Raw genomic sequence first — 63,422 nt, 5'->3', positions numbered from 1 at the left:
AATAGACTTAAGGTATGTTATATTAATTAAAAAATTATATTAATCAATTACTATATCAATTGATCAACAAATTAAGATCATTTACTAGCGTGGAATTTTATGACAGTATCGACAACTGCATTAAGGCTCTCCTATCCATGAGACAGTCTCTGTTTGAACAGTGCTGAAAATGAAATTGAGATTTAATTTGAAATTGAAATTGAAGTATTGTATATGAAATTACTACTACCAGCGGTTCTATTCTCTGATTGTAATAACGTTGTCTGTTATTGAACATCTATTGGCATACATCTATTCACGTGATAAAACGCTGTGAAGGTAACGAACTATGTTTCGAATGGCCATGTTGTCAACAAAGAAATCTTATTTTGTTCACATTGTATAATATTAATTTTGTAAACGTTGTATTCTAAAATCGATGAAAATTGATACCTTTACAATACATCGAAATTTTAGTATGATCTTCGCCTTCATGGTGTATATACGCAATTACTGCAGCTTGCAGGATTTGATGCTCTGTGTACCACTGTCCAAAGGTATATTATGCGTTACATTTGTACACACTTGGTTCGTTAGCACAGGAAGAGTATGTAATGCAAATACATGTTGACTTGTGCTGATTTATGATATATAGGCCTGGTACCCTCAAATTCACATTCTTCGGCCATATTCACTATTTCCTAAAAATATTTCTTCAGTTGACTTTTGTACGCTAATGAGAAAACTGTACAAAAAAAAGTTCTGTAAGTGACGTCATCTGTCAATCATTGTCCAAATCATTGGCCAAACGATTATCTAAATACGTTGGTTCTATAATTTTGAAATATTTACTTCAGATGATTTTGGTATGCCAATGAGAAAACTTTATAAACAAAAAACAATTAAAATTTTGTAAGTGACGTCATCTGGCAATCATTGCTAAGTACTAATAAGATTAATAAAAGAGATTGGAATGCACTTTCCCCTCTCGTATCTCGTATTTTGTTTTACTGGATTATTTCATTTATTTATTTTTACTTAAAAGAAAAGTGTCAAATAGTAAGAGACAGTCTGAAATGATTAATTTGACGTGAAACTTATAAACACTAGGGCCTAACGGATCTTATCATTTTTCCTTTAACGGTTTATGACGCTTCTTCTACCTAAACCTTGATATTAAAATGATAAATCAAATCAATGAAATTACTGCACTTAAAATATCAATAATTTGAATCAATCTTTCTTTTCGCAAGCGTTGTAAAATAATGTAAACTGAAGTGAAATGTGCGCGTCAGCTACAGAGGAGAAGGGAGAAATAGAAAGAGATGTACAGTGTATATTTTGTAAAGCCAGGTTTAATATTCATGGCATGAAATTTTTTTGCGGAGTGTAGTCGACGGCCTTTGATGCGATATGATATTTTCGTGAACTACCAGTGGCATTTAATGCATTGTGTAGACAAACACTTTAGTGTGCATCATTTTCACCAATCTTGGTCCTCACGAAACCAGGGGCGTCACCAGCTTTTTTTCAAGGGGGGTGCGTTTTGACACTTAATGTTTACGAGATTTTTTTGGACAGACATTAATATAGGAAGCTCTCAATCCCTAGACTTTTACTGTTTTTTGAGGGAAACCAAGCGGGGAAAGGGCAACGGCGCGCCGGTAGTTCATCGGGGGGGGGGGGGGGGGGGGAGGGTGTGGAAGTGCCGGAGAGGGTTGCATCCCTTATAAATGGATTATGGAATGACGGTGTGAAACGACAAATTACTGGCAGGGGCATGAGGGGAATGGCATAACGACTACATACGAGCGAGCGGAGCGAGCGAGCTTGGAAATTTTGACATTTTACAGTCCAAAAAACTGCCGTTTGTAGCCATATTTTTTTTTTTTGCTTTGTAAATTAGGGGGGCGCACCGAGCGCAACTGCTGGCAATTACTGGCAGCAATATCAGGTGAATGGCATGATAATTAAAAAAATGCGAGCGAGCAAAGAGAGCGAGCTTGGAAATTTTGACATTTTGCAGTCCCAAAACTGCCATTTGGAGCCATATTTTTTCGCTTTGGAAATAAAGGAGGGGTGGGGCGCAACGGGCGCAACTGCCGGTAATTACTGGCAGCAACATCAGGAGAATTGCATAACGACTACATACGAGCGAGCCAGCGAGCGAGCTTGAAAATTTTGACATTTTACAGTCCCAAAACTGCCGTTTGTAGCCATAATTTTTTGCTTTGTAAATTAAGGGGGGTCGCACCGAGCGCAACTGCTGGCAATTACTGGCAGCAATATCAGGTGAATGGCATAATGATTAAATGCGAGCGAGCAAAGAGAGTGAGCTTGGAAATTTTGACATTTTATAGTCCCAAAACTGCCATTTGGAGCCATATTTTTTCGCTTTGGAAATAAAGGAGGGGTGGGGGCGCAACGGGCGCAACTGCCGGTAATTACTGGCAGCAACATCAGGAGAATTGCATAACAACTAAATGCGAGCGAGCGAGCTTAAAAATTTTGACATTATTTTTACAGTCCCAAAACTGCCGTTTGTAGCCGTATTTTTTTTTGCTTTGGAAATTAAGGGGCGCACCAGGCGCAACTGCTGGCAATTACTGGCAGCAACATCTGGTGAATGGCATAACAATTAAATGCGAGCGAGCGAAGAGAGCGAGCTTGAAAATTTTGACATTTTACAGTCCCAAAACTGCCATTTGGAGGCATATTTTTTCGCTTTGGAAATAAAGGAGGTGGGGGGTGGGGGGGGAGGTTCACCGGGCGCAACTGCCGGCAATTACTGGCAGCAACATCAGGAGAATTGGGTAACAATTAAATGCGAGCGAGCGAGCTTGAAAATTTGACATTTTACGGTAAAAAACAAACTGCCGTTTGTAGGTTTTCTTCGCTTTAGAATTTAAGGGGGCCCATCGGGCGTAACTGCTGGCAAATACTGGCAGCAATATCAGGAGAGCATAATGATTACATTCGAGCGAGCAGAACGAACGAGCTTGAAAATTTTACATTTTACAGTCCCAAAACTGCCGTTCTTTTCTTAGCCATATTTTTTCGCTTTGGAAATTAAGGGGGAAGGGCACCGGGCGGAACTGCTGGCAATTACTGGCAGCAACATCAGGTGAATTGCATAACGATTAAATGCGAGCGAGCGAAGAGAGCGAGCTTGAAAATTTTACATTTTACAGTCCAAAAACTGCCGTTCTTAGCCACATTTTTTCGCTTTGGAAATTAAGGGGGGCGCACCGGGCGCAACGGCAGGCAATTACTGGTAGGCTATGTAGCAACATCAGAAGAATGGCATAAAGATTAAATGCGAGCGAACGGAGTGAGCGAGCTTGAAAATTTTGACATTCAGTCCCCAAATTGCCGTTTGTAGCTATAATTTTTCGCTTTGGAAATTAAGGGGGGGGGGGGCGCACCAGGCGCAGCTGCCGGCAATTACTGGCAGCAACTTCAGGAGAATGACATTACGACTAAATGCGAGCGAGAGGAGCGAGCGAGCTTGAAAATGTTGACATTTTACTGTCCAAAAACTGCCGTTTGAAGCTATATTATCATTTTTTTCGCTTTGGAAATTAAAGGGGGGGGGGGGGGGGGGCGGACGCCCGGTGCGCCCGGTGCGCCCCTCCCCCTGGATCCGCCACTGGTAGTCAAGGGTGTGGGTTTATGTTCATGACTGGGGGAGGTATGACCAGCGAGGTGGCGTCGAAGTGACCAAGCGGGGAAAGGATATCCAAAATCTGCACTTTAGAGCATCCCCTAAACTAATTGTGCGTGTTTGTTTGTGTGTGTGTATTATATGTACATGGAAAAGTTAGGAATTAGCCCAGGTCAAGTCTTTTTATTGGCAATGCAAGACATTTTTACATATATAGACTAGTATGTAAAGCAACACTGCAAAAGCAGTGATCTAGCTTTGATATAACGAAGCGTAAGGTACAAAGGTGCTGTACATTCTACATCACATTGCGCAACATTGTAGCGACTCTTCGTTCGGATGTACTGAGTACACTGCGCACATCCTGCTTATATGCAGAATGCCAACCAGGAATCACGCTGAATCACAATCTTTTGTCGGGTCCGGGCTTTTTGAACAATGTTTCACACTATATACCTATCTAATTATGGTTAAAAGAAATCATAGAAAAATATCTTATTTCTTGATCACCCTTTCATTCAAAAGCAGTTTACTAACACTTGAATTACTATTTCGGTATAAGTCTTTTTTTTGACCAGCGGATTATGAGGGGGCGCACCCCCCCCCCCCCCCGTAGTTACGCCACTGCTTTTGGGTGAAATAATTGGACAGATTTCTTAAATTCTAACAAAAAAGCAAGACAATCTTTTCATCGCGGGAATTATGATCATGTGGGGTGGGGCAAATGGTGCGCTTGCCTTCCAATATTTTTATGGGGGCAACATTTTTGTTTTATTTCAAAAGCACGAAAATTTCTCATTTCGGGAATTATTAATTATGGGGGGGGGGGCAAAATTAGAATATGCTTGCCCCTCCAATATTTTATGGGGGTAACTTTGTTTTTCGGTCCAAAAAAAAAAGATAAGAAAATCTTCTCGTCTCTGGAATTATGGAGGGGGGGGGGGGACGGGCAAAATAATATGCTTGCCCCTCCATTTTTTTCATCTTTTTTTAATGAGGCTAAGGCTCGCTCTTGGGCTGGCAATATGGATTGGTCAGAAGTAATGTACATAGACCCTACTATAAGTAGCACACGTACATGCAAACGTGTATAAGTGCTCGGTATCGTAGGGATGTACAGTACGGTCGATAAATAGTAAACACTGTAGAATACTAATAGATATGTATAAAATCAGTGCTGCCAGAACCAGGGGTGCGAATTGATTTTTTTTTTTTTTTGTGTGTGTGTGTGTGTGTGTGTGTGTCCCTGGTGCAAAATATTAAAAAAAAAAAAATAGAAAAGAGTAATTATTTAGCGTCCGGCGTTGAGGTCGCTCGCAGACTGATTTTTTTTTTTTTTTTTTTTTTTTTTTTTAAGGATCTGAAGGGGGGTGCGTTCGCACCCAACGCACCCCCCCTGGTGACGCCCATGCGAAACTCGCGAATGCTTCATGCTCGCAAAATGGTGTACAGTACACGTCCTTGTAGAGACTGGATGCGATGCAGTCCAATGTCAATGCACTATCTCTGTATAGGTATGATTTGCAATATTGCACATACAGAATTGAAATGCAAACGAAACAGTCGCTGAATTCACACGCTACAGAGGCCGAAATGACTCATCGTTTTATGCCTGTCGAGCTTCATAAAGCAATTTTAGTGAATGTGTATGCCATACACACTCGTTGCAAGGTCGCAGTAATAAGCGGACTTGTTCACGCTTTGATGTGAAGGCGTACTCCACTCGTTCAAAAGGACTGTATAGTCCAGATCCACTTGATTGCAGCAAGGCCCGTGCTTGTGACTAAAAGGTGTCTGCCTAATTCTTCTTGTACTAGCACCTGTATCTTTGTGAACCATTCAGAAGGTAAGAATGTGTCCATGTCATCACAATGCCATGCGCATCATATTGAATGTCTACTGATGTGACTATAGTGTTTGTTGCAGTTGTGTGTAAATAATTATACGGCCGTTATCAAAACGTAAATATGTCAGTTATTTCTATACTGTTCACTGCACGTGATATTATCGTGCGGCAAGGGTTTCAAAGGTTAATGAATTGTATGCTTTAAGCACACCGACCCTCGTGGCAATTTATGCGTTGTATACTCAATGTCGAGTATTATGCAGGCATTTGCAGGTACCTATACATCCAGGGTACTGATTACAACTGAGTGTCAGATATGACACAATAAATAAATGTAAGCACCTGCATTTTATCAATCACAGGTACTTTTCATATCTGAGCTGCAGTAAAAGTGTTAAGTCTTACAATGATCACGATCTGTGTAGGGACTATCGGTTTTAGCTCGGACAGATGTGTCCAAGGGTCAAAGGGTGGGTATGCTTGGCTAGCAGGTGGGCAACTTTAGGTGTGGTCGCAAACATTACATATCAGGGAAAATACAAGGACCGATTGGCCTACGCACGTAACACGGATACGATTTTCAGAAAAATACACAAGAGTTCTGACTAAAAGAGCTGGAAAGCGCTGGAATGCATCGTGTAATTAGCAGGCTAGTGAAATAATCTGTTGAAATGATGGAAAATGAGTTTTTAGTGTTTGTATTTCGGTAACATTCATTGGCAACAGAATCGCATAACTTGATCACATAGTGGGCTCGTGCAGATCACTCCACTCTAATGTTAAAGGTCCAGTTTACCTTTGGGAACAGTGATTTCAAAAATGTTCAAGATATCACATTTGATTCATATGTGTAGGTCTGTTGTGTCATAAAACATCCTACCATATAGAAGTTTTGCAATAAAGCCTAAAATATAAGGAGATCCCCCCAGTGTTTTTCTCAATAAACCGTAACTGTATACGCTTTAAATAGTCTGGAAACATTTTTATTATAATCATTGTTTATATTTTGTGTATTTAACAACACTTGACATCGATTATACGGATTCAAATTTTTACAGTGGTTGTTTCTATCCCTAACTAACATTTTAGAACAATTTAAAGCACTAATGCTAGGTTTTTGTTTCATCTGCAAATGGTAAATTATGCCTCTAAAGCAATAAAATTTGAAATGCTCTATACGATCACCTCAAGTCACTAGTGTTCCTTACCATTTCTGTGCGAATGATTCAGATGTGCACAAATTTCACACCCAAACAAAATCATAATACAGTAATACACGTAGATTACACGGATGAGATGTAAGGTTGTTTGGGTATAATACCAGTACCTGCTGATTGAAACCCATTGTGTGCATATATAGTGTCAGCAAACTTAAAGTGGTGGTGTATCATTTTGGTTGAGACGTAACTTCAGATTTCTAGCATTTGTTGGTACGATGAGAATCGTTTATGAGATGTGAAAGAAAATGTAATTCAAGAGGATTTCAACGTTTATTTGAGATTTTGGTTTTGAAATGCCTGAGATATCCAAAACAGAGCGATTCTTTCTGCGCGGAAACAGGCTTCTATTACGGTAAAACTACGTAGTGTCGGCTTTTTTTTTATGCACGCCAAATAGAGCATTGAAATAATCAATAACTCATAATAATGGGATTATAACACATCGAACCCAAGGCTTTTGAATGCTATACCATAAGACAGTATTCTAATCATTGTTTAGTTCCAGGCTCTCTACAGCGTGTTACTCGGCAGTGGTAATGAAGGTTAAACGACTCAATACAGTCATGTGTTTATCAAGAGCAAAAGTTCAACCACCATTACACAATGATATTACAATGACCATGACTAAACGCATTTACTCCGCATTAACCATTTGCAATATCGCCAGTCTGGGTTCTACATTTTTATGTCACATTATGTTCTGTGTTCATTGCTTGCTTTTACCTGAAGTCGATGATAACGGTGACTTATCTAATAGTCCATGGGCCAGTGTGGGACCCCCCTCCCCCCCCCCCCCCCATTAGGGACAATTTGAAATGATGTTTTCTGAATAGCTCCGACGACCAGGGATCAGAATCCACTTGTTGTTTTTTTTCTTAGTGGTGGGTGTGGCCTCCAGAGCCGTTTCCATGGTAACGCTCAATGAAAATAATAGGATCTCATATAAATGCTTATAATTTTTCATAAAATCACCCAAATCTCATGTATATGATATCATATTAAAGTGCATAAAATTTCCTACACAATGATATATCACTCTTTGTGCTTCTTGAAAATTAAAGGTCATCTATGAGGGTCAAAATGTTACTTTTTCACTTTTTTTTCTAAAATTGAAAAAAGCAAAATATATTCAAAAAGCCATGAAATAAGCAAAACACAAGAAAATAAATGGAAATTTTCCCGAAATAATCCACAATTCATTTTTAACAGTCTCTGAAAAAATAGCTTTGATTGTGACTTAAATCACAGAGATATGGTCCTTTAAATATGACAAGAACAATGCAGTCGATGAGTGATTGCACAACACGCAAAAGCGCCCTCCAGTGAGAAGTCATGCACAATACCCACTGATCTCCATAGTTACAACACTTTCTATAGATATAAGAGACAATGCATACAATTTTTTACTTACCCCGTATTATGTCCTATAACATATAATAGGCCCTATTGGTATCAGAGGATATAATAGTATATGAATGTACATAATTTATATCAATAAGTATAAAAGGGTCCATAGGGAGAATAATATGTCTCAAAACGAGGTATCTTAAGGGGAATTCGTTCCAAAATGATATATTTGAATGCCCTAAAAGGGTTTGACAATGTTTTTCAAAGCCTTGTCATTGATCAGGGGCCGCAAGACTATACTCCACAATACACCGATGGCATAGTTTGTATAGAATGAAGATCGTATCATCAATACAACTTAGGGAAGATTGGCAGGGATGCAACAACAACAACAACAAATGGGTGTATATATTGGATGCGCGTAAAAAACGGGTCATTGCGGAATATAGGTATATCTCCTTTGCTGATAAAAAAAGCCACTTTTATCATTAACAAACAGAATTTAGTGGTATTAGATGCATGTTGTGCTCTTGTCAGTTTAATTCTGCATTAACTGATTGAGCCCATATTAACCCTTTCCATACCGGAACATGGTGGCCTGTTGCCATTTCAGAATTCAGTATAACGGGTTAATACAAATGTCAAAAAGGTAATGTTTGCACTTTGTCTTGTTGTGAATACGTTAATGCTTTTCATCAAAACCCCAAACTATATCATTTTTTTTTCACATTTCCCCTTATGGCTGGTAGTAGCGATATACATACATAATAAATACATTGTATATGTGATATATTCTCTGAGGGCTTGCACAGACCGTCCCCATGATTTTGGGAAAGTATTTGCTTTTTCAGGTAATGCAGTGGCGGATCAAGAGGGGGCGCATCGGGTGCGTCCCTCTTCATTTCTCGTTAAAACAAAAGAAATAAAAAGAAAAAATTGGGGTGCTTTATAAAGGCACCTCCCCTTTTTCAGAATTCCTGGATCCGATCCTGGGTTATGCCACAGCAATATTTGATACCTAGCCTTCGTCATTAAGGTACGTCATTAATCATTTTATACTTCAGAAAATGAATTATTAGTGACCTGGTTTCGCAATCACACAAACACACAAAACGTGTGCCATTTGAGAATTAAATAAAGCTTAAAATTCAAAACTTTCATCCATGGCAAAAGGTACAGATGTGGCGGATCAAGACGGGGCGCATCGGGTGCGCCCCTCCTCATTTCTCGTTAAAACGAAAGAAATTTAAAAAATGGGGTGCTTTATAAAGGCACCTCCACTTTTTCAGAATTCCTGGATCCGATCCTGGGTTATGCCACAGCAATATTTAATACCTAGCCTTCGTCATTAAGGTACGTCATTAATCATTTTCTACTTCAGAAAATGAATTACTAGTGACCTGGTTTTGCAATCACACAAACACTCAAAACCTGTGCCATTTGAGAATTAAATAAAGCTTAAAATTCAAAACTTTCATCCATGGCAACAGGTACGGATGTAATATACCGGGTTAGCTATGAGCGATTGATTCAGTATTAACCATAAACATTTTTGAAGAAGGCTATTCGGCATTAAGTGTATTGTACACTTGATACATAATGAAGGTAAAGTACATTACCTAAGTCTAGCAAATGTGGGCAAGTCAAATTCTCCATGGTATTATTTGCCTCTCTAGTTATCTTCCTCAACATCTTCCTCCTCTTCGTCATCGGTTTCATCAAGTTCATCTTGGATGCTGAAGTGCTCATTCTCCGTGTCCTGTGCCTCCTGATCGATGGTCAAGTCAACAAGTTCCTTGGGGAGAATGTCACCATCAATCCACTGGTAGGAAAGTGTTTGTCCTTTCATTTCCCATCCTTGTCCATCATATGGCTTCGGCAGTTCGGGATACTGGACGTTGGCTTGATTCCAGATCATGGTCTGGTAGTTCGCACGGAGAATATGCATTCTCAGCGATGACTTACATGGAGGAAGCAAACTTGTGTCTATTCCAGTGTCGCTGGAAAGGAGCTGGTTCTTCGGTGAGTACCTAGTCATGAACGTGGTGTATCTTAGTCTGTTGATATCCTGTACGCTAGATCTGGCACCATACATCAAGCATGTGAACGCTTCTAATTCTTCGCACAATTGTGCTGGCGGGTCGCGAGTGGTACCCAGGGCTGCAAAAGTTTTGATGTATGCCGGAGTCTTCTTTAGCAGACGGAGAGGCCCAATCTTTCCTTTCCTCACAAAGGCACTGGTTGAATCGCAGCCTGTAAATGCATGCAGGGCGAGCAAAGCATTGCAGATGTCTTCCCCAGCACTCCGTGCTGCCTGATGGACGTCAATCATGCGCCGTTTGTTTCCAACGCCTGTGTCCATTATTAGTGGTACAGGAATGGTGCACGAGTATCTCATCAGGAGAAGGAACACATCAGTGTCTGGTGATCGAACGACTATACCACTGGCATCAGGGAAGGTTGTGGCTATGTCCAAACAGTGCAGGATGATCCTTGTATCAGCCTCTTCCTGTAGGAAGAAGTTATTGAAGCTGCTCTGTTTTTCTTTTAACAACAAACTCTGCCAATAAAGTTTAAGAAATCAATTTATCTACAAATGAAAGAAGAAGGTGAAACAAGGCAATATTTCAAAATACTGTAGTAACCTATTTCAGAAAAAAAAAATGAAGAACCATCTAAGGCTCGTGCAAATTTACTACATGCACAAATTTAGCAGCTTGAAGCAAGAAGGAATATTTAAAAGAAATTTGAAGAAAATTAATATACCTGTGTTGAACGTAACTTTGGAACTTCCTGGACATCAGTCTTGCAGCCATCTTTACTTGTTAGTCTCCAGCAGGTCTCTCCACAGACATACATCACTTGCCTCCCTTCTAATTTCTTAGCATACTTGTTGGTTTGCCACTCCTGAAGGATTAGCTGAATAAGTTGGGTCTTATTCGAACTGTTTGCTAAGAATTGCTTGAAGTCACGAGGTACTTTCGTGAAAGAGCCATTTATGAGAAGCTTCTGTGATGTGCCGCGGCGCTCTCTCTCGACATCCTTAATGCTGTTTTCTTTGTATGTGTCTGTAACAAAGTCAACACGTGAAGCCTTTGGAAGTTGAAGGAATATCCTCTCAGCCAATTGCCCGAATGTTTCCGGAATTTCGCTCTGAGCTTGGATGACTGCATTCCCATCAATCACATGCATAGGAGACTCTGGCCTTTCTGTCAGAATGTGCCCCTCTTCAAGTTTGTGCAGAAGCTTTGACTTGTTAGTTTTGACAGGAGCGCCATCAGCTGTCGCAAGGCTCCATGGTATTGCCCGAGTGGAAACGTCATCACCTTTTCCATGCAGATCTCATTCGCCATTGCGAGAACGATCAGTTGACCGAATACATTACGTTCAGCAACAATTTCCTTTGTTTTCTTCATGGAACCAGTCACGGAGGCCTTTTGGGCAGTTGACGTGAAGGTCTTCAGATTCTGCCTCTTGATAGGCGTGTGAATGCTCACTGACTTGTCGACTAGCCTCTCCTGAATGAACGATCTGTATGCTTTCACTCCATGATCGTCGACTCGCAGGAGATCTTTCTCGACTTCTTCTGAAACTGGCCGTCCAGAAGATATGCAGTACAGCTTATTCCCATCAGGAACAGTGAAAGGGTTTAGGAAGTTCTGAAATGCATGAACCATCTTCTGGACAATGCGTTCTCCTTTCAAAACCTCCGATGGGCTGACATCTTTGTGCGTAGTTGCGTCGTCGGTTTCAAGACCTGCAGAAGCACGAGTTGCCTGTGAATCAATATATTCTGAGTGCTATTATTATGCATTGTTATTTTGACAAACCAATATCAATTCTCGCTATCGCCAATGACGTAAAAAGTACCCGGATGTGGCTTTTTCGTCAAGATTAAGTGCACTTGGTAGCAAGGGCACTTCCGGCGCGGGTCATAATTTGCACAACGCTAGCGTGCGCGTACGTGTACCTTACCTATAGCGCAGCGCTGACCACGGATACTACAGTAGGCCGTTGTACCGCCCGAGCCAGCGAGTGGCCAGGCCTGTCATACTCGTACACTGTAGTCCCCGCCGCCGGCGGCCGGCCTTGCATTAGCATGCACCACTGCATGCTGCACCCTAGTCTGCGCATAAGCTAACACATACTGGTACGGCGTACATCACAGATCAGTCATCTCTGCATACCCTGAAAATATGCTGGAAAATATTCACCCACCTGGATATACAGTATATCGTCATGGAATGCCCATCTTTTTTTTTTTGTTCTCTGTCGAAATGTCGCGAACACAATCGGGAACGAACAGTGATCTCGAACTTATCCTGTCTCCGAAGCAATTTCTTCCAAGTAAGTACGTACAATGTACGTAGGCCTACTGCCTAGTGCTACTAATACTACCACTACTAGTAAGTCTCGCGTGCATGTACTGCGCTGTGGAGTCACCCGCAATTGTTCACCCACGCGGCCACGTCATGTCTCGCATGCCAGTAAGGGTCCTATTTCTGCAGATTTTTTTCATTTCTTGTCGTGCGAACAACACATGGCAGCTTCGCAGCAACAACCAATAGTCGTATTAACAGCAATTTCTTAAGAATGGAGAATTTTCAAATCATATTAAAGCTGTAATTCAAGTCGAGAAAACCGGAAGTACACGTAGAATACAGTCGGTTGTGTGTGTAAATAGCATTAGTCAGGTATCACGCGCGTACGAACGGAAGTGACTTTGCTACCGGACTATCCCATAATGCACCATAAATGACGCTTAAATCAACATCCGGGTACTTTTTACGTCATTTGCGATAGCGAGAATTTCTGGCTTTTCTACATTTCTAAGACTCATACTTTGAATATGTTGAATTTACCTCTATACTCAAAAGTATAAATCGGTATTAACTTTTATAAGGATGAGAAAGATGGGGATCAGATATGATATGTAAAATGTTATATTTATTGAAAGCATGAAAAAAATACAAAAAAGAACGACATGCTCTATAGATAGGGCTTATTTACCTGAAGATATTCAGCACGTGCGTGACGAGTGGAGCTCCACCTGTGGTATGCTGCCACATTGCGACTGAAGCCAATAATCCCTGGTCCATGTCCACTTGCGTGGCGATTGTAGGTTTGTTCTATTGTTATGTCTACTGCATTTCTTGAGTTTGGAACTTCTGAACGATTCACACTCATCCCTTTCTTTTCCAGTAACTCAGTTGCTCCTGGATGAGTCTGTGGAAGTGCCAGCAAGTTGTTGATGTACACAGAAGTATATCTGGCATAATTCTGTTTGCTCTGGCTGAAGAAGAGGGGGCACATCTCTTGTAGACATTCAATGTGGAGATTGAAATCATTTGTCTTCGTTGCCTTCGGAAATTGCATCAGCAGCCAGACTTTGTCCATGAAACACACCCAGAATTGGGCAGTTTTCCCATTTTCTCCATTTCTCGTCTTGGACTTGTACTGTTCATACTTGTCAATCCAGTTTTTCAACTTCGGGGCGTTCTTCGCAGCTGACATGGTTTCACTGGAAGGAGAGTGTGCCACTTCTGAAATCAACTGGATTTCCTCTTCACCGAGACGTTCATCTTCTTCATCTTCGAACGATGAGAGCAAAAGCCTCTCCAGAGCTTCAACAGTTGTTCTCAGCACGTATCTGGCTCTGTTGTAGTGTTTTCCTGAGAGCACTTTCTCAATCGATCCACTAGCACATACACCGGATTCCACCATGACATCTTCAATGCCACTGCCCTTCATGAGTTTTCCCAGAGCTCCCATGTAAGTGCACGCTGTGTGGAAAGCCCCAAGACGAATGATCACCTTGCTGTACCTTTCTGGATCAGCCCATATGATCTCATAAGCTTTCTTCGCTGCAGCCAGATCGAAGGTCATTATTGTGTATGGCTGTCCAATAGTGGCTGTCACTTCCTGTGATGTGTGTATGATGTGCTTCACAGTGGCATTGTCTGTGATGGGGGCATTGACAGGTGGCATATACTCAATTGTGGTCTTCCTTTCCTCTCCCGTCTCTCCAGTCAGTGATATCCATCCGCCCCAGCTGGGTACTATCTGCTCACCTTGATGGAGATGTCTGGCTAACACCCACAAAATGTCATCTTCTGATCTTGCTTCATTCGTGGGGTTTGCTCCAGCGTGAGGTTTAGGGATGTTGGGTTCCACTCTCTTCGCAAAGTAAGGCTCCATCACGGTGGTCTCGGGACTGAGGGAACGCTTCTTAGTTTTCTCAACACTGGGAAGGGAGGGAGCAACTGGAGAGAGCGTTGGGTCTATTTCCTGAATGATGATACCATGTGTAGAATGAGTTGTTCCTGCACCTGATGGTGTTTCTTCATTCAAGTCAAAGTTGTCCCGACAAAAATGTACCACCTGGTTTCCCTCTGTCTGGAATGCCTGGAGGGTTAGGGCTGCTTTGATCTGCAGAGGTCATGTAGATAGCAGTGAGGATTTCCAAGAGTTTGGAATATGAGATGCAGTGGCCAAAACTGTTGATGAGCCGCACAATATCTGCTCTTCCCGTCAAGTGACAGATTGACATGGCAAGGAGAACATGTTTCGACTGTATCCACCTTCCATTCGTGACAGCATACAGTATGTCATGGCAAATGGACTTTAGTTTACGTGACTGGTCAGTTGACAACTTGTCCATCTTCTTTCCAAACAGAAGTACTGAAAGAAAGTCTGACAACTGTTCCGGTGGCAATTCCCAGTCTTTCAGCACATTACCTGGGGGAGGAGGCCACGGCATGTCACGTGCCTCCCTGTGAGCGTCAAATATGGAGCGCCGCAAATGCATGGCCGCTTCCTCCAATCTTCTACTTTGAGAAGCGGCTGCTTGTAAAGCAGCTTCCACTGCTTGACCTCCCTGGATGTAGGTTGAATATACAAGCTCACTTCTGTGATTTGGCTGCCAAAATGTAACTTTGCTGCCGAATCTTCCCCTGATTTTGTCTTTAAGCTTGTCTGTCTTGTAATCAGGGTTGTACTGATCTGGATAATTTTGCTGCAGAAATCGAAGATATAATTCTCTCAACATTCCGACTCGTACAACATTTCACTCCTCGACAATGCTCCTTTGGATGTAGTCTGCAATGAATTCAAAGGCAGCAGAATGCGCATCATGAACTTTCTTTGCGTCCTCATCACCGCGTGCTTGCACAGTGTTTCTTTCATCACCTTTTGTGAAATCCCTATAACATGAGCGGTGGTAGCATGCTTTCCTGGCTATGAGATCAATGTCGCAAACCTTGGCTTGTAATGCAAAATCATGTTTGGCAAGAGCTGTCTCTTTGATGAGGTCACAAGCAGCAACTGTTTGACATCTAGTTAATGGTTCTTCCTTTCCTTTTCGCTTTTTCCTACGTTTTTGGCAGAACAGACACTCATCACTGGGAAAGAGAATACTTGTAGAAGATCGTGTTCTCTTTAGCGGAATTGGCGGACAATCAGAAGTTGAAGGTGCATCACGTTTTCGAATGCCTGAGACATTTGTAAACTTCTGGTAGCATAATCGATGGTAACCATGTACATGTTTGAGGAACTTCTCTGGCACGTTCTTGGTAATAAAGTCATAACTGAGTTGGTGTGAGCCACTATGTGCACGAAGGTGACATGCCTCCTTTATCTTCTTGAAACTTTTGTCTGTCAGTGGTGTTACTTTTGATGTTACTGTAGTGCAGCAGCAATGTATGATGCAGCTGAGGTTAACATCACTTTTGGATTTTAGACTCCTCTTCGTGATAAGTTGTAGGGGTGTTTCATCATCCATTTTCTCTCATGCTAAACCTACAACACAATAGTACACGGTTAAGTGATATGTGCACAGGTATGTGATATGTTTGTACATGTCATAAAAATGAATGTCATTTTTACTATTTCCTTTTATAACATATATTTTTTTTTTCTCAGAAAGGATACAATGTTTATAAATATCCTGCACAAAGGTACATGACGATGTGATTTAATCACCTGGAGTAGCTACAATTTATGTAGGCCCGTAAACAAAGGCAAAAAAGTGAAAGTTGTTTAATGAAAATATTAGTTATAAGTAAATTGCCCGCTACACAACAATGAGAACGGAAATTTATAACACTACAAGAGAACTGAATGAAATTGAGTAAATCTTTCTCTCTCACATTCTTTCTCTCTCTAACTCTTTCATGTTTTTGCAAGCCAATACGAAATCAAAGGGGAAATGAATGGGAAGTAATGTTTTCTGTTAAGTCTCAATTCAATTCAAATGACATCTGGGGTAGCGTGTAGTCATTATGGTGATAAAAGGAACATAACCCTTCTGATTTATATATATATATATATATATATATATATATATAAGTATATATATATATATATATATCTAATTCATGAATTGATTTATATTATACCTAACATACAATGTACGTTCCTAATCCATGTAGAAACTTTCGGCCGTCTGCGTAGAATTAACTGCATTTCCAGGCAAAAGCTGCAAGGTGTAAAACGAGTAAGAAGTGGATCATTCACTAAATATCCAATTTAAAGCATTGCAGCAATAACTCCTTTTTTATCAGGAAGTACATCTATGAGTCAAATTTTCTACGGAGAGTAGTCAAAATTGATTGACCGGTTTGAGCATATTTTGCCGTCTTGCATTTCTTCCACACGGGATATCTCCCAAACATAATATTGTACAAATTTGAGGTCTCTTGTTTCAGAAAGCTGAGATTCTGCTCATTTCTGTGATATCAGAATCAACTTCGTTGGTTGAACAATCCCGACACACTTTTGCAATAAAGTAAGACCACCCATTCACAATTATTAGCCAATGAACACGTGTACAACCTATGCAGAGCTATCACTTGGCGGGACTACCCACGAAAATTTTAGTTGTTGACGTTCAATGTTTGCTGTTGTCAACAATGCGAATTTCCTTAGTTAATTTCAATGTTTTGTTTCTAACAACAATAAGAATATCAGGTAAATATCCAGACACTTCTGTATGTGAGACATTATTTGGATACGTAGCAGTTTAGAATAGCCTACAACATAGATGTTACATATTGGAGCAGAGAGAACCAATGTATTTCCGTCTTTCCTTTCGATGTAATTTCTACCCGGACTGCTACATTTCTTTTGTAGGTGGTATTGTAAATAATTGCAACGCGTGCTTGTATACACTATGTCGCACCCGGGTAATCATGCAACTGATTGATAATGATGAAATAACGTTAAAGGTGACGATATTGTCACAGCCTGCATCTAATTTGCAAAGTTAACCCCATTTCTGTAGCATAATTACACACTACATGGAAAATTATGTAAACAATATGCCCCTCCACTCACAGCGCTGCCTACCCCTATTGTTACGCGTTGATTAGCCAAGCGTATACGCTTCACTTTCGCGAACATCCGTTCGATGCGCGTCCCTCGGATTTTCTGCGTGAGTTAGAGAGCTTAAGTTTTCAATATGCAAAGATAGTTTACCCCTCCCCCCCCCAAAAAAGAGAAAAGCTATCAAATTTCTGACACTGTATCCTCAGTGAGACCTTGTGCCCCCCCCCCCAATGTCATTTGAATTTGGACGTATCGTCCTCAGAATTCTTTTAGGTTTTCTTCTGTTTTTGTTTTTCATTACCTATTCTCATTCCCCCTCTTCCTCTTAACCCAGTTGCTCCTTGATGAGAATATGGAAGTGCTAGCGTGTTTATTTCCCTTTCATTTTCTCTCCCCCCGCCCGCTCCTAATCTTCTTTTTATATTTCAACTCAGGACTTTACATCATTCCGACTATGTGGGACTAAGTCTATTCAAGAAATGAATTTTGCTAAGATACTGTTTGAAATACATTTCAGCATCAAAGGAAATATCTCAGAAAAGTTAAAAATATAAGGTGTAAAAGTGTTTAGGTTACAAAAACTACTTACCTTGACTGGAGAAAGCAGCATTTTGAAGTTTATTCTTGTGAACAGAAGCTTCCAAAAACTTCTGACCAACCAGAAGCTTGGTAGGCCTATACATACATATATCTCTTATATCATTAGAAAGTGTTGTAACTATGGAGATCAGTGGGTATTGTGCATGACTTCTCACTGGAGGGCGCTTTTGCGTGTTGTGCAATCACTCATCGACTGCATTGTTCTTGTCATATTTAAAGGACCATATCTCTGTGATTTAAGTCACAATCAAAGCTATTTTTTCAGAGACTGTTAAAAATGAATTGTGGATTATTTCGGGAAAATTTCCATTTATTTTCTTGTGTTTTGCTTATTTCATGGCTTTTTGAATATATTTTGCTTTTTTCAATTTTAGAAAAAAAAGTGAAAAAGTAACATTTTGACCCTCATAGATGACCTTTAATTTTCAAGAAGCACAAAGAGTGATATATCATTGTGTAGGAAATTTTATGCACTTTAATATGATATCATATACATGAGATTTGGGTGATTTTATGAAAAATTATAAGCATTTATATGAGATCCTATTATTTTCATTGAGCGTTACCATGGAAACGGCTCTGGAGGCCACACCCACCACTAAGAAAAAAAAAACAACAAGTGGATTCTGATCCCTGGTCGTCGGAGCTATTCAGAAAACATCATTTCAAATTGTCCATAATGGGGGGGAGGGGGGTCCCACACTGGCCCATGGACTATAATGTTTGGACCAAATAACCCTGTCCCATTTAAAACCAATACCGCTTTGCATGGGTTACTTGGACTGATGGGTGCCTACAACTCAATGTCATACATGCATGCACAACGTTCTTTGCAGAGTCATGTAGTCTCTGCTTAAGACTGACACATAATAATTCGTTAACATCTTATAAAAACAGATGTCATTTTATTTTGAATGTTTTACGGCCATTTAAACAATTTAACCTTACATGAAGGACTCTGTCACTCAGTTCTACGTTTTTTTAAAATAATTTTGATAATCCATTGATAAGCCCTAAATCACGCAGACAAATGAATTAGTGTTTACACGTCAATATTTACCATTCTTGTGTGAATTTGTGTATGTTCATGATGTTATTATACATTATACGTATATGTCTGTATTTGTATACATATAATATACACATAGCACTTTCATACATACATACATGAATATATGTGTGTGTATCCGTATATATTTTTACACACACACACACACACACACACGCCTAAATGCATTTTGGATCAATATCCAATTACGTTAATGACATAACAATCTGATTGAGATGAAGCTGAAATTCTTGCTTTGCATTAAAAACAGTAAAGTGATAATGCTATCATAAGTGAAGACACTGTTTATATACGTATAGTAAACGGAACGTGCACCATGTCACCTTTTCTTGGGTGGATTTTGTTTTTTGGATCAAAAACCGACTGAACATTAACCTATCTTTTCAGAGAAATTGTGATTCTTGTAGAGTTGATGCAGATCACCTCTGGTGCAAGAAAAAAATCAACGTGTTTAACTAAATTAACATCTTGTCCATTATAGTTGTCGTGGTCATGGTGGTAATATTAAAACACACACACACACACACACACACACATACAGTATGTGGCACACCTGAAATCGTTACATGGTTTATCTAATCGTTTTATTATGAAGGATTTTTTTTCCAAGCAAATTGCAAAAAGTATTTTGCTTGATATCCACCACAATAATTGAATCAGTTCTTCATCTGTCATCTTTGTATTTCAGTTCGTATTTTTTCACACACACACACACACACTCTCTCTCTCTCTTACTTATTTTACTTTTGAAAGGATGATCTTGCCTAAATACCTTTAAATGCCATTTTTCTCAATTTCTTTACCCCACTGTCACATTTTTCTAGAATCAAAAGCGGAAATTATTACCACATGATATGAATGACGTCATCTAAAGAAAATTCTCCCTCACACATAGAAATACACCACCACAGTGAACACAGGTCAAAGATAACTTATACTCATACAATGTGTTACCTTTGAAAATGAAAGGGCTCGGGTCACATCGTCAGATTTAGAATCCTAAAAAAGGGCATCAACTGAATGTCGACTTGTTTTGGATGTTTTCCCTAATTTTCTTTGTCTTTTTATCATTTTGCCTTGCAAGGTTAGAGGTCAGAGGTCAAAATGGGGACAAGTTTTGGGTCACCTAAGAGGCTCCCAGAGGTAGACTTGAGAGGAAAAACGATCATCGTTACAGGAGCTAACACAGGTATGAGAAAATACTTCTTCGGAGAACTCCCAAAATAGTAACCGTTTCTTGTCATCCAATTTGTCATCAACAAAACAGTTACAATTGATACGAAAATAGGCCTATAATTATTTTTTTAACAATGATGATAGCGTCGTCAGCGTTGTCGGAACCCTGTGATTAATTCCATTCCATTCATTCCAGTCAAATGATAGTTGTGTCTATCCAGCAAAAGGGTGAAACAAAATGGAAAGCATACATGCGTTTCATAAATCATACTCTTCTAAAAATTCGGATGTAATAAGTTGGTTTAGTTAAAGATGAGTCATAAGTATATCAGAAATGTGTATACAAATGAACTGAATTAGAGTAACTATCATACTTTTCAAGCTTGACACAAAAGTAAAGGTGATGGAAAAGAGCAATTAACTATTGGAACAGAGTCCGTAAAACGTTAATCACTATCGGTACATGAGTACATAACGCATCACAGCTAATGTCATGACTGTTGAATGTATTGGAGGAAAAAAATTATTTGCTGGGTAGATAACTCATCACTAAAAACGTTATATGTGTACATTATTATCATTTTTATAGTGTGTTTGATAGGAACAGGCATTTTGTGTACAATTAGTATCATACGGTTATTAATTAATATGCACAGCTAGTGAGGAAAGCTATAATAGAAACCTATAGCAAAAGGCATAATTTGCCTATTACGATGTTCTCTAGGTATAGGATACGAGACGTCAAAATGTCTGGCCCAGGCTGGAGCTAGAATCATCCTGGCCTGTCGGTCTGAGACCAAAGCACAAGAGGTAAGGTGTAATGTGTGCTCCTAATATCATACATCTGTCAGTCTTAGATTAAAGCACAGGAGGTAAGGTGTAATATGTATACTCCTAACACCATACACCTGTCTTTCTGAGACCAAAGTACAGGAGGTAAGGTGTAATATGTACTACAGCAGATGAAGCATAATCTTAAATTATCCTAAACGTAAGCATGGTAAGGTTTCGGCTAAGGTTGCGCGCGTGCGCGCGCGTGCGTGTGTGTGTGCGTGTGTGCATATCTACATAAACTCACCCCAGGAATACAATTCTTTTCTATCGGAGCAACAAAATGGTAATACCATTTACAACAATTTGTGTCATTAATTTTACAGCAATAACAATACCATCGGTTCTCTGTATAGGAAGCTGATCAAGTCTCGAACCCCAAATCCCTCTTCTGCTTTTATTATTTTTTATTTTTTTACTCTCGACATTTTAAGGGAATGTAAAGGGTAGTCGTGTGTTTGTGTGCACATGTATAAGAATTTAGCGTGACGCATTACGTGCAATGCCACAACATTTCATTTCATTTTATTACATCGTTAGGGGTGCAAGACAGTGTAACTGACATGGCGGTCGTATGTTACTTCTTCTTCTTCTTCTTCTTCTTCTTCTTCTTCTTTTCTTCTTTCTTTCATACCCGCTTCTAATTTCAATTCTCCTTGATTGTGAATGTGAAAGGCAATGGAACGCATGAAGAAAGATCATGCGGCAGAGAAGGCGGACGAATCCAAAGCGAGAGTTAAAATAAAGGTTAGTGGACTAGAGATTGTTATTACAGTGTTTCCTCTTTATGTGGTAAAATATGATATTCGAGCAGGTCTGTAATTTATAGCAGAAGGCGAAAGTGTAACTCCTGTTCTTTAATGTATGTGGACACGGGAAGGGCAGATGTCGTAAAATTGTCAAAATAATTCATTAACAGGCGACTATCAGTTTCTATAAAATAATGTAGCTACACACGTATGTGATACATACAATTTATTACCACAGAATTTATATTCACGTATTACATTAAGGGAATATCATTATAATGTACGTAATAATGGTAGAATTGTATTTTTACCCATACCAAGGACGAATTGTTTAAAGCGATGTCCGTTTTATAATGCATCTAAGTTATTCAGTGATTTACCCCAAAATATTCGAAATATTGATAATTTAAGCTCTTTTACACAAACAATTCAGAAAGTAAATTTCCAGATATTATTTAATTTTCTCTTACCACTCATTTGTAACAAATCCTTGTTTTATTTTTGTTTCTTTTAATTACGCATATCATTTTCGCCACAGTTTGATTTTGTTGTTATCGAAATGCACTCTAAGTAATTTTATACTTTATATTTTATACTGTATGCTATTTACACCTGTATGTTGTGTTTTGTCAATTTTTTATTACTATCATTATTATTAGTCTTGTACCAGTTCCTCTGTTTTTATATTCAGTTTTGTACATTCTTATGCACGGCCTTGCTGAAAAGTAGCTTCAAAGCTGATAGCAGGCTTTTTTACCGTGTTGAAATAAACAAATAAGAAAAAATCAAATCAAATAAAATACATGGGAGTTCTTCTAGTGTGGTCAACTTTAATGTCAATTTGTGTGGCACATTAGGAAAGCATTTGTGTTTGTCCATTGTTAGAATCTCTAGGTTTTGTAAGAGATAATAGAAGGAACATTGATAGAAACTGGCTGGAATACACTTGTGTGCGCTATGAAGTTGCCACTTTACTGCGCTTTGAGCAGACAAGAGATGTATTATATAACATTTCATATTTGTTCCAATGAATCATGATAATGCAGAAAATATAAAAAGAAAATTATGTATATTGCACATAATAATATTCTGATATACAAATGATGTACAGGATAGAGTGTGTTAGTGTAGGCGTATAGTGCACTCGAGGGTATTTACAATTGTGAAACATGCACTACATTGTAAATACCCGAGAGTGAGCTACGCCTCCACTAACGCCACGAAATAATCCTGTGCATCATTTGTTTTATAAAATGGGTCGAAAATTCGAAAACTAACAGCATTGTCAGCGTTTTTCACGTACCTTTGTGGGTCAAGACGTCCGAGGATGTTCGTCCCAAACATTTACGCACGTCGCACTCGGAAATCCCGCACATGTAAGTACTGTACGTATAAGCGTATACGTACGCCACATGATTGTTGTGCACAAGAAAGGCCGGCTGGCAGCCCGAACGAGAAGTTGTTTACAGGATTGACAGCGCGTATGGTAGCGCGCGACGCACTTGTAACAACTGATTAAGTGCGCACTGCTAGTGTAAACATTGTGACGTCAGTGACTTTACGCTTTTTTGCAAGGCCGTGCATGATAGTAAAAATTAATGCACGCACACGTGACTCATTTCAGCGCTTCCAATTGGCTACATTCTTGAACCCATTCTATAATATCAAGATAACACTGTGTGTATGTGCGTATGTGCGTATGTGCGTATGTGTGTGTGTGTGCGCGCGCCTACAGTGAGAATATGCACAAGCATGGATACTGACACACACACTATTATAAAATAGTATAAAAGTACAACATTGCTGAATATTCCTATTTGACACAGGTCGACGAACTGGACCTAGAGTTCATGACCCTTGACCTCGGGTCACTGGCCAGCACCAAGTCGTTCGCGGAGGCGTACAAAGCCAGGGGGTTTCCCCTACACGTATTGATCTGTAATGCTGGGCTAGCTTGGGGGCCCGAAGGTAAGTCCGTGCGAAATAACGTTCTACTTTATTGATGCTGGGCTTCAGATTTTCGCGACGGGGACGTTCAGATTGAGAGAGAGAGAAAAAAAAAACTTTTCTGAGCATGAATCGCTTATCAAAGTCAAAGTATTATAGCTCGCGTCGTCTGCGTTTCACTACGCGTTCTGTGCTATTTTACGTCCGCTCAATTCACGCATATCAAGAGAGCTACTTCATGCACTAATTATATATGGAGGCGCCATTTTATTTTTATAGGTTGCGTCTCCGCGTAATCTAAAACTACTTTTCAGCATGACGCAGGGAGAGAGGAGGTTGAACGTCCAACTCACTCGTCGTCTACAGTGGTCTAAAACGTCAGCGCCGCGAATCTAATGCTCCCTAAATTCCTACCTTGATAATAATGGAGCTTGTATAATGGAGCTGTTAAAAGTTTTGACGTTGCAATCTCATAATAGTTGTTGGGGCTATCAGTAGCAACAGTGCTTACATGCTACTACCTTAAACAATGTTTTGTCTTGATGGCGTTTGTTTATTTGTCAACAATATTCTTCCAAGTTTTGAGAACCGAATTAAAATACATGAAATGGTCAGGATGGCTTCGTTGCAGTAAAATGATAGTCACGAAAATAATAATGACAATAATAACAATGATAATAACAATTATTATTAGTACTATTATTATAATTATTATTATCATCATTATTTATTTTTTGTTGGTCATACAGGATCAGTATGTGAATCGAAGAATTCATAAATGTGTGCAGCTATTTTTGACGTCACGGACCCTTCGCGTACAGATCTAATTCCATAATATTCTCAATTTTGATGTCACATAATGTACTGTATATTGCAAGTCGCCAGCTAATACTGCTTTTACAGCTTTAGAGAGCAAACTATATTTCACCAAACCACAATCAAGTTTGTGCATCTAGTCTCAGGTCAAGTCTCTAGCAACTGGACTAGGTAGAACCAGTGCTACTCGACTAGTCTCTCCTAACAATGTAGGCCATTCACATGTTGTCCTGCTGAGATAGTGAGATGTAGTCACATAATTCATATAACTATCATGACAAAAATAATCATATTGAGGAAATATTGCCATTTGTCACTGCACTTTAGGTCCCTGATTTCATAGACGTGATTAAGGTTAAGGTTAACGTTTCATTTCATGTGTCTTTATTTGGTAGAAACGTTGGATTCCTTCTCCCCCCTTCCGTGTTACCTTCTGTCCTGATGTCTTTTTCTCCTTTACGTCGCTACACTGCTTCGACGTTTGTTGGTACAGCCGATATGTCCCTTTAAAAGGCCCCGTCACATTAGAGTAAATGCCCAACGAATGCCCAACAAATTCGAAAATTTGAAGATACCTTCGCATCTGTTGTTGATACTAAAATAGTTCTTTGTGTTTTTACGTTCTTTGTTCAATAGCTATTCGAAGGGATTCGCAAAAATACGCTTAAGCCATCAATAATCTTTCTTTTTTGTCTTATTTTGAACGTGCCCCAAATCTCCAGCCTATCTCTGCGAATCCCTACGAATAGCTAATGAATACGAAAGAACGTCAAACATAGGGTGTGACAATATCAGAAACGAATGCGAACGTATCTTCAAATTGTTGAATTCGTTGGGCATTCGTTGGGCATTCGCTCTAAGTGTGACGAGGCCTTTACGCATTCCCAGAGCTCATCAAATGAAATAGCAGGTTCAATCTTGTCGTAAATGTTTATAGCTTCTAAAATTTTCCTCATCATAGTCCTACAAAGAACCCATGTCTTAGCGTGTAGGCGGACATAAGGTAAAGCACATTTTGAATCTCTGTATGAGCAAACCTCGGCATAATTATTCATATCATCAAGGGCCATTGAGAAGAATAATATCACAAAGCGAAAGAGAAAGTGTGTGGGCGTAATATGTGGTGTTTTCGTCCAAAATGGGTTGCATATTAAAGCAAAAACGTTGTGGAAGGGTCAATAAAATGTATATAAAATTTGTTTTTCGGTATCTTAGCAGTAAAGAATTCAATGATTAACTATATTGCCCTTACCAAAAAATTTTGCCACGGGTAAGATTTGAGAATATACATAGTAATACAGTGTAGTAGTAGTAGTAATAATAGTAATAATAATAATAATCATGATAATAATGATAATAATACTATATCAATTTACAAAGGGCAAAACCTATAGACATATTCTTCTGTGCTGCAAAGGTTTCTGATGTACTTGATGACAATGAACAGTTAAATGAAAGGCTGTGTTTTGAGTCGTGATTTAAAGACTGCTACAGTTGGGGATTTCCTGACTTCTAATGGCAGGTAAATACATACAATATTATAATTTGCCCGACCAAACGCCGTACTTTACAGCGATGGGGCTGTGTGTAGTTACTTGTAACCAACAATGTGGCATGATAATATCACATCATAATGCATATAGCTCAACGTTGTGTTACATTCTGATGGGATACAAATTGAATGAAAATGCAAAAGTCATTATGCATTCATTTGATTCTCTCTCTCTTCTCTCTCTCTCTCCCTCTCCCCCTCCCTCCCCCCCCCCCCCCCTCTCTCTCTATTCTGCCATCTACCACCATCCCAGAACCAACCGCTGACGGCTTTGAGATTCACTTTCAGGTCAACTACCTATCGCACTTCCTGTTGACTCTTCACCTTCTGCCGGTTCTTAAATCCTCTGGACCGGATAGCCGAATAGTCTCGGTTGCCTCAGTCATGTACAAGTTTGCTAACTGGGACGTAACCGACTTCCAATCATTGAAAATACGAGACACAAGCAAGAGATATAATACCTCCAAGTTGTACCAGGTGAGTCGTGACAAGATCAATCTATAAAATTCAAAATCTTAAGATATCATCTGCCTTTAATCATGGAGAATTGTGGGAAAGTGATTGTTATACTGACGTTTTCAATTGATTTAAACTTGACTTCAATGTTTACATAAATTTCTATCGTGAAAACTCTCATTAAGCATAGAAAAAGACATACGTTGAATGTGATGGTTTTTTAAATATATATATATATATATATATATAGAAGTATTGCAACAAGTTCACTCGGTTGACATCAGGTACATCCGTATTTTATTGCTACTCGGAGTTTCATGCCACCTTCATTTAGGGGCAATCATCAGGCAATCATTGCCTTGTTGCAATACTTCTGTCTAAAGCTCTTCCTTTGAGGATATCGAGCACTCTTCATAGAAGGATAGAATCACCAAGTGTATATATATATATATATATATATATATATATATGTATATGTTTTTCCCTTTAATCATTCCTATTTTTATCAGTAGTACCTACAATGTTTCCTGAATACTTCATCTATCACAGTGCTCTGTCATTTAGAACGTAAGCGTCACACGATGATGCTTGTGTACATTGTAGTATAATAAAACTCGATGATTTTATAAAGATGTGTTCCCTCCTCTCTTTCATGGACACGCGCAGATTATGAACATGTTCTCATTGGCAAAGAGACTCGAGGGGTCAGGGGTTAGCGTATTTTCGCTGAACCCCGGCTTGGTCGATACGGATATCAGTAAGCGTGAGGGTCAGCAGTTAACGGGAGCATCAAAAGCCATCGTGAAAATGGTGCGCGCATCAAGTAAGTTGCATGACTAACTGCGGTAAGCACTATCTGGGCACCCGTCCCGCTCCATCATGAATATTCATCATCTACATGTATCCGTAATACTGTTGAAATACATATTTTCTTCATTTCTCGGCAGCGTTTTTACATTTCTCGGCAAAACTGAACATTTTTCCATCTCCCGGCGAGACGTTTTAACATTCCCCGTTGATGCAATTTTTCGAGATTTTTACATTTCCCGGCCATACGTTTTGCACGTATCCAGCGTTCTGCCATTTACTAGTACAGTATCTTACTGCCTGATGAATATTCATGATGAAGCGGGACGGGTGCCCAAATAGTGCTTACCATTTGCATCTAAGCATCGCAGCAGATCGATCGTAGAGAGGTATATCCATGTTCGTAAAGGCACTTGGCAAACCGTTGTTTTTTGTGGAGATAATACTGAAAGCTCTATATGTCAATGCCGTCTGTTGGGACTTCTACACTTCAGTTTATTTGTAGAAGCATATCACTGCCAATTATGACGTCATTTTGTCCATTTCGAAATAAAGTCGTAATGATTGTTGGTTAGTTGTGACGTCAGATTTAGTTAGTGACTTGATCTGATTCTAATGGCAAGCTCGAAAATTATATACATGTACAAATCATACAGCTTCTTTAAATCAGACGGGGACACTTCCGGTAAAAAAAAACAAAAACACAAACACACACACAAAAAAACAACAACAACAACAACCAAGAAGTTGACGTTACAACCTGATCATTTGGGCAGCCCCCATATGTCGATTTTTTTAAAAACAAGTCAGTTCTCTTTATTCCCTGCTAATAACTTGAAAGCTTTTATTCCCCCTGATTTCAGACAGCGGTTAGTCAAGTGCTTTTTATTATGCCAGTAAAGTGAAAGCTTGTTGAATTTTCTATATATATATATATATATATATATATATATATATATTTAATTATAATTAATTGTGGTCCACACATGATGTCACACAATGAAGTAGTCTCCTCATCCAGCGGTTCCAACATCAAAACTTGAAATTCAAAAATTTTGTATCGATTGCATTGTCCGATTTTCCTCAAACTTTCACTGATGCGCTCTTCTAATGTTGCTGCTTTCACTCAATCAACATTTCTCTTTGGCTGTTTGGGTTGTGGTTTTCTCTCCCATGTCAGAGATGATGCGGTCCCCATTTGACGGTGCTGTGACTACTTTGCATGCCGCTGCTAACCCGGAGTATGACGGGAAAAGCGCCCTCTACTTCGAGAGTGCTAAACCACACTCTCTGACGTCACTGCCAAGGTAAGTAAAATGGTTGTTTTGTCCATGGTGCGTTTCCGCGTTTGAATACCAACTTTTGGTCTTTACTGAGTACAACTAGAGGCCATCGCAATATACTGGACATCCATTTTCTCCTAAAGGGGAGGACAATTATTTGTGAATACACATTTCTCGAGAGAAAACAATATCTTAGCTGAAAATACAGTGATTTGGGACCCATAAAATAATTTTCACTTTAATAGTAGAGAAATTATGTCCGTTGCACCCTTTTGTAATTCCTCATGTTGTTCGAATCAAAATGACTGCAGTCACTTTCTCTGCTTTCATTTATTCTTATCTTCTTTTCCTCGCCTGATTTCTACATATTATCACTTGCTTGAGTCACTTCTTATTTATTTTTTATTCATTGCTCTTTCAATGTCGTCAGTAATGTCTAGAGTCGATCTTCATCGATCGGGAAAGAAAGAAAATAGGCATGGTAGTTGTGTAACTTCATTGTGAAGAGTGTGTCACGTGCATTTCTTTCTACACTCTCCTTAACCATGCAGAAGCGAGGAGAAGCAAGAATTGCTCTGGAAATATTCATTAGACTGTCTGAAAGACTACGTGACGGAGGACGTACTGAGCGAGCTGACGTCACAATAGATTATACGTCGTCATCTTAGCGTCATATGATATCAAACAATATGCTGTCTGAAATAATTCTCTGAAGCCGCTTCCTACGGGAACCAGCTGACCTTGGTATCAAGTCTATGGGGATTTCAGAATTCAGTATGGAACGGGTCAATATCTAAACAATCTATAAAGTAACATGGTCCGTGACATTGAAACCTGCCTCATATTGAGCGATTTTGTCGCGCAAGTTATAGCGATGCGATCCGTTTCAATGCGGCTCTGCTGAACAATATCGCGTATTGTTCTTCTGGGATGCAGGATAATTGAAACGAAAATGAAATATAAATCTTGCACTTCCTGAGACAAACAATCTTCTGAAATTCGACATCGCTTTGAAATAAATCGCACAATCTGAGCGGGGCTAATGATATTTCAGAACGTAGCTGAATTCTAGAGGCTCACCAAATTGTAGAATAGTATTAGTATTTTCTAAATTACGTTCTCCTTCAGATGAAAGCCATCAAACGTTTACCCACTGACGTTCCTCCACTTATTTGTTGTTTTGTTCTTATCCATACTAGTCTTAAATGAATGCACTCTGGTACAAGGCTTCAGAAGTACGACGTACTTTACGTGTCATTCGCAGAAAGCAAATTGCTTTATTCTGACGTAGTGAACATCAAGCCGCCGAAGGAAGTTCACTGTAACATAATAGGGATGCTCGCACTTCGAATTGTAATGTATTTGTGTCAAAATTCTGTCATGGTTTGTAATATACAATATGAAATCAGAGTAACTATGTCGGTAGCTGGAAGAAAGACCGATATATCTTTTACTGACTATTACTTCCAATAACAACCCTTTGGGTTATCATGCGTATAACGATTATTGATGCTGATGTCAGTTTTTGTTAGTACATTTTATGTTACTTTTTACTAATAGTCCGATCGTAGTCTCGATATCTCTTTCGATACTTCAATAAGTGCTTTTCATTATACGTACATCTAAAAAGTTTTATCTGAAATCAGATAAAAAATATGCGGTTGATATCAATATATCACGCAAGGTTATGAAAAAGCATGAAATGTTTTACTCGTAAATTGTTTGTACAATACAATAAATTATAAATTTTGCTGCTTTTATACTATTTGGGAAATAAAGGTAATCACATGTAATTTGCCGTTCTTTTTATCATTGTTACTATTGCCTAAGCTTTGACTATGACAAGATCTTCATTAACCTATACTTCGCAGTTGAAGGGTTTGTTGTATATTCTTTTCCCCCCTTTTTCTTCTTCTCTTTCTTCCTCAAACCTCCGAGGATCGTTGTCTCTGTTGCATATTCCTGTATAATTATTCTGTCACCTTTTTGTCACGCTATAGTCTTGTTTCCTCTCATGTCGTCAAGAGATTTTTTTTTCATACAAGTAGTCTTGTTGCTGTCCCCGTCTTTTCTCATGCTCATTATTTTGTTTGTTGTTGTTTTGTATGTAACTGTTTATCCGTCTCTCTCGATCTTAGTGAGCTGCCAAACTCTCTGTGCCTAACTTTTTGTGTTGCTTTTTTGCTGTTTTCAATCAATTTTTACATCGAGCTTTTAATACAAGAGGGGCCGGCACTCTACAAGCATTGTCGTTTTAGTGGGTCCCTCCTTTTTTTTTTCACACAGTGCATGCTGACAATTATTTCACTTTCGGTTATATACCTCAGCAAACTTTTGCAATGTATCGCTACTTTTAGTTTTTTAATTATTGTTGTTTTCTCTGTACAAATTTACATGCTTTGTTTCTGTCACTCATGAAAGTGAGATTTACGTTCAAATATTTTATTGTGGAAAAACGAATAAATTTGAACTTCAACTTGAACTTTAATTCTAATTGTGCCCTTTTCGTTTTTTTTCGCGTAATTCACATTTGAGTAGGTCTATTATTTGCTTGTAAGCTATTGGAATCCGTGAATTACTGAATTTGGAATTTTGGATAGGTTTTCATGAGTGTAATGTTATCCCTGTATGAAACAGGTGCATTATGTTGGAATTATTATAGCCAAGTTAAAAGAGGACATTGTTAAATACATATAAATTAATTACCACAAATTTTGAATTTGAATTATAGCCATTTCACAACCGATTTTCATCAAACAAACTTTAAACTCCTCTTGAAATGGATACTCTGTCACATTTCATAAGTACTTTTTAGTACTCAGTATCTCGCGAAAAAGTTAAAAGCTCAAAAAATCCTCATCTCCACCGAATGTCAATCCCCTTAAATTCTTACAAACGGCCTTAGAAGACAAAAAAAAAAGTGCAAACTAAAACACCTCCCCCTTTCCCTCAAACACCACAGCACATACGAACACTTCCAACGTTGGATTTCTCCGACAGTCCTTGGCAGTATGGGACTGAAACTCCTTTGCCTCGTTCCTGGGTTGTTCTACTGGAGGCCCTGTCTCTCACGTCATGTTTCGTCCACAACATGACAAATTCGTCGATCAAATTACTGATTTCATAACGAAATAGGTCATGCGACACTTGGCGCCCCGTTAAAAAAGAGCTACGGTTTTGTCCATGGTTTAAACCGTGGTTTCAATTGTACCACCTTCGTGAATTCGGGCCAAAGGGTTCTTAATAAAGAACAGTCTATCACTGGAACTCACGGAGAGAGGACCTCCTTCTTCTGCCTCGGTCTCCCTTTTCATGCCCTTAACCTCCTTCATTCGGGAACCTGGTAGCCTGTGTGTTAATTCTATGTGGATTTCAGAATTCAGTATGAAACGGGTTAACATGCTGAATGTTTGTTGGAGATTGACTGAATATTGTCCAGCGTGTGGAGTGTCTAAATGACATGCATGATGGTGATTTTGGACGCCAACATGAGTGTTACACTTAGAATAAGTAATAATGAAAAAAACAACTGTGGGGAGAAGCTGTGAAGACTTCCAGAGGCATAATGTCCTATTTTTGATGGGTTATGAATTCTAAGTAATCTAAATACATTGTAATAAATATAGGACAACAATTATCATAAAATATATTGAACATAGTTAGATATTTTGTATATTCACATGAGGGATGTTGATAGTATCATGAATCAACAAAGTCAAAATGCATTTTGCACGAGGTGTATTCTTGCTAACATGCTAAACCATTGATAATGTTTAACAAGTAATGGTTGTAGATTTGTATATTCAAACATTACCTTTGGAATTATTGCAGATTACCTCTTAATTTGTACAATCTGTGAAATACAAAATGTAATTTGTATATAGAAGTACCTACTAGCCTCGATTTACCTGTTTGCTTGTACTGGTTTGTATTTACCAACCATAGTATTCTTGTGCTATTGATTATAGAAAAAAAACCCCTACATTATGTGTTATATGTTTACAGTTTTCTATGTATGTCTCCTAGCTGGATATCATATATTCAATTTTGTTACATTTGATATATTTCTATCATTCATTGAAAAATAATCATGAAAATAAATGAAATGAAATGAAATGAATATTCATGGCATATCCTATGTTCGCACGTATCAAAATGGGGTGGCCGAAAGAAGCCGAAACCATGTGAGGTGAAGCAACGTTCGTCAAAAACCGGAAGTAACAAGTGGAAATCTTGACACAAAATGGCAGCTGACTAACACGTAGCAGACGATATACATACCTTCAAATTCGGTATCTCTTTTCTACTCATATCTCTATTCCGTTAACAGGTGGCCTATACGCGTATACAATTATCTTAAAGGGATTGTACAGTACTGGTTGAGGTGAAGATTGAGGTCTATAACATTCTTAAGTGAGATAATGAGAAACCTTTCATGAAATAAGAAAGAGCATGTTACTTTAAAAAAGGATTCAACGTTTATTTGATGAAAATTGGTTTTCAAATGACTGAGATATCAAAAAGGTGATAATAATAAAAGGCGACAGGCCACGCCTTTCATTAGGATCTCTTTGTTTTACCTTGTTTTTTGATATCTCAGCGATTTCAAAACCGATTTTCGTCAAATAAACTTTTGATTCCCCTTAGAATTGCATATCTCATAGAGTGGTTTCTTAATATCTTGCAATACGTTAAAAGCCAAATCCTCGCCTCAACCAGAACTGCACAGTCTATTTAAGATTAATTATCATTTTTCGCTTTACAACATAGTAACACTGTAAATTCGTAATGTCCTTTTTTTTTTTTTTTGCTTTTCGGCATTTTACTGAATAGTGAACCTTCCATGTGCATTAAAGCCGGAACCAACAACATAATTTTCAATACTTTTCATTCCTATACACACAATATACGATATACAATACGTGAAAAACACACACAAGCACACATACACGAATATATATATATATATATATATATATATATATATATATATATGTTGATAAGGTAGTCCACGTGTTGGCAAGATAAAAAGATAAGTAACAAAGCTGCAACAAAGTTCATGCTGTATTCACCAACGGTTTATTTCTTCACACAAATTTTCGGGCGTCTCGCCGCCCTTTCTCAAGTGTTGATACTGAGAACACTTGAGAAAGGGCGGCGAGACGCCCGAAAATTTGTGTGAAGAAATAAACCGTTGGTGAATACAGCATGAACTTTGTTGCAGCTTTGTTACTTATATATATATATATATATATATATATACATATAAGTATAGGAGTTGGAGAGGTAATATTTGGAGAATGAACAACATTCATAGTAGGAAAAAAAAATCAATTAATCTCAAAATGAAAGCCTTAATATGTTTACTTATAATATATATATGGGTCAGAATTTTGAACGATGTACAATTGAGCCAAAACAAGGCAAAATTTAAAAAGTAGGAAATTCTCCAAATCATCCATCTTACCTGAAAGAGTATAACTCAAGCTTTAATATGAACCCAATTATACTAGGATTTTCCCAGAGGAACAAGTTTTTATTCATCGCTGAAGTTTACCATGTCCAGAGCAGCGAACGTCCGTGAGGAATAGTACTGCACATACATTTGAATACCATTTAACATAGTTTCCAAAGATCTGATTCAGTTCAAAATCCTAACGAAATATCTTAAGGGACATGTTTACGTGATTGCAGAATATTAAGCTTGTACTCTTAACCTGTTCGTAATGGTAGACAACTGATGATTTAACTAAATTCGTCATTTCTGTGGAAATATTGCTCTTCCGCTAAACACTTTCTTAACTTTACGCGCATTTTACAGAAACTCAATATTTTCACTTCTTATTTCACTATCCCATACTTAAATCCTCACTCCCAAATAATAATATACCTTTTTAAGATGTATCTCATCTGGGCAGTCTCTATAACCCAACAAACATAGCATAGTTTTCATCACGGAGGTTCGCATGTAGCTCACGGACGTTCGGAACAAACAAGATATTGAACAATGCAGCTCTCTTGAGTTGGAAACGCATTCTACTCTCAACAAACAGCAATTTCATGTCGAGAACAAACTCCTCTGCAAAATCCTGAAAAGATATTACCAATCCTCAATTATATAAGCTTGTTTATCTTCTCATACTGGGGAATCAAAGAAAACAATTTTTCCATCTCTCGTAAATGAACGTACAAACGTACGTGTAACCTCAGTGACGTAGTCCATCCTTGAGAACGAATATATTCATCAAAATTTCGTTTTCATGAAGTGAATATTCAGGTCCTAAAGTTGTTATAATTATAAAGTCTACAATCCAAAATTTGCTTTTTATATAACGAACATGGTCACAGCTAAAATTATGACAAAGAATTAATATAGAAAAACAACAGAAATGTGCTCCGTTATAGAAATACGAAGTTTAGCTGGGGAGGGCAAACGAATACGTTAGGAAGAAATCCCTCTGTGTTTGCTCCCTGTGTTACACACTGTTATCGAGGAGAATTTGTGTTATTATATTAGTCAGAAGTGATAATTGGTTCGATACTGCGAAGTTTCGTCATAACAAGTCCATAATAAGTCCATATAACTTGGATGGATGTTTGTGACTTCGATATTATACAATATGGTTTGTTATAACAAACCTTTTGTAGCGCGTCATTTCGGAGGCTCGTTATTCATACAGTTTGTCAATACAAAAATTGATAGAGTTCGTATAATTATGAAGCTTTTTTATTCGGTAAATGATAGGAATCTCCGAAGGTTAACCGAAAGGCTTATTAATTGGAACATGAAAAATTATGTTCGCTTATCCAAATGTGGAGAAACATGTTAACAACTAAAATCCTCCAATTTCAAGACCTCATAATAACCGTTTTCACCTAAACGAATATTAGGCCCATTCCACTTTAGAAGAACGGACCTAAAAACAATGATCCTTAATATCTATTTTTCGAAGAATATTTCTAATGACAAACCTCCTGAATTAACTACAATTTTTAATTTTCATTTTGGAATAACAAACCTTTGGACATCGGAGTAACGAATCTTTGGAAGAGCGAAGGTATCAAAGTGCAACCTTAAACCTATTCTTAATCATTACTTTTTTAACATGTGTTTTCAAAGTAAGCACAAATGCACAAACAAATTGACGATCTCTCTGTCTCTTAAATATAAAATGAAAAAAAAAATCTTGGAAAAAATTACAAATGAATATTGCTTTTCATTGATGAGTATAAAACAACATCATGTGATGATAAGCGGAGGATTTGTGTGTTTTCATCAATCAATAATTGTATACTGCATGATTTTTGTTCGCTTGTGACGGCATTTCGATGAATAAAAAACATAAACAAACAAACAAAAACTTCTCCAGAAGAATTTGGTATAACGGGAGTGCACTGGCAATTCTTTTCTCTGTGTGTTGGAGCTCGATTCCCTTCTCTGTTTCTCAGTCATTTTCATTCAACTGCTTCCACGTCCTTTTGAAACTTTTCCGTTTCTTATTCAACACATGCTCACTACAGACTTCTTCCGTCATTATCCTGAATGTGATTGCGTAGCACTTTTCTGATTTGTTTTGGTTTGTTTTGTTCTGTTTTTTTTGTTTTCTATTTGGTCGCAGCATGTTCAGACTATTGAGGGAATGAGAGAAAAGTCGTCATGAAGAGAAAAATAAGAATGAATTAAGGCATTTAATATCATGACAATTACAGCGAACGTCCGTTATGGAGACCAAAACTGGATGTGTTCTGTTTGAGACGGCAGCTACCATACTCAAAAGATAAACACTTGGAGCACCTGTCACTAAAAAGTGGCACTGATCCTCTTTCTCCTACTATGCTATCCACTGACTTATTCAACCAACGAACATCCGTGAAAACAACGTTTTCCGTTTGTTATTACAGGTAATTTGAGTGCTGAACGCTATTCACTTTCGGGTATGAGCGGCTCGGTGATTTGGTAATATTTTCAACTAACATTAATCTTATGTGCAGTGATATATTTGTAATTGTCAGAAATTTCCTTTCTCGGACAGAACGTCCGTGAGCGAAACTTTCAGAACCTTTAACAGTACAAATTGTCGCCAGAACCTCATTAGAAAGAAATTTAAACGCACAGAAATTATAGATTACGCAAAATTCCATTTTCCTATCACTTTGTTTTAAGTGTTTAGCTGTTTTTTTTTTGTATAATAAGAGGGAAAACAAGCGTGAAATTGTGAGTAAATTTTCAATTGTTTGTTCATCATGATCACATAACGCCTTAAAAATTCTGAAACTACTGCTCTAAACTCATTTTCTACTTTGTAAAACTTTATTTGTCGCTATTCGAGCCAAAAGTTTTAAAGAATACAGGACACTTTCGGGACAAGTCATCCCTATCGGAGGGATTGCATACGTCACGGACGTTCTCTGGAATTATCACGGACGTTCGTTCTACTACTAGGGTCATGTTCCAGGACGGATAACAAATCGGCAGAGAGTACCTAGCCTTCCTAACTCTTTCAAAAATTTGAAAAGGTATTGTCAATGCAAATTATAAGAAATTTGACATCCTTACAACATATGTATTGCTCAGAGGGGGTTCAGGAGGTGAATTTTCAGAGAAAATATTAATTATATGCTTGGTTTTTGGTGAATTGCATGGTCCAAAAACTGCGGACGAACCTCAGTCCGCTCCAAAAATGGCATGCAGCTCCTCGGCTAGAGAGCCAAAGGTAAAATACACCTTCGCCATCGAAGCAAGATGGTGTCCCACTCAAAAAAGTTTTAATCATCACGGACATTCTTTTTTTCTTGGAGGTTCGTCTAAAAATATAATTTCGGTTCCTATTTGACAAAGGATGGACAGAAACTCAAAACAAACATATTATCGTGTTGCTAGATCTTAGTTGATTACGACTCAGAACAATATCGCCAATAACGTTTCATGGGCTACGATCTTTATTAGAAAATAGCGGAAGCACGTCCGTGACGAAAACTGAGTATAATTTTGCATAAAAGAATATTACGACCCATGTACAGCCAGCAGACGTACAATTTTTGCAGGATATGTTCATTAGGTGAAACACCAAATTTTCGTATACGTTACAATTGGGACAACAAAGTAGAATTTGCAGCAGCGATAGAAATAAAAGCACCACGGACGTTCGTCTGTTTAGGACTTTGATATTTTAATTGTTCTCTGTAATTCTATACGTGCTCATAAAGTTCTTATAATTTTGTGGTACATACCCATGATATGTCAGATCCAGAACATGGTCAGATATTAGATGCCACGTACCATTAAAAATGCACATCATTAGTTTGAAAAACAAAAATTATTGCGAAAATAGCGTTTTTACCGTATTTTTACGCTTTAAGTCCTTGTGAAATGAAAAATATCAGGCAAAAGTCAACCAAACCATATATTTCCTGAAAGGAAATTTACCAATCTTTGAGATGACATGAAAAAATCTGGTTTCTTAGATCATCCTGGCGTGTTCTAAGGGAAAGAATGTCATGAGGTACGAAAATTGGCAATTGTACATCGTTCAAAATTCTCACCCATATATGTATATATATATATATACGTACATATACATATAGATGCATCCATATAATATATAAAATGCATAATGTAAAACACATTTTCAAAATAACCAAATACATACGCAGAGGAAACACACATTTTGATGTGCACATACTACGCTTGTTTATTTTGCATTCCTAAGCTCATATAAACCACAAATCCAGCTGGATATAATTGAAAGAAGAGGTAAAAGATCACAAGTATTTACTAAACAAGAAAGATACATATATACGGCACGACATGCACAATAACAATCGTCTTAGTTACGACATAACACAGCTTATAGAAAACTAGCAATGCCACCAAACAAAAAACGAATCATAACATGTGAGCTTATAAACACTTCTGTCATTTATCTACTCAGGTTCCGTAAGGAATGCATAGATCCATCTATAATCATATCAAAATAGAAGGGAATATACATGATAAACATAATCATCGTCTTAGCTGTTAAACCTCCATAGAGAGGACGACAGAGACTTGAATTTGATTAGGATAGTGTTCCTATAATAGTGAAGAGTAAAAAAAAAAAAGATTCGTCATCCAAATTCAACGATCAAGTTTGTGTGTCACTGACAAATGTGACTTTGACATGACTGAATTTAGCTAGTTCGACGTAATTCGTATATAATTGCATTAGCACTTCAATGAAAAATAGAACATAATAAATTGAACATAGAGAAGCAATAGATTAAAAAAGATAATGTAAAGTCGTATCAAACAGAATATGATGATACTTGAATGTATTTCAAACTTCTGAAATTGATCAATAAGAGAAATTCGTAGACGACAAATTATACACTTATACTTGCCACAAGGTTTGGTATCGGTGATGGGTTATGTAACCATCAAAATCCAATTCATTATCAATAAGCATCTATTATGTCATCTACACACATACATTCTTGTATTGTGATGATACAGCACAACTCGTCTGTGCATTGCTTACCTCTCTCTATCACATGTTAAGGTGCAAAATATATCTATTGTTCCTTGAATATGGAGTATCAATGACCTAAGCTAAATGTATGCTGCTCATTTCACACCTCTCAATTGTTCCATTCTTAAAGATGATATATATTGAAATGTTTTTATTCTTTTCTGAGAATAGTTCTCAACTCTTGAGAAAAGTCAATTTACTAATGTCCAGATTATCACAGCTATATCAATGTAACACCTCAGGGAATATATCTTCCGTCGCTTACGGAATAAGGAATATCAATATCATAAACACACAACGATAAAAAAAAACAACAACAACAACACATGCTTGCTATTCTTACACATTTTGATAAAACTGTCACATTTTGAACATTATACAAATGCCTCAGTATTTCTCACCTTTTCTTCTTATTATCTTTATCCGTGAGAAAATCCAAGCATTGCTAGCCTAGGTATTATGCTCTACTCCATCACATCAGTAAAATGTGCCATTTGCCTCCTATACGGAATAGAAGTCTACTAATATCAGAAACAAAAATCACGGTGCTCCTTGCGCTCCTTTTCTAATTTTTCAGCTTGAAAAAAAAATCAGAACAATTCTGATTCTCTACATTTGAGATGAAATAAGAATGGGAGACTTATATTCTAAACGAAAGAATGCTTTCTCTATACATTTTTTTTTTCACGAAATAACCAGCATAAAAAAAAAAAAATTGGCAAAAGATTGCGGAGTCATAAACTTGTGTCATTCTTTCACACAACTCTCTATGCTTTGTGTATATAGATGGCAATGTGCTTCATTACCACGTTACCATTGCAATTGATCGACAAATCTACGTGAATAGCACCGAATTGATCAGTGTTTTAGAAGTAGCCATGATTAAAAAAAAAAAAAAAAAATCATGGGCCTACATACTCGAGAAGGATTCAAACCTACGACCTCCTTATCTCCAGACAGGCGTCATCTCCACTAGACCACCGAGCATCCGCAAGACAGCAAGTGTTAGCTCTAATCCTTGTAGCATGCCGTGCGTACTGCGTAATTCGTCAAATTCATTCTCTAAATATAAAATTCATTTTTAACACTCACTTACAAGCTACGGCTGTATAGGTTGTGAGTGATACGAATCTGTTTATCTGTGTAGACCCTACATGAAATAGCAAGAACGACCAAACACACTTAGTGTATGTCAGAGGGCACGTAAAATAATGTTTATACACTCCAAGTGCACAAAGCTGTAAAATCTGCACATTCCAACATTAAAAGGCTATCAGCCTGATTCCTCTCTTTTTGCAATTGTGGTATAATTTGTTTGTGTTTCTCTTTACACATACATAATCGCACAGCAGATTCCATCCAAATTGGGAGAAATGCGCAAACTACTTCAATCATTAGAAAATGGAATGCAAACGAGATTATTTCTCATCTGATTTTAACCAGATGAAGACAATGTCAATCTGTACAAATCCACAAACTTATCAAACTTACATTGTTTCTGTAACGTCACTTCTTAATCATCTGTCAACTCACTAATAACACAACTTACATCGTATCGCTAATTGATTAAAATCAGATGTAACTGCGTAACAACAACAAACGCATTCATCGAGTCGTTATCATTTGGTAATTGTTCACCTACGTATGGATTTTACACGAATGTGTATAGACTACCAGTTACAAGGTATTCATAATCTCCAAGCCATTGGATAATGTATATAAAATTGCTGACATTAATTTGCGTAACCTTTCTGGCATAACATATTTACATGATTCAAACATAACGTAAAATATCTTGTCAGCATCAAACTAAAGAACATCATACTGTCATGTACATTTCCCGATTATTAAGTTATACAAGAAAAGGGAAACAAATTGGAAAAGACAAGATAAGAAATAACTGAGTTCACATAATATCACAAGCAACATAATTATTCATGGATGGAAATACATGTGATATTCCACATATAAAGCGATATAACACTTACAAAATGACAGATAATGCATTACACCGTAAAACTTGTAAACATATTATTATGAACAATGAAATCAAAAGTGCAATTTGTGAAAAAGGTTCTGCCATTGTTTCAAATCAAATATGACTGAGATGTAAGAGCTAAAGTTTGATATAATTCATGGAAGTATCTTTGTCTTCGATATGGTACTTTCGATATGGTATAATAGGAAACTACATCACCTTACAAACAAATGATAATGCAGTAGCTATACGTCTGTACAGCTGCATATACATATTTCATTCATAGCAATCGATTCGCTGAATGAAATAGATTGTTTGACATTAACACACTGGTGAAAATCTTAATAGAGTATGTAAATATATTGTGAGCATGTAAAAATAGTATTTCCTTATCAAAATAGTTCACATCTCACTTGCATTATAAACAACATCTCATGATACTTATCTCAGAACGAGAAAAGGAAAGCAAAAGTTGTTATTTGTCAAACATACTTGAATTAAGCTTTCAAGTACTCATAAAAGACTATTTACATTCTCCAACCTATCTGCTGCTCTTGATAAAGCGTCGTTGTAACGACTTTATGGGTATCATAAAGTATCTCTGTCATTCTATAACGGCAGGAATATTATCTATTTACGTAAAACACATACATATATATGTAGTGCATTTTAGAGTGCGAGAACACGTATTCTGATTATCATCAAATATAGTCTTTCTTAATTCACAGACCCTTTGGACTGCATTATCTCCCTGCTGGCACTAATCTCATTCTACCGACTTCAACTGACTACCGAAATTCAGTTCATAATATTAAATGATTATGAAAGTTAATACCTTGAGACGGTAAATGCAGACTCAAAAATCAAAAGCTCGATATCTCTCCTGAACAATCCTCATTGAAGTTGCGATGAACTGTACTTTAACTCAAGTTATATAAAAAACAGCAACCAATTAATACAGGCATGTAGTGGAAATGTTGCCTATTTACAAGTCGTGATTTAATAATTACGAAATGCATGCACTATAGAAGTATAAGACATAAGAATAGTATGGTTATTACAACTTGTGACCCAAGAAATCATGTTTGGAATTCACTTTGACTGAGATATGATAATTCGTATTTGATACCAGATATTGTTGAGTTTCTTTACAGTTTTGATTATATACATAAAACATCACATCAACTATATCATGCGAAGGAATAAGCTATTCAAGCAACCGAGGCACAATATGTTTCACGGGGGGAAATGACTTGAAATTCATCCGGCCATAATCTCACCCTTTTAGAGGTGTTTCATCAGATCATTAGCTCTCAAGTTTCGTTCACAACATCAAATTTACTATACAAAAACTCGACATTGGACATTTGGACAAATATGCAAACTACTGCAATAATTACAAAATGGAATGCAAACGAGATTATTTCTCATCTGAAATTCATCAGATGAAGACAATATCAATGTGTACAAATCCACAAACCTTCCAAACTTACATTGTTTCTGTGACGTCACTTATAAAATCATTTGTCAATCCACTACTAACACAACTTATTTCGTATCGCTAATTGATTAAAATCAGATACAACTGCGTAACAACAACAACAACAACATTGTTCAGTTACGTATGGATTTTCACACGAATGTGTATAGACTACGAGTTACAAGTTAGTCATAATATCCAAGCCATTGGATAATGTATGCATATGTGTTGACATTAATTTGCGTAACCTTTCTGGCATAGCATATTTACATGATTCAAACATAACGTAAAATATCTTGTCAGCATCAATCTAAATAACATCATAAGCTCACCCTTTTAAAGGTGTTTCATCAGATCATTAGCTCTCAAGTTTCGTTCACAACATCGAATTTACCACACAAGAACTACTGTTCGACATTGGACATTTGTAGAAACACGCAGACTACTGCAATCATTTGAAAATGGAATGCAAACGAGATTATTTCTTATCTGATTTTCACCAGATGAAGATGATTTCAATGTGTACCAATCCACAAACCTTCCAAACTTACATTGTTTCTGTGACGTCACTTATATAACCATCTGTCAATTCACTACTAACACAACTGACATCATATGGCTAATTGATTAAAATCAGATGCAACTGCGTAACGACAACAAAAACATTCATCGAGTCGTTATCATTTAGTAATTGTTCAGCTACGTATGGATTTTCACAGAAATGTGTATAGGCTATACCGGTGACAAGTTATACATAACAATCAAGTCATTTGAATGTATATATATATATATATATATATACTGCTGAAATTCATTTGTGTAACCTTTCTTGCATAGCATAATTATGTATGATTCGAAAATAACGTATAACATCGTGTAAACATCAAACTTAATAACATCAGAGTGTCATTATGTATATTTCTCGATTATTAGATGTATTCAAGACAATGAAAGCAAATGGAAAAAGACGAGAGAAGTATTAGCTGAGTTCACATAATGCGATATATTACAAGCAACATTCATACATGGTTGGAATTACACGTGATACCACAGATAAAGCGATAGAACACTTACAAAATAACAGATAATGTAATACACTATTAACACATTGCAAACACATGAACAATAGAATCATAAGTGCAATTTGTGACAAAAGTAGGGCCTGTGATGAAAAAACAAACAAACATGCTTTACTGCGATGTAATAACCAAAGTTTCATATCATTCAAAATGTATTTGTTTTCCATATAGCATTTTAACAGTATTAAAACTACATCACATATATTACACAATGATAATGCAATGGCTACACGTGTGTAATTATATATTCATGCATAACGACATATTCGCTGAATGAAATAGATTGTTTGACATTAATACATTCGTTAGAAAAAAAAACTGAACATAGTACATAAAGATATGAATATTGTAAGCATCTATCACATCTTCCACATCTTACTAAATCACATGACCTTTCCATGACACACAACATCTCACAGCACTATTTTGAGAACAAGAGAAGGAAAGTAAAAGTCGTTATTTGTCAAAGTTACTCGAGTTTACCTTTCAAATAATCACAAATGACTACACTGTATTCATATTCTCAAGACTATTTGGTACTCTTGACAAAGTGTCATTATAACGACTTTATGGGTATCATATGGTATCTCTGTCACTCTATCACAGCATCAAATTATCTATTTACATATAACACAGTCATACATGTGTAATGGATTTGAGAGTGAGGGAACATTTTATTCTGATTATCATCAAATAAAGTCTTTCTTACTTCACAGACCTTTCCGTTTGCATTTTCTCACTGTTGCCACTCAATGCATTCTTCAGACTTCAACACTGACTAACGAATTCCGGTTCATAATATTAAACGATCATGAAAGAAAAATAAATTCCTTGAGACGGTAAATGCATACTCGGGTAAAATATAAAAAAGGACGGCATCTCTTCAGAACACACCTCAGTGAAATCAAGATGAGCTGTAATTTGAGGTTCCTTTTGTCATGCACTTCATAAACATAGATTTTCTGTACCAACACCTCCCGCTTACCTCCAAAGAGAGGGGAAGTGAAGGAGGTTGAAAAACAAACGAATTTCACGCGATTTACATGAAGTAAAAAAAAAAAACAAAGCACACATTAATACAGGTCTGCAGTGGAAATATCGGCTATTCACATGTCGTGATATTGAAATAACAAAATACAAGCACTGCATAAGTATAAGTCATAAGAATAGTATACGATTATTACTACATGAGACAAAAGAAACCGTGATTCGAATTCACTTTTGACTAAGATATGATGATTCGTGCTTAATAACAGCTATTGTTGTAACGTTTCTTTTCAAGTTTAATTACATAGCATAGCACGTTCAGAAGTACGGTGTAAACCTGTTGTAAATATCAGGAGCTATTACTGTACTCTCATTATACACACCACCGAACACCTGTCATTATGATCGCATTTAAAATACATACGTTTTGGGAAGCAGAGATAGATACGTAACAAGAGTATTTTTCAGTGTTTTTTTTGGCCGTAGTCATGTAGATATCACAGTTACGTCTATCTACATACGTTTTAATTGCTTTGATTTGATTTGATATACTTTTGTAAATCAGTGAACGTGTAGAATACTATAAATATTAGTTATTCGAAGTAAAGTGCATAAACAAATAAAACGTCAAGTCACACAATCCATGGTCATGATCCTTCTCCACAGAAGAGAGTCTGGCCGGAAAAAAAAATCCACATGAAGTTATGTGGTTGCATAATGCACTCAGTATACAATAACGCATCGTATGTAACGGCTACTCAAAGTGAAAATAACACATACATGTACAAACTACGATATGTATTTCAAATAAAACATAACAAAACTATAACACACTACAAAGATTTCCTGTTTGAAGCTTAAATAACAACTGTGCATTCAGATATAAACGTTTAAGGAAACCCTTTCGGGTTTATAGCCTATCAGTGTTGAACAGTAACAATTCACCCATTGTAATGTAGTCCAGACAGCATGATGTTCAAAAGATCCAGCTAGACAGAGTAATATTAGCTGTGTTCAGACGGAAGCAGTTTTGGTCGGAGTAACTTCGGAGGAAGGGTCGGAGGAAGCTTGGTCGGAGTAACTTCGGAGGATAGGTCGGAGTAGTGCCCGTCTGAACAAGGTCGTGGTAACTTCCTCCGATCGGAGGAACTTACCACGACCTCTTCCTCCGAACGAGATACTCCTGAGAAAACTCAGGAGTATCTCGCTACCACGACTAGCCGGTCGGAGTAAATTGCCCGTGCGGACAAGCCCTCGGAGTATCTATGAACTTTATACATACCTTACGACCTAGGTAAAACTTCCTGGGTCAAATCGCACACTGCAAAAAGTCCGGTGTTAAATAGTGAACACCAAGCTGGTGTTAAATTTTCGGTGCTCATTTATGGTGTTAAATTAACACCTCAGGGTGTCATTTCCAAATTTTAAACTGCTTTTTGAAGAGTTTCTTAGTAACTGCACTTCTTGTTGATTTTTAATTTAAACAAGACGATCAAGAATTTTACATTAAAATACTAGATTTTTGAAAAAATGTGAAAATAAATTTACACCAAAGTAACACCAGCTGGTGTGGTCCCTTATTGAAGCTGGAAGGGTGTTAAACCATTGATATTAACACCAACAAATATCAAATCAACACCATGTGGTGTCATTTTTGAATTAACACCAGTACAGTGTCAAAATAACACCAGGTACAGTGTCAAATCAACACCACGAAGTGTCAGGTGAACACTTTTCAACACCATCACAGTGCATTTTTAACACCTGTGGGTGTGGTCCTCTATTGAAGTTTGATCGGTGTTAGATTTAACACCCGTGGTGTTAAATCTAACACCGATGTTTTTACAGTGCAATGTTGACATTTTGCGACTATACGTGCGCGTGTATAGTGCAATTCTAACCTAGTTGATCGCGACGAAGAAGCTAGCAATCATGCAGAAGTTTTCCTCAACAAGAATGGAGAAGGCAAATGCCACTGGTAAAATAACAGGTTCCATGACATTTGCTCCTGCGTCCATTACTCCCATGATATATCTGCATGCTAAGCCAAACGTAAATTCAACCCATAAATATAACCCTAACCCTAATCCTAATTCTCACATCGAACTAAACCTAAAACCCTATCACAACCCTAACTCTAACCCTAAGTCCTTAGAGAAAATAAGACCGGAGCAATTGTCGCAGGAGCAAAATTTAATGTCGTGTCACCAAAATAACAATCGCATGGTCGACGTGCGCGGCGCTACCACTTCTGGAAGTTACAGCGACCCTCGCACATAAATTGGTCGGAGTTTCTTCCCACGACCGTCGTGTGGACACAAGGGTTGTGGTAAGATATGCATTAATTTGAATTTTAATTGCCGTGCCATAAATTTTTACTCCGACTAGAAATACGTCTGAACATGGCTGTTGGGATGAACTCCCTTTCATACGCTAAACGTTCTGACTGCACGTAAGCAGTTGCCTTCAACACGTGTAGTTTTGAATGCTTCATTGTCTCCTAATATTGTGGGAATATAGCATAAAAGTCGTGACATAAAGTGATTGCGGTGAATAGAACGCATTTCATGGTGCAGTGATCACGTGTAGATTTTAATTAATGAAAGTGTCTTTTTCTCCAATTCCTCCATGCGCACCACGTCCTTCACAAAGGGAACGACTAGAAAATAAAAGATAAAAGATAAGGTCCTGAGTTGACTACATTAAATTTGAAATTTTGATTTATTTTGCCAAGTAAGAACGTCTAAAACCACTTTCCTCTTAAAGCATTAATATTGTACTTATCCTTAACCAGTTAACAAGACTTGCATCACGTTCATTTTCCTGTCGTATGCAACAATGCAACACACTCAGACTAACAATTTTAATAGATAATCCAAAAACGAGCGAAATACCACCAACGAAATGTAAAAAAAAACAAACAAACTGCAATACAACGTCAACCTGTAACCGCAGCGAATCGTCTTTCCTTACAAAAAAGAAAAGAAAAGGAAAATGTTGAGAAAGAACGAACAATTTTGTTTGTACTAAAGCAGGTTACTACATGTATATTAATTATCACATTGTCATACAAGATGACCGCTTTATTGGAGATCTGTTGTGAATTTGTATGTTCGTCGCAAAGATGCACATGTAAAGGGATGTTGTGCTCATTAGTGCTTGAGGATAAACACCACAGTATTCAACCTTCGCAGAATAAAGCAATAACTCAATCTGTTCTGGAAATTTCGAGATGGCAATGTAAGGTCATTATGTTATCACACATCATCGCAGCAAGGCCTATTACAGAGTCTAGATTTCTCTTCTAAAAAGTGAATATAACAACAAAAACGAATTCGCGATCCTTTAACGTGTAAATCAAAATGGTAACAATTGTCGATTAAAATATACATGACACATGTTACATAGAAAATGGTAATTCGCTTTCGTCGTCTTCCCCTTCACCGTCGTCTCCACTTCCGCCGTCCTCTTTGCTTTCGTCACCTTCTTTGCTTTCATCGTCGTCGTTTTTGTCGTCGTCTCCGCTTCCAGCATCGTTTTTACTTCCGTCGTCATCTTCGCTTTCGTCTTAGTCTGTGGAGTCACTGAAGCAGTCATCGTCTTCGCTTTCGTCGTCATAATCTATGTAATTTTCTATCAAAACAAAAGCGTTAAAATCATATCATTCACATCTAAAGAAAAAAAAAGCCAGTAACTATGTTTGGATGTCATTCAATCTTTACAATACAAATGTCTTTAATTCACACGTTTTTTTTTCCCCAAGTCTTATTCCCTGAGAAACCGGGCAAAATAGTTTATGATTTCATCAACAGTGGCCGTCATATTAGGCATTCTCGAAAGGAGGCTGCATTGGGATACCATTGGACAGTGTTTAACAAGAAATAGATACCACCAATCTGCAGAAACTTTATGATCCACGGGCATGACAATACACTGCGTTTTCTACAGTTATGATATAGAGTGTATGTTCACTGACACTTTCCATAACCAATGCTGAGCAGTAAAAACAAAGGCAACAACAACAAAAATAAATAAATGACTCAGTTTGACACATCTATTTTAGAAAGGTAAGAAAAAAAAAACTCCCCAGCACCACAGAGCTGGTAAAACATGAAAAATTCATACATACTGATCTAAGGTCCACGTTTTACAAGGGATTATTTCTTTTGATTGCTTCTTTTCTTCGTTTCAGAAATTGGAAAATAGGGAAAATAAATCTGCGTCATCAACACTGCGTTTCTCTACCTTCCTTATTTTGGGAGATTAAAGTCACGTTTCCTTTTTTTAAAAAATAAAAATGGTATTTTTAAATATCATTATCTAGCAGTTAGAAATAGAAACTGTCATCCACATTTCCAGAAAAAAGGGAGCCTTTGCAACACCAGGTTGTAAACAATTGTCCGTCTATGTAAGCGTCTTTTTACATCTCTGTGCTTACGCACTATAGAATCATCCTATTATCCCTTTTCCGTGATGCTCATCGTCATGATTATACACTATTTCCTGCAGATATACACACAAAAAGACATCCAAGCATACACATGCTCAAAAACACACACACATACACACACATAAATGCACAAACAAACACAGACACACACACACACGCACACACATGTGCGCACATTCATGGGATATGTGTTATAAGGGATATGTTGATGGCGGAAAACATCAAAGCTGATGGGCATACACCGTAAAAATATAAAAAAAAAACACAAAACAAAACATTTGTAATTCAAATTCTTGTCTTTAACTCGAATGCGTACCTGGTCTTCCATGCTCGACAGTAACGTGAAGTTTCCCTTCCTTGTTGATTGCTTCAACAAACGGGTCCAGGTTCTCTGAAGTATCACATCTGATCAACCTGGAATGCGGAGGGAAAAAACGACAATAACAAAGCAAACAAATAACAAAGGAACTAACAAATACAAAAGCAATGCTTACATGAACCTTGGTGATGCAGGGAATATAAACTCAAGCCGCATAAGCTCCTAGGTATCATTGACAATCTCTGCCAAATACGTGCTAGCCCCATATATATATATAATATGCATCACAAAACAACATCAACGGTCAATTCATAGGCATTTATGTGTTCTTATTTCTTTTGTAACAGTGCTTCAATCAATGACGGTATCTCTAGACAGAAAATCTAGAACCCCCCCCCCCAAAAAAAAAAAATAAATAAATTTGACTCTTATTGAAGGGTAGGGCCTACCCTTACTTATATTTAAAAAAAATGGTTATTTATGTTTAATTTCCTCAGAACTTGAAAAAGAGGGAATTAATAAGATGGTAAAGCAGGGGCGGATCCAGGAATTCCGTAAAGTGAAGGCGCCATTACAAATTTAAGGGGGAGCACTTCCCCATTTTTTTTTTTACTTTATCTCTTTTGTTATAAACAAGAGGTCGCGGCGCCTGATGTACACCCTTTTGGATCCGCCAGTGATATAGTATTGGATCACATAAGGCTTCAAGTTTCCCCTTTTATTGTGAGATTATTAATAAGAAATAGTGGTCCTTATCAAACGTGTATGAGACCTATTTCTTAAGACTATTGCTTTAATTGGTTTTTAGATATCTCAGCCATTTCAAAACCGATTTGCATCAAATTTTAGAATTCTTGCCCCCCTCCCCTCCTAAGAAAAGAAAAACAAATTCGAATCTAGCATTTCAACCAAAACTACGGCCTACCATCCATGGATATTCTATGAATTTTGAACTTTATTATATTTCTCCCCTTGCTCATGGGAGTGTAACTACTGGACTTGAAGCTGATAAATAAAGGCCGTGTCACACCAGCCTTGCGTGCGACTTGCAAAGAACAATTTTGACTACCCGGAGGTCCCCGTAGATATCCGCACATGACAGTACCTAGCATGTATCTCAAAAGTAGTCGCCCGGAGGTGCGCACGCATATTTTTTTTTTTTTTAACCCGCAACCGTGTTTAGGCCCTGTCACACCTTTCCGGGCAAGCTACTCGGGCTTGTTACGTGTAGGGATTTTCTAGCATACCGGACATTCCTGAGGGCGGAAAAGGATTTGTGCGAGTCAGCGCATGTGTCTTACTTGCTGGACGCATCATACTTGCGAGTATACTGTGTGACCTTTGTACCAGTCGCGTGGGGGCTGACAACTTAGTGAAGGAATTCCTCTAATGGAATGGCTGAAATCTCACAGAATTTCATTATCTTGACTGCATACGGGACTGCGAAGTACCTGCGTGGGAATTGCCTGGGAAGTACTGCCGCTAAGGGTCTCCTACTGGCGTTCTGCGTGGACCTCTACGGGCATTCCCGCGACTCACCCGGAAAAAGTTTTGGTCATGCTCAAAACTTGGGTGCGGTTAAATCGGACTTGCGTGAGCACCTCCGGGCAACTACGCGCTAGATACTGTCAGGTGCGGACCTACTGCGGAGAGCTCCTTGGAGTAAATTTGTTTCCCAGCAAGTCAAGCCGCAGAAGTTCCATCATACGGTATGACAAGACATGAATGAAAATTGCAAACATTCTTGTTCGCCCGCTGAAAATCTTCTACGTGCTGGAAACTACCTCCTCGCCACAAGCCCGCGTTATTGCCCCAGTCACATAATGCTCTGCGTCCGGCGTTATGTCCAAAAAAGTCATTTTTTCTGCGGACTCCCGCCATCCTTTGCTGTCACTAGAAAATTTATTCAAAACATACCGGGAAAAATGCGGGCGATACGGACAAATACGACCAGATGCGAATACTTGCGTCCACTTGCGGATATTCTTACGAATTGGCACATAATAGTTCTGAACACTTGCGGAGAGTTGCGGATATTTTCCGATAGTTACGGATAATTACAGATTGTTATAAAATATTATGGACAGTATTATTTTCTGTGACGATCCCTGCTAAGTCAGTGTATTCTATTATGACAGCAAGGTTATCACATATTGGACTGTCTTACATTGTACACTGGCATGACTGGGGAAAACTGAAATTGAATTACGTACAAGATGTGAAAAAATTCGTAATCCTTTAATTTGCTTTACAGTGATAAAAGATATATGAAATTTTGAACTTGAGGTTTACATTTTATTTGTGCAACTCAAATATGAATAATTTCTATAAATGTAAAGAATACATAACATGATTATATCACAAATATAATACAATATAGATCGATAAGTTAAACATTAGAGTAAGAAAATTATTACTCACAGTCATGGAATAGACAAACTGTGGTTACGTTGTCGTTGAGCAGTGATATTCATGACTTATTGCGTTATGTTAAGGAGATTTTTATGATAAAAAATGCTTATGAAATTTCCAGAGGAAAAAAAAAAGACATCAAGACTTTCAAACACCGCTCCCACACCCAAGTACAATTATATATACAAAAAATGTAATACATATTCCATGGAGCGTAAAGTGGGTAAGACTATAGAGAAATACTAAATTCGTTCTCAGTTTTCAAGTTGATTTATTTCACTTCCAACAAACAAAATAATTAGAAATACAATGAAACACTCGAATACACAGATGTCAGAAAATCAGTACCACAATGCGATGAACAGAATAACATTGTAAAAGAGATACAGGTAAATTATCAACAGAGATACAAATAACTGTTACGTCACTGTTGTGAATGCATAAGCAATATTGCTGGAAATGGAGGGGACTGCTAAAAAGCAGGGCTTGTAGAATGCAGTCCCCTCATACAGAAAAAAATTGATTGCAAACAACAACAACAACAACAATTTCCCTAAACGGTAGTTAAAAAAAAGACAGACAGAGTAATACACGCATACATGCACACATACCAACGCACATTAACAAACACAAAGCGGCTCTCTCATGAGGAAAGATTGATGAGAGGATAGAAAGATAGTAAGGAAGGTAGAAAGTCCGAGGTGGAAAGGGGGGGGGGGGGGAGAGGAGAGGGAAATGGTGGGTCATAACCAGGGCACTGGCGGCACAGAAGCACAGGCTTGCTGATAAACAAAGAGTAGTGAGGTTACCGACGCAACAACGGTTTTGAAAATCAAAAGTAAAAAAAAAAAGGAAGAATGGATTATTTTGCTGCTAGGTGATGAGACCATGTGGTATTCATATAGACCAAATAGACAAAATGGATATTACATGAAATGTGCATAGCCCATCTGGTATTAAAGTAGACGGAATGGTCTTTAGACTAAGTGGAAATTTGACTAGACGGTAACTAGACGAACTGGTTGTAGATGAACTAGGATTAGACGATGTGGACTGAGACGAAACGGGTTTTGAACGAAGCGGAAGTAGACCGAGTGATAGACCCCCCTCCCCACACACACACACACAAACACAGACAGACACACAGACACACATGCACACATGTACAAATGCATAATCTTCTGTTCTCGTTTTTACCTTGTTTACCTCAAGCGATATAACTAAAGTTACTAATGAAATTTATCCATAGTGATCCATAATCAATATTGGGGCGCTAAGCCGAAAGTGGCGTTATGAATATGTGAAAAAAACAATAGCAAACAGCTCTGAAAAGAATGAATAACACACGACCTTAATTCTGGAAAGGCCTTGATAGAGAAATAGTCCAATTTCAATCTTCAAATTCAAATCAACCATAAATTCATATTACCTTGTCCTGAATACATAGTATTACCTAAAGCAATTTCTTCCATATTCCAGGATTTTCTGTGTGCATCCTTTGCCTTTCAGTCATATTATCTGATTCGTCCTTCGCTCGGGTGATCACATTCTCTTGTATTCTTTTTGTTTATATTCTTCCTCGTCTGCATTTTCCTACTTAGTAATTTGTCATTCCTTTCGATATAAACTTAATGTATAAGAATTCGTCGCAAATCAGCATCTGGAAACCTACACCCTACAAGCCCTACCTTTATATAAATATTTTATATTTTACATGCCACATGTAATTGTCTGATTGGCTGTATTCGACAATTTACTCATTCAATTTCTTGTTGTGTTCACGGTTTATTCGCAAAAACGTGCAATATAGAACAATAAAAGAACACAAATAGTGACAGTCACTATCTTCAGCTTGAATATAGTTATGGGTTTCCTAAGTTTAAATATTTATCAATACTAATGGCTACTTTAATAAAATGAAAATAAATCATAATCAACACGACCCACTATACGTTCTTTCACTTTTCCAAACAGTAATGGAGATAATATTATGGTGTCAGAATACCTTCATAACACACCCACACCCACACAAACACACACACACACACACACACACACACACACACACACACACACACACACAATAAGTATGGCAATATGAACTGTCATAAGTGTGCGTCAAATTGTACGCAATAGTACTTCATTTGGAGTGCTTGATCCCCCTCCCTTTTATCTTTCATCTGATACTTTGCATTATAAACAAAGAGAAATATGATTAATGCCTAAAATGTCATACTTCAGAGTCATCCCATTTATGGTGTTGCTGAATTTGAACTTAAAAAATAGAGGTCTTGTCTATAATATTGTATAATGATTTTTTTTTTTTTTTACCTACGCTCAACTTTGCATGGTTTACGGAAACTTATAAATAAGAACTTTACTTTTTTGTTTTGTTTTGTTAATAGAAATGGGAAAAGTCCATACCATGAGAGTGGAAATTCTGCTTCCCTCATCCTAACTCTATCCTGCCCTAATCGTTGTCTTCCCCATCCCCTGTAGTCTTCAAAGAAGATCGGTATTTACGCTTTAGATATTCTAAATGTCAAATAATTTAGATTCACATAGAAGTTTTGAATAATATATTGTATGATAGTCTTTTCAAACTTTTCTCGCTTTCAGGGCTTTGACTGAATAGAATTGTAGAAAATTCTCACGTAGATATCTGGTCATATATCCGCTCTGAAATGAGAATGAGAATATATAAATAAATAAATAACGTGGTTCGTAATAAGTTTAATGGGACCCATTAAACTTACATACCACCCGGTGGTATGTCGTCAGTGAAACGACTGTGTTCCAACACCAATCCCATATCCACCACAGGTTCTTAGCGCATGCAGGTGGACCTTTTGCATATCACCATATCATAGCCAGTGATCTCAAAGGACAAAAAAAACAACAAAACAAACAGCTGTCTTTTCCACAGATGTAGATATCTTTGTCATCCGAATGATCTTTGTCAAAGGGTAAATAGATCTAGTCTCCTGACATACTGAAAAACCTTGAATCACAGAGAATGAAATAAGTGTTGTAAGCAGTGGTGCCTATATCTGCAACAAACCTCATTCCCAGCTTTTTCCTCGTTTTTTCCATGATATGACGCGGGAACCTGAAGTCGAGACGAAGTTTGAAAATGAAATATGAGCTTTACATTAAAATGCATCAAATTGACGTAAAGACATCTAATAAATAACTATTAAAATCTTATTTTATACCAGACAAACAAAGTTAAACATCGTAAGCAACGTTGCAAAATAGATTATCATAACTTAACCGGATATGAGGTAAATTTACATTGACAATATTTTTCGAGGTTGATGGGGGCGATTGAGAAAGGAAAGGAAACCATATTCAGGATGAGTGACAGAGGAGTAGAAAAAAAAAGCTACCAAAAACGAATTATATCGTATAGGCAGTGTTATAATGGTAATTAAAACACACACAAAAACTAAGACGTACTTCGCCTCTAAATCTGACATCCGAACCTACAGTATATCAAAAAAGCATTTCAGGGAGATCAAATACATTATATAGCAAACTAAAAATGAATATCAAGTTTCATCAAAGTTGGCTACTGTCTTGCAAAAGTGATGTTAAAAGTACTTTCATTTCCCTCCCATTTTTCAGGGAATTACATAAAGTGGTATTTTCTGTGTGTATTTCGTTCATTCTTCATTAGACAAAAAACAAACAAAAAACAATAGGCACAAAACTTTCCGAGAGCATGGTGGGCAGTAAATGATACGTTCATCCGTCAACAATGCTTTAACCATGTTCACGATTACATTTACACATAGACTTAATGATTGTCATTGAGTCTCATTTCATTGTTCATGGATGGACGTTATCAAATGTCATTTTAACATCTCTCTCTCTCTCTCTCTCTTCCTTTGCGAACGTTTTAGAACACAAGAATACTAAACAATGCATCATGCAATAAGGAAAGTGAGACAAAAGTCAAATCGTAATGTCCCCTGTTTGATGTAATACTCAGAGAATCGATATTGTGGGTCCCGCAGGGTGTATATGATACATTGCTTTAAAGTTACAGCGTTGATGAAAGGCACCTTTTCCAGACTCACCTTTTTATACACTGGATTATGTATTGTAAGGGAATTCAGACAGGGCAGATGTAAAATGGAGTGAAGAATGCTTGCTGACATTGACATTCTGCCCAGTACCAACCGCTGGATCTAGTGATTGTGGACAAAATATATTCGTTACTGCCGGTATAGTAATGATTACGTAACTGAAATGCAACTCGGTAGTTGTCAGAAATTATATGTTTCATAGCATTGATGCTTCGGTATTTTTATTTGCCTCAAGAGAAATAAAACACGGTGGCGTGGAGTTCGAATAATCAATATAAACAGAATGTGTTGATCTTGGAGAAATTTGCTGTACGCTACGAGGTTCCCGACATAGGATGGTGTATATATTCGATGATTTCTATGCTACTAACAACTACATACCATTCGAAGCAGCGATTAGAAAATGTTCGAGTTAGCACGTTTGATGCATGTGTATAGTTCAGTTGTATCACAAAGCATCCTACTGTATAAAATTTGCAATTAAGCCACAAGCAGTTGCGATCTTAACAAATTTTCATTTGTAGAGGGAGACAAACTGAAGAAACTCAAACCTGAGCCTTCACCCCTCTGAATAATATCTTTCTTTCATTTATCCTATGCCTTGTCCGCCTTGGACTACTTAACATAACAGTGTCGGAATCTCGGAGCTTGGGTATTTGTTCCATGTTCATCGTGTCACTGCCGGCAACCAGGGACAGCCTGGTGGTAGTGTCGCTGCCCGGAAAGCAGTAGATGACAGGTTCGAGTTGCACTGGTTCCTTTTTTTCCGACATGTTTGTTTATTTACAGATCAGCAGTTGCGATCTTAACAAATTTTCATTTGTAGAGGGAGACAAACTGAAGAAACTCAAACCTGAGCCTTCACCCCCCTGAATAATATCTTTCTTTCATTAATCCTGATTTAACTCTTGTTTACATTAAAAATATTTAAAAATACCTAACATTTATCATACCAACTTATTTTTTTTTTGTTACATTGGTTGTTCTATTTTGAGGCGCTAAAGTTGTTTTTTTTTTTGTTACATGAGGAATGGTAAATTGGGTGACAAAGAACTCGTCTGCTTTCCTGACGTCATATAGCGTTAGAATCTTAAGGTTTGACATTGCACAGATATTCGTGGCGTAGGATAATAATTGTGATGCAGCAGCCGAGATGTCAGGTCCTCCGTGTATCAGTGATTGCAGCTATGCAGCACACACACACACACAAAAAGAAGTAAACATACCGTCCCCCCTAGCAAGAGGCAAAACATTTTGTTCTGTAGGACGTTCTGTAGGACATAAAATGGAGGTGCCGTGTATGAGGGAGTCACAACTCATGCACGTATTAAGATCCCACTTCATTCATTCATCACAAAGAGCAGGGTGTTTAACCCGGTGAAGTGGTCCCACCTCACATCCAACTGGACCCCATGGAAGACCAGCTTAATGTAGCTGAATATGGGCTATCCAGCCATCTTCTCAGATGGAAATGAACAAACAAACAAACACAAACAAACAGAGAGGGTGAAAACAAGACCACCTTCCATTGGGAGAGTACGGGATAGACGCATGTAATAACTCATCTCCTTGCCTCCACTTCAGTGAGAAAGAGATAACAAGGAACTCACTTCTTTTTTCAGATGCGTCACCAGCTTTTTTTCAAGGGGGGTGCGTTTTGACACTAAATGTAACGAGATTTTTGGACAGACATTTGGAATATAGGAAGCTCTCAATCCCTAGACTTTTACTTTTTTTTTGAGGGAAACCAAGCGGGGAAAGGGCACCGGCGTAACTAGAGTTCATCTTGGGTTGGGGGGGGGGGGGGGTTAGTATGCGAGGGAGCGAGCAAAGGGGGGGGGGTGCGGAAGTGCCTGTTGTCCCCCCCCCCCCTCCTCCCACGGTGAGAACTTTTTGCAGTTTGATGTTGTAAATGGTGCACTTTGATGCAGGCTCTTTGCGTGTTTTTATCGACTTGAAACAGTCCCACTTGTTTAAGGTAGCAGTACATTTTGATGGAAATTGTTGTTGAACAATGTGCCTATAAACTTTATCATTTCAATAAACTTCTTGTATTGATTCTTACACTGATGTCATGAACGCGACCGAGCCCAAGCAAGCGGAGCGAGCGAGGGGGCCAACCCCCTCCCACGGTTAGAACTGAAATTGCATTTTGATGTTGTAAATGGTGCAATTTGATGCATGTTTTGCTTGTTTTATCGACTTGAAACAGTCCCACTTATTTAAAGTAGCAGTATAGTTTGATGTAGATTATTGTTGAATAATTTGACTATAAAATAGTATCATCCAAATAAACTTCCTGTTTTAATATTTACACTGAATATCATGAACGCGGCCAAGCAAGAGCGAGGGGAGTGAGCGATGGGGAGGATGTGGGAGGGAGTGTCCCCCTCTTACGGTGAGCACTTTTTGCATTTTGATGTTGTAAATAGTGCAATTTGATGCAAGTTTTTTGCGTGTTTTATCGACTTGAAACAGTCCCACTTGTTTAAGGTATCACTACATTTTGAAGTGAATTGATATTGAACAATTTGCCTATAAATGGTATAATTCAAATAGACTTCTAATAATAATTCTTACACTGATGTCATGAACGCGACCGAGCCCGAGCAAGCGGAACGAGCAAGGGGGGGGGGGGGGGGGGGGGAGGTTGTGGGAGGGGTTTGTCCCCCCTATAAATGGATTATGGAATGACGGTGTGAAACGACAAATTACTGGCAGCAATATCAGGAGAATGGCATAACGATTATATGCGAGCGAGCGAAGCGAGAGAGCTTGAAAATTTTGACATTTTACAGTCCAAAAACTGCAGTTTGTAGCCATATTTTTTCGCTTTGGAAATAAAGGGGGGGGGGGCGCACGGGGCGCAACTGCCGGCAATTACTGGCAGCAACATCAGGAAAATGGCATAACAATTATTAAATGCGAGCGAGCGGAGCGAGAGAGCTTGAAAATTTTGACATTTTACAGTAAAAAAAAATGCCGTTTGTAGCTATATTTTTTCGCTTTGGAATTTAAGGGGGGCGCATCGGGCGAAACTGCTGGCAATTACTGGCAGTAATATCAGGAGAGCATAACGATTACATGCGAGCGAGCTTGAAAATTTTACATTTTACAGTCCAAAAACTGCCGTTCTTAGCCATATCTTTTCGCTTTGGAAATTAAGGGGGGGGGGGGGGGGGCACCGGGCGCAACTGCTGGCAATTACTGGCAGCAACATCAGGTGAATTGCATAACGATTAAATGCGAGCGAGGTAGCAAACTGCGTCCGCTTCTATACCTTTTGGTATGTACACACTAAACCTGTAATTAAACAAGTATGTGTTCCGGTAAATCACCTCTGAAGACGCGAAGTATTCCTGCTCAGTATATATGAGATATATTACACAGTATTGGTTGGAGTGAGTGTTAACAGACAGCTTATATTGTTGACCAACAATGTAGGGTAATAATGTCAAATTGGACACAGTTTCAACCTTTGCATACTGATAGAACACAGTTCAGCTATATTCTGAACCTGTATTTTAACACACAGAATATGCCATACAAAAGTGTCCCGTTGTCATTCATTCCATTCTTAGTCATTTCTGTTGTAATGCCTCAAAGCATCACTCTTCGCAGCGTGGTGTGCATAGCACGAGGATACGGGGTTTCTGCATTTGGGATTAATGAAGCGAGGATTGTGAAGGTTAAGTTCCATAAGGGGTTTAGTTTGCAGCTAACCAAATTCTTTCAATTTGTCAGTCAGTTCTTATAGGACTACAAACCTGCTTTAATTGTACATGTTAGTTGCAGGATACTATTTCTTCTTTCGAAATTTTGCACAAGGTCTGCAGACCTTGAATCAAGCAGAACTTTAAGAGGACAGCGGTATAAGCGACCCCAGACTTGCACTACAACTCTGACCGAATGAAACACTGTTAGCTGAGGTATGTAGATTTGGTTACTTCTTTCGTTCGCAGTTGCTTTCTTCTCTTTTTTTTTTCATTTAATTCCCATCAACTTCATATACCTTCGTATACGCTGTGTAAAATCAATGATTACACCATGAAGTAATCAGATTGGGTTGGGGTAGGCTAGTCAGGGGAACACTCAGATAAAGCTTTCATACTAAGTTTACGACTGTACGAGACATTTGAAAGGAGTGGAATCTTTTCCTGTCGTTTGCCACACGTGTATGCAGTCCACTGCTTAAAGCCTAGTTTCCTATGGCTTTAGCTTAAAGAACAAACAAAAGCTCCATTGAAGTGCTGTCAAGTATTATTTTTTTTCATTAAATGTCTCTAGACAAGGAATCTTAATTCAGCTTGATGGGCAGTTATTGAAAAGTTACTGTACTTTTCTTTGTGACACATAAGCCCGTCATACTCGCCCATAGTCATATGCGTATATATATATTTTTATTTTATCTTTTATTTCCTGTGTGTGTTTTTTGTATAAAAAAATAATGTTGTAGGCTTGCATCCATACAATCAACCTCCACAAGTCTTGTTGATTCAACACAAGTTTTCGTTTGTTTGTTTTTATTCCTGTGACACAACGGTATAAATGTAAGACGTAATATTCCACGATTTTTTATTATCATATTTGTTATTTATTTGAGGTACTGCATCAGAGTGCCTACTGTGTGTGAAATGGTTTGGCTGATCGAACGGCAATCCCACCTTATATGATAGTTCTATTATATTAGCTGAGTTTTGCCTGCTGACGTTGACGGAGAATTGATAACAGGTATTGTGTCAAAAATCGCAATCAATCATCCTCCATGCAACCAGAACCTTTCACAACTAACGTAAAGTATTGTTTTTTTCTACAGCCAACTCCAAAGAGCAAAGAGCTAATCATACAGAATATTAACAGTTAAAATTAATTTCAATTTCAATTTCAATCCGTGTTTTTCATTCTGTTTTGGAAATACTTTTGGTTTCAATTCTTGCACATAAAGAAATAAAACGTCAACCCAGACACAGAACCTTAATTCACCCTACAAGAACCGTATTTCATATCGCTGATGATGATATAAGTACAGCAATTAAAATAGAATGTCTTAAAAACATTAAAAAAAGAGTGTTGTTTTTGATAGCTTACTAAATTATGTACGTCATCATCCTCTAATTTTTCTCCGTTTAAGTCATATAGCGCTTTTATTTCTGTAATATAAAAATCTATTATGGATCATGCAAAGTCGAGACGACAATGAGAATGATAACAAAAACACAACACCAGATTGTTTCACACCCCTCCCCCCCCCCCATGGCAAATGCTTGCCCCGACTCGTACGACTTTCTTGCAAGCAAAGAACCAATAGCAGGTCACACACTGATGAAAACGATGTGACCCTTTACAAAAACAGAACACAATTAGTTTCAGCAGATGCCGAAGTTTATATTTGCCCATTATTCCCCCTTTTCCTTTTTCTTTACACGAAGCAATTTCTATCAACAATCTAGCCCAGAGATTGACGGTCTAGGGAAAATATTATGTAAAGTTAACCTAGGATCAGTAAATAACCTCAACAGTTTTGTATTAAGCTCGATGAATTATAAAGAGCACAAAGAAACCACGATGAACAATAATAGTACGCCCAGAGCGAACCCCGCACTGCCCGTTCAGGCATAGCGACATGCATTATGACCAATCGGTGACCTTGTCGCCTACGGGTCGGAGTCACAGAGTATTATTTGTGTGTGTTTGTGTGTGTTTTCAACATCCCATATACATGTACATGCGCATGACCATTATCATCATAACCTTCGCGTGATGGCAGACTTGTTTCAAACATACGTACTTGCCCTCGTTCACCTTTACCATACCATGTTGGTCACAGTCGTCTGATCGTATGAATTCAATAGCAGCATACTACGGGGACTATCATGACATTTTATTTTGACAAAGCCCTATCTCTGCAGGGTGTTACAGCTGAATGCATGCTTTCTTTGCCTTCCCTCTTGCTGTTGTAATGGTTTACCCTATTTTATCTGTTCGAGAAAAGCTTGAGTATAGCTTGGTAAAACGAAACAAACAAACTAGTAAACAAACTAACAAGAAACATAAAAGAACCTCTTACAAATTTCTATGATTATTTTGTGACACCACTAATCCAGTAATTCGTGGCAGGCTTACATACGATTCCTCTCACTGTTTCGACCCTCTATGTGTACATTGTTCTTTAGGTAGTAGCTGGTATCTATTATAAAAATGTTATGTATAGAAGGAAGAAATTTTATGGCGTTACAGACTTGAATGCAGTTACCGATTTTCATGTAAACGACAAACGAAGTGGTACTCATGAAGCGAGGATTGTATTATTATCACCATCGTTAGTAGTAATAGTAGTAGCAGCACTGTTGCAGTATCTGTAGTTAGAATTATTATTGCTATTACTATCATTACCATTATTGTTATAATTATCACCATTACTATCGTTATTGTTATTGGTAAATATAGTACACGTAGAAGGAATACTGGTTGTAGCATTATCTTTGTTACTACTACATACCATTATTATTATCATTATCATCATCATCATCATCATCATCATCATCATCATCATCATCATTTCAGCTTGTTGAACCTCACACATTACTACAAACAGTTGACTAATAGGGTAATGGACCAGACACTATAGTAACAGGTTGTGTTTCGCTAATCAATAGCTATGTTTAAATGGAGTCTAATTGTCATCTTATCAACCAGCACTCTCTTCTCAACTACATTTATCACAAATGAATTACTTTGCGCATAGAAAATGCGAGCAATTGTTTTCTGTTGCTGCTGTTGTTGTTGTTGTTGTCTTTTTTTAAGGCCCGTCGGAAATATTTTCATAGTTAAATCTATTTCGGTTTGATGGCCGATTGGAAAAAAAAAATGAGTTGGTCTTTAAAAAGAAGAATGCACAAAGAAAATGAAATATTAAAGTGATTAAAGAAATGACCATTACTATACTCATATCAAAATTGACTGGTATACTAAACTGCTTTAAATGCCGTATGAAGCGAGTAAAACGCAAGAGAGGGAGAAAATACTAATCTTACAAACAATAAAGATAATCAGTTTTTTATTCTTAAACATTTTGTGAAACTCACATCAAGGACTTCAGACAGTGCTTACCGTCTATTCTGATGTTTTTGTTATTGTATCAAGGCAGGTTTATCATTTCCGTAACACGGCATACTCCATAAAATTACAAATGTAGGTATACCTATAAAGTTCAATTTTAGAATGGATAAGACATTGCCAACAACAACAACAACAACAACAACAACAACAACAACAACAACAACAAATTCCTTGGCCAACAGTTGGTCGTAATAAAAAGCCGGGTCACACTTTTCCGGGCAAGCTATACACGGGCTTTTTGCGAGGAGGGTTTTCTGTAAGAACGGAGGAGAATTTTCCGCGTGCGTATACAGGAATGTTTGCGAGTTTCGCATTTGTGTCTTTAAGTTAAAG

At 37.8% G+C, this 63,422-nt stretch overlaps 1 protein-coding gene across 1 annotated transcript; it reads left to right on the top strand.

Moving 5' to 3' along the window:
* The first annotated feature begins 5,204 nt into the window (after window positions 1–5,204).
* LOC139728699 (retinol dehydrogenase 12-like) lies at window positions 5,205–29,375 on the top strand. The gene is made up of 9 exons (XM_071639641.1): window positions 5,205–5,489; window positions 20,134–20,238; window positions 20,950–21,035; window positions 21,732–21,803; window positions 23,632–23,773; window positions 26,374–26,597; window positions 27,243–27,399; window positions 28,564–28,690; window positions 29,218–29,375. Exons 2-9 carry the CDS (start codon window positions 20,154–20,156, stop codon window positions 29,312–29,314), a joined length of 990 nt encoding a protein of 329 aa, XP_071495742.1. The 5' UTR covers window positions 5,205–5,489; window positions 20,134–20,153; the 3' UTR covers window positions 29,315–29,375.
* The last annotated feature ends 34,047 nt before the right edge of the window (window positions 29,376–63,422 follow it).

This window comes from Diadema antillarum, unplaced genomic scaffold (assembly GCF_040938485.1).
Source record: "Diadema antillarum isolate AM-2024a unplaced genomic scaffold, OU_Dant_1.0 seq00000193_RagTag, whole genome shotgun sequence".
In the NCBI taxonomy this organism is placed as follows: Eukaryota; Metazoa; Echinodermata; class Echinoidea; order Diadematoida; family Diadematidae; genus Diadema; species Diadema antillarum.
Note: the sequence above shows the minus strand (reverse complement) of the source record. Positions and strands in the feature narration are given on the sequence as shown.

Coding starts and splice junctions, on each gene's coding strand:
- LOC139728699 (XM_071639641.1), top strand. CDS start 20,154: ATGGGGACAAGTTTTGGGTCACCTAAGAGGCTCCCAGAGGTAGACTTG. Junction 20,239..20,949: donor CGTTACAGGAGCTAACACAG/GTATGAGAAAAT, acceptor GATGTTCTCTAG/GTATAGGATACGAGACGTCA. Junction 21,036..21,731: donor CTGAGACCAAAGCACAAGAG/GTAAGGTGTAAT, acceptor TGAATGTGAAAG/GCAATGGAACGCATGAAGAA.